We start from the raw sequence: 72,089 nt of genomic DNA on the forward strand, positions 1-72,089 counted from the left end.
TCATCGTCACTGAAAGATAATGAAAGTATTTCACCATGCACTAAAAAAAATTGTCAATAAATTTCTACTGGTGTGATTGGCAATACAGAAAAACTCGTTTTGGGTTTCCTCATGATATTCACCTGTCTCATCTGATTAAAGATCAACAAGTGGCGTCAGCGTCTCAAACTGCTGCTGGCGGGGGCTTCTTTCCCTCAGGCGTATAGATCATTGTAAAACATGAACATTGTTGAATAAGTATATACGAAACCATTAATAAGGATGTTTCTTCGCCTGCTGTGGAGGTCTCCATAACCTGTTCCTCCTTCACCCAATCCCAAACGTAATGAGAGAAGACCCGGTAGCCTCGCATCGACCATGCACACTAGCTGCTAATGTCAAAGGGATTTACGCTCAACGAAAAATAGCTGCGCCATCTCTTCAAACCTCCGGTTCGTAACATCGCCATCTTACGGCGGGATCAAAACAGTAATCGAACGGTGTTGTGAAAACAAACAAACAACTCTAGAAAAGTAAGTAGGACATAATACGGGGAAGCACTACTGCACTAGCTTTGACAACTGTGACTGCTAATCACAAAGGATTTCGTTCCGTCTTTCGGGCAGAGGAGGAAACAGATGACACAAAATAACCGTATTTTTGTGGGTTTGTCTATTTCGTGAAACCTTGTTCAAATGCAAAAAGGTTGTGATAACAATGCAGGTTTTGCTTCAGACGTAAGATAGCGATATAAGGAAACCGGATTATGGAATCTAGAAATATAAAAAAGTGGAAAAAATGCATTTTCTATACAGTGCTTACAAGCTCTGACTAAGAGAGATATAATCATGGTAATGGAGAAGTAAATACCTATCAATCCATGAATAATGGCAAATCATTTGCTGCACATAATGGACATAGCAATACAAAACAATCATAAAGATGTAATGAAGTTCACTTATAATAATGTATTCGAAACAGTTTGGACATTTATGTAATACACATTGTAATTTTTTTTTTCTCAAGATTTGTTGGAGGAATATAAAGAAAAAAGATAATTATACACTGTTTCTAGCCATCAGTAAAATGAATAAATCATAGGTGATAAAAGTAAAAAAGAGGATTGCATCTGGGCTGCGCCTTCAGAAAACAGTGCTAACAGGTTGCCATCTTGCAATCTGTGGTCTCTCATTCAATTTATATATTAGTTATGCTCCAGAACTGCTTTGAAGGTTGGTATGAAGGGTAGTGAGTGTGCAGATGTTGCATTTCAGTGCATAAAACATTTCGTGCTATTGTGATGGGAACTGGGTTGCTATACGACAATGTGCATTATCCACGGTTATTGTTATGTTTGCCAAGTCTGCCGGCGACGCAAGGGTTGGATGATCTTTCTGAATGCAGAACATTTATTCCAGTGTAGGTCCTTCAAAACATACTGTATTTTAGTTACCCCACGTATTTATTTCTTTCACAATGTGACAGATGATTGGGAAAACGCAGGGCACGAGGTTGAGGTCTGAAGAACTGTTGCCATGTGCTCCCTGCTATTGTATTGTATACTTTTGTCGAAAATGAAATAAAATAAAATGAAGTGAGCTGTTCCGTAAAACTTTCTCGTTGTATGCAATTTACTTTGCATACACGTTGGGAATAAAAGAAATGTATAGACAGACTGAGGTTACTCCAAACTGAGCTATTCACTGTAAAACTCTCGCGCCGAATTTAAACTTTGGTACTTGCGCATTAACTTGTTATTGATCAAAATCGACCGGAAATCAATAGATATTACTACTTGTTGTATCAGAAATCCAAATCAAGTGAAACGTGCTTTTCGCTGTTGCTTACGCTCAGTACTTGAAATTGTCTGAAACGTATATAAATTGGTATGGGAGTAATTTGAGCATTTTTGAAATTTTGACATATCATGACGAGCGTCGAATTTAGATTTTAATACTTGCGCATTAACTTGTTATTAATCAAAATTGACCGGAAATAATGTTACTACTTGTTGTATCAGAAATCCAAATCAAGTGAAACATGCTTTTCGCTGTTGCTTACGCTCAGTTCTTGAAATTGTCTGAAACGTAAATAAATTGGTATGGAAGTGATTTGAGCATTTTTGAAATTTTGAAATATCATGACGAGAGTCATGATACTGCTAAGCATGATCGATCATTTGACGTTCTGTCAAAATCACAAAATGGCCCCTAGAGATCTTCAAACATAACCGATTTCGAAGAAAACAGAAGAATAAAGTAGACATTATCATGTTACATTGACATGAAACATTTCACGTTTACTCTTAATGCGCCACACTGTAAGCCCCCCTGTGTGCTACATTATTCCGAGACTGCAGGAAGTGTGCTACATTATTCCGAGACTGCGGGAGATCTGGGCCGCGTTTCATAAAACTTGTTATCAGTGACAAGTTTTCATAGTTGTTATAAGCTACCGAAATCCTTGCATCTGATTGTCTTAGAGCAAATTTGTCACAGATATGTGGCAGTAGGGTTACAGCTCGTTATTCCGAAGGTTCTTTAGTCCGGAGGTTCGTTATTCCGAAGGTTCGTTAATCCGAAAATGTGATGAGGTTTGTTATTCCGAAGGTTCATTAATTCGAAAATGAAATAAGGTTCGTTATTCCGAAGGTTCGTTAATCCGAAAATGAAACACATCTCGTTATTCTGAAGGTTTGTTACGGACCATTTTATTATCATTTCGGATCAACGAACCTTCGAAATAGCGAACCCTATTTCATTTTCGGATTAATGAGCCTTCGGAATAGCAAACCCTATTTAATTTTCGGATTAACAAACCTCTAGCTATAGGGAATTTGTGTGTTTCTGATTAACGAACTTTCGGAATAACGAACCTTCGGAATAACGAACCTTCGGAATAACGAAGAGCACCCGGTGTTACTCATACCAAGTTTTATGAAAAGGATCCCAGGAGTCTCTGCTTCAAGAAGATTTCACCGATTACGATGGGGACATGAAATGGAATTCGTATATCATCAACCACGCAAAATAACCTTTTGTGACGAGATGAAAGAGTCTTTCTTTCCAAGTCTGCATTATTCACAGTGTGCCATTGTGTGTGCCTACACACCGCATAGGAATGTGTAACCAAGGTGCATCCTAATAAATGTTCTTACACCATGGGAAAGGGCATGCCCTATTGCAATTATTGCAGAAGGTACTTCCTACGCCAATAGATGATGTACTGACACTCGTCTTGATAGCCTCTGTACAAGGTGTCGGGGACGAGGACTTATCTAAAAACTAATTTTGAGACAAAAGTTGAGCAGCTGATCCAGATGACATGTGATAGTCACTTTCCTCTTCTTTAACTTGGAAAATGCGATTTCCGCTTCTTTCCAACCTATAATGACTTCAATTCATTATGATGCAAGTAACGCTGTGAAAATTGTCAGAGTACCTCAGATGAGGTAGAGCTACTCGAAAAAAAAAAAATCAGCTAAATTTAGTGTGAACTCAGTCGTGATGTAACAAAGGAAAACTAGTGTTTGATGACTCCTATTTTCTGTGACTAATGCTTTTATAATATGTATGTCAGCATATTTGCTAATTCAGGTTTAGTGTGAAGACGAGTGGCATTCAAACACAAAATGTAGGCTTATATATTTCCTACTGGTAAACTAAGCACTAACCCAATCATCCCTTTTGCATTTATCCCACCTGTATCAAATACGTCTGTCAAGCAAGTAGATAATCCTATTCGATTATTTTGTATTGTAGAAATACATACTACAATATTAAACAAGAATTGAAAAAAAAATGAATATTTGTAAAGAAGCTTCCAAATTCAATTTGTCTATCACTAAAAAGACATAAAAGGTAATATAACGTTCTTTTCAAATGATAGTAAAAACAGTAATCATTTCTTATGCGATCGAAATTGAATTTAATGCTAATGACTTTAATCATTGGAATCGAAAGAAACAAAATTGGATGAAGGAACTTATCTCAGTGCAATAATAACAATTGCCTTGACATACTCTTTTTCACAAAAAATGTTTTGAATGATATAATTATAAATATAGGTCTACTTCCAAAGTTAACTCATTTCCTTGTGTGAACTTGACCCATAATCAGTTCTCATTCATACCATTTATCATTTCCTTCACCTTTCTTTTTACATTCTAACATAACCTTGTTAATGATACCATCGTTTAATATGTTTTTTTTTTTCTTATTGTGTCGATCACATATTATGCACTTCTGAAAGATATCTTGACATATAAACCACAATACGCTTTAGGAGGTAAAGCAGTATAGTAACACCACCACCACCACCACCAAAAAAAAAAAATAAATAAATAAATAAAGGCGGTAACAACGTCACGAGACAGGTCAACGTTCTAATAGTTTGCTCGGAACTCTTCTAGCTCGTGCAAGTGAGGTTCGGAAATGCCATCAATAGGCCTATTTTTTTAGAAGTCGGGAAGACTCGCCATAAAATCAAAGTAACAACAAAAACAATTAGAACGGTGGAGCTATGCATTTTCGGAGGGGGGGGGGGGCTGTGCTTTTTCAGTGAGATGAGACGAAGTTGTATCTACCAGGGCATCATTAGTAGTTCAGACCTCCAGTATAGTTTTCAAGAAATGACAACCTTTCTCCTCGTCTGGTCGTCTGTTTTCCCTCCCTGTTGTTCCTGGAGCTGTGTGTGTGTGTGTGTGTGTGTGTGTGTGTGTGATTTTTTCTTTTCAGTTAGGTGAGACGATATTGTCGTACCTCCCCCTCTGTACAATAGACGCTTCTGAACTTTTATTGTTTGTTTGCGAGTTTGCCCAAAAAGACGATGGTACAAATTCCATGTTTGCCTGGTTGTCGATGTGACTGACAGAAGTAATGTTTGTACTCTTCATATTCGGGTACAAGTGTACCTTATTCTCGGGTTTCGTTTCGTTTTATTGTCCGTCTTTCGTCTTCAAAACATTCCACCTTGTCTTGTCCTTTTTGGTCAAATGACATTTAAAATACTTCAAAGATTTACATTATTTGTTCTACGTGTGTATAATTGTTCCGTTCTTTCCTTTAATTAAATTTATAAAAATTGTTACAAGGCATATTATGTTCAGAGGCCGTTGTCCAAGTCAAGCGTTTTGTTTATTGATTAGAGTCTCCTCCACTTGTACACGTAAAGATCTGTAATGATAGCAATGTATTATTTCACATGATTATATATTTTTAATACGAAATTTTGTTTATATTTTCATGACATGTGAATAATATGTTTGATATTCTTATACTTATTCTTTGTTATGTGGAGAAATAAAACTTTTTGAAACTGAAAACTGAAATGATGAGAATGTAGGCCATATTCTTTTCTGTTCTCAAATTTTCAAAATGAATCTTATTATATACATGTATCTGGATGAGTAAAACATTATACAATAAAGTGATTAAATATCGAAAAACATGTTTGATGTTTCTTAAGCCAAGTTTCGCTATGTGATTCACTACATCCATTACTGCATGTATTATATCAAAATGCATAATTATGATATATTACTATCTAGTCATCACACACATTGAGTATAAAGCAATGAATGATATTGTTAGGACCAGTATTCTGACAATACATTGTATGTGCATTAAAGATAATTACCTACCTCCATATGCCGTAAACACAAACGTTTAATCTTTAGCCCCTTGATTTTCCAAAGAATAATCTGATATTTTTGTGTGTGCGTGTTTCTCAGTATATCTGGGTTCCTTTTCGTTATCTTATGTTCATCAATAATAAAGCCAGCCCCCGGCCAAATTAAAGATTGTAAACGGGATTGTGGACCCGACTAAAAGCTCTATGGTTATAAACTGTATTACGGTAGACTGTTACTGACGATATTTTAACACTTACTTTTTTCCGCTAATATACGACAAAACTAACGTTGGACTGCAGAAAGCTATAACACTGGAGAAATTCCAATGCAGCAGGACAGATAGGACCCGGGATGAAGACTTAATTGAGAACAATGAGCACATGACATGGAAGTTGTTATTTTCAAAGCATCGACCACGCAAAATAACCTTCTGTGACGAGATGAAAGAGTCTTTCATCCAAAGTCCGCATTTTTCACAGTGTGCCATTGTACATTGCAGGTGAATGTGTAACCAAGAAGCATCCGTCATAGACAGTTATTACACAATGTGAAAGGGCATGCTCGATTTCCATTTTTGCAGAAGGTACTTCCTACGCCAATAAAATGATCTACCAACACTTGGTAGCCTCTATACAAGGCGTCAGGGACGAGGATGTTAACTAAAAACAAATTCTGAGACAAAAGGTGAGCAGCATGATGAAGATGATATGTGATAGTCACTTTCCTCTTCTTTAACTTGGAAAATGCGATTCCGCTTCATTCCAGCCTATAATGACTTCAGTTCATTATGATGCGAGTAACGCTATGAAAATTGTCAGAGTACCTGAGCCGAGGTATATAAGGCTACTCGAAGAAAAAATCAGCTAGATTTAGTTTGAACTCAGTCGTGATGAAACAAAGGAAAGTTAGCGTTTGATGGTTCCTATTTTCTGTGCCTAATTTACCTAAGCTATTTATGTAAGTATGCCTTTTCGCTAATTCAGGTAGGCCTATATAGTGTGCAGACAAGTGACATTAAAACACACATAAATGTACGCTTATATATTTCCTACTGGTCAACTAAAAAGTCATCCATCATCATCCTTTTTGCATTTATCCCACTTGTATCACATAAGTCTGTCAACCAATAAAGATAGGCCTCTTTGTTCATTTTGTATTGTAGAAAAAGATACTACAATAACAAGTGATATCAAAAATCTTCAAAAATTAGATAGCTTGTAAAGAAGCTTGTGAAATCAATTTGACTATCACTAGAAATGATAGACATAAAAGGTAATATAACGTTGTTTTCAAATGATAGTAAAAACAGTAATCATTTCTTATGCGATCGAAATTGAATTTAATGCTAATGACTTTAATCATTGGAATCGAAAGAAACAAAATTGGATGAAGGAACTTATCTCAGTGCAATAATAACAATTGCCTTGACATACTCTTTTTCACAAAAAATGTTTTGAATGATATAATTATACATATAGGTCTACTTCCAAAGTTAACTCATTTCCTTGTGTGAACTTGACCCATAATCAGTTCTCATTCATACCATTTATCATTTCCTTCACCTTTCTTTTTACGTTCTAACATAACCTTGTTAATGATACCATCGTTTAATATGTTTTTTTTTTCTTATTGTGTCGATCACATATTATGCACTTCTGAAAGATATCTTGACATATAAACCACAATACGCTTTAGGAGGTAAAGCAGTATAGTAACACCACCACCACCACCACCAAAAAAAAAAAAAAATAAATAAATAAATAAAGGCGGTAACAACGTCACGAGACAGGTCAACGTTCTAATAGTCTGCTCGGAACTCTTCTAGCTCGTGCAAGTGAGGTTCGGAAATGCCATCAATAGGCCTATTTTTTTAGAAGTCGGGAAGACTCGCCATAAAATCAAAGTAACAACAAAAACAATTAGAACGGTGGAGCTATGCATTTTCGGAGGGGGGGGGGGGGGGCTGTGCTTTTTCAGTGAGATGAGACGAAGTTGTATCTACCAGGGCATCATTAGTAGTTCAGACCTCCAGTATAGTTTTCAAGAAATGACAACCTTTCTCCTCGTCTGGTCGTCTGTTTTCCCTCCCTGTTGTTCCTGGAGCTGTGTGTGTGTGTGTGTGTGTGTGTGTGTGTGTGTGTGTGATTTTTTTCTTTTCAGTTAGGTGAGACGATATTGTCGTACCTCCCCCTCTGTACAATAGACGCTTCTGAACTTTTATTGTTTGTTTGCGAGTTTGCCCAAAAAGACGATGGTACAAATTCCATGTTTGCCTGGTTGTCGATGTGACTGACAGAAGTAATGTTTGTACTCTTCATATTCGGGTACAAGTGTACCTTATTCTCGGGTTTCGTTTCGTTTTATTGTCCGTCTTTCGTCTTCAAAACATTCCACCTTGTCTTGTCCTTTTTGGTCAAATGACATTTAAAATACTTCAAAGATTTACATTATTTGTTCTACGTGTGTATAATTGTTCCGTTCTTTCCTTTAATTAAATTTATAAAAATTGTTACAAGGCATATTATGTTCAGAGGCCGTTGTCCAAGTCAAGCGTTTTGTTTATTGATTAGAGTCTCCTCCACTTGTACACGTAAAGATCTGTAATGATAGCAATGTATTATTTCACATGATTATATATTTTTAATACGAAATTTTGTTTATATTTTCATGACATGTGAATAATATGTTTGATATTCTTATACTTATTCTTCGTTATGTGGAGAAATAAAACTTTTTGAAACTGAAAACTGAAATGATGAGAATGTAGGCCATATTCTTTTCTGTTCTCAAATTTTCAAAATGAATCTTATTATATACATGTATCTGGATGAGTAAAACATTATACAATAAAGTGATTAAATATCGAAAAACATGTTTGATGTTTCTTAAGCCAAGTTTCGCTATGTGATTCACTACATCCATTACTGCATGTATTATATCAAAATGCATAATTATGATATATTACTATCTAGTCATCACACACATTGAGTATAAAGCAATGAATGATATTGTTAGGACCAGTATTCTGACAATACATTGTATGTGCATTAAAGATAATTACCTACCTCCATATGCCGTAAACACAAACGTTTAATCTTTAGCCCCTTGATTTTCCAAAGAATAATCTGATATTTTTGTGTGTGCGTGTTTCTCAGTATATCTGGGTTCCTTTTCGTTATCTTATGTTCATCAATAATAAAGCCAGCCCCCGGCCAAATTAAAGATTGTAAACGGGATTGTGGACCCGACTAAAAGCTCTATGGTTATAAACTGTATTACGGTAGACTGTTACTGACGATATTTTAACACTTACTTTTTTCCGCTAATATACGACAAAACTAACGTTGGACTGCAGAAAGCTATAACACTGGAGAAATTCCAATGCAGCAGGACAGATAGGACCCGGGATGAAGACTTAATTGAGAACAATGAGCACATGACATGGAAGTTGTTATTTTCAAAGCATCGACCACGCAAAATAACCTTCTGTGACGAGATGAAAGAGTCTTTCATCCAAAGTCCGCATTTTTCACAGTGTGCCATTGTACATTGCAGGTGAATGTGTAACCAAGAAGCATCCGTCATAGACAGTTATTACACAATGTGAAAGGGCATGCTCGATTTCCATTTTTGCAGAAGGTACTTCCTACGCCAATAAAATGATCTACCAACACTTGGTAGCCTCTATACAAGGCGTCAGGGACGAGGATGTTAACTAAAAACAAATTCTGAGACAAAAGGTGAGCAGCATGATGAAGATGATATGTGATAGTCACTTTCCTCTTCTTTAACTTGGAAAATGCGATTCCGCTTCATTCCAGCCTATAATGACTTCAGTTCATTATGATGCGAGTAACGCTATGAAAATTGTCAGAGTACCTGAGCCGAGGTATATAAGGCTACTCGAAGAAAAAATCAGCTAGATTTAGTTTGAACTCAGTCGTGATGAAACAAAGGAAAGTTAGCGTTTGATGGTTCCTATTTTCTGTGCCTAATTTACCTAAGCTATTTATGTAAGTATGCCTTTTCGCTAATTCAGGTAGGCCTATATAGTGTGCAGACAAGTGACATTAAAACACACATAAATGTACGCTTATATATTTCCTACTGGTCAACTAAAAAGTCATCCATCATCATCCTTTTTGCATTTATCCCACTTGTATCACATAAGTCTGTCAACCAATAAAGATAGGCCTCTTTGTTCATTTTGTATTGTAGAAAAAGATACTACAATAACAAGTGATATCAAAACATCTTCAAAAATTAGATAGCTTGTAAAGAAGCTTGTGAAATCAATTTGACTATCACTAGAAATGATAGACATAAAAGGTAATATAACGTTGTTTTCAAATGATAGTAAAAACAGTAATCATTTCTTATGCGATCGAAATTGAATTTAATGCTAATGACTTTAATCATTGGAATCGAAAGAAACAAAATTGGATGAAGGAACTTATCTCAGTGCAATAATAACAATTGCCTTGACATACTCTTTTTCACAAAAAATGTTTTGAATGATATAATTATACATATAGGTCTACTTCCAAAGTTAACTCATTTCCTTGTGTGAACTTGACCCATAATCAGTTCTCATTCATACCATTTATCATTTCCTTCACCTTTCTTTTTACGTTCTAACATAACCTTGTTAATGATACCATCGTTTAATATGTTTTTTTTTTCTTATTGTGTCGATCACATATTATGCACTTCTGAAAGATATCTTGACATATAAACCACAATACGCTTTAGGAGGTAAAGCAGTATAGTAACACCACCACCACCACCACCAAAAAAAAAAAATAAATAAATAAATAAAGGCGGTAACAACGTCACGAGACAGGTCAACGTTCTAATAGTCTGCTCGGAACTCTTCTAGCTCGTGCAAGTGAGGTTCGGAAATGCCATCAATAGGCCTATTTTTTTAGAAGTCGGGAAGACTCGCCATAAAATCAAAGTAACAACAAAAACAATTAGAACGGTGGAGCTATGCATTTTCGGAGGGGGGGGGGGGCTGTGCTTTTTCAGTGAGATGAGACGAAGTTGTATCTACCAGGGCATCATTAGTAGTTCAGACCTCCAGTATAGTTTTCAAGAAATGACAACCTTTCTCCTCGTCTGGTCGTCTGTTTTCCCTCCCTGTTGTTCCTGGAGCTGTGTGTGTGTGTGTGTGTGTGTGTGTGTGTGTGTGATTTTTTTCTTTTCAGTTAGGTGAGACGATATTGTCGTACCTCCCCCTCTGTACAATAGACGCTTCTGAACTTTTATTGTTTGTTTGCGAGTTTGCCCAAAAAGACGATGGTACAAATTCCATGTTTGCCTGGTTGTCGATGTGACTGACAGAAGTAATGTTTGTACTCTTCATATTCGGGTACAAGTGTACCTTATTCTCGGGTTTCGTTTCGTTTTATTGTCCGTCTTTCGTCTTCAAAACATTCCACCTTGTCTTGTCCTTTTTGGTCAAATGACATTTAAAATACTTCAAAGATTTACATTATTTGTTCTACGTGTGTATAATTGTTCCGTTCTTTCCTTTAATTAAATTTATAAAAATTGTTACAAGGCATATTATGTTCAGAGGCCGTTGTCCAAGTCAAGCGTTTTGTTTATTGATTAGAGTCTCCTCCACTTGTACACGTAAAGATCTGTAATGATAGCAATGTATTATTTCACATGATTATATATTTTTAATACGAAATTTTGTTTATATTTTCATGACATGTGAATAATATGTTTGATATTCTTATACTTATTCTTTGTTATGTGGAGAAATAAAACTTTTTGAAACTGAAAACTGAAATGATGAGAATGTAGGCCATATTCTTTTCTGTTCTCAAATTTTCAAAATGAATCTTATTATATACATGTATCTGGATGAGTAAAACATTATACAATAAAGTGATTAAATATCGAAAAACATGTTTGATGTTTCTTAAGCCAAGTTTCGCTATGTGATTCACTACATCCATTACTGCATGTATTATATCAAAATGCATAATTATGATATATTACTATCTAGTCATCACACACATTGAGTATAAAGCAATGAATGATATTGTTAGGACCAGTATTCTGACAATACATTGTATGTGCATTAAAGATAATTACCTACCTCCATATGCCGTAAACACAAACGTTTAATCTTTAGCCCCTTGATTTTCCAAAGAATAATCTGATATTTTTGTGTGTGCGTGTTTCTCAGTATATCTGGGTTCCTTTTCGTTATCTTATGTTCATCAATAATAAAGCCAGCCCCCGGCCAAATTAAAGATTGTAAACGGGATTGTGGACCCGACTAAAAGCTCTATGGTTATAAACTGTATTACGGTAGACTGTTACTGACGATATTTTAACACTTACTTTTTTCCGCTAATATACGACAAAACTAACGTTGGACTGCAGAAAGCTATAACACTGGAGAAATTCCAATGCAGCAGGACAGATAGGACCCGGGATGAAGACTTAATTGAGAACAATGAGCACATGACATGGAAGTTGTTATTTTCAAAGCATCGACCACGCAAAATAACCTTCTGTGACGAGATGAAAGAGTCTTTCATCCAAAGTCCGCATTTTTCACAGTGTGCCATTGTACATTGCAGGTGAATGTGTAACCAAGAAGCATCCGTCATAGACAGTTATTACACAATGTGAAAGGGCATGCTCGATTTCCATTTTTGCAGAAGGTACTTCCTACGCCAATAAAATGATCTACCAACACTTGGTAGCCTCTATACAAGGCGTCAGGGACGAGGATGTTAACTAAAAACAAATTCTGAGACAAAAGGTGAGCAGCATGATGAAGATGATATGTGATAGTCACTTTCCTCTTCTTTAACTTGGAAAATGCGATTCCGCTTCATTCCAGCCTATAATGACTTCAGTTCATTATGATGCGAGTAACGCTATGAAAATTGTCAGAGTACCTGAGCCGAGGTATATAAGGCTACTCGAAGAAAAAATCAGCTAGATTTAGTTTGAACTCAGTCGTGATGAAACAAAGGAAAGTTAGCGTTTGATGGTTCCTATTTTCTGTGCCTAATTTACCTAAGCTATTTATGTAAGTATGCCTTTTCGCTAATTCAGGTAGGCCTATATAGTGTGCAGACAAGTGACATTAAAACACACATAAATGTACGCTTATATATTTCCTACTGGTCAACTAAAAAGTCATCCATCATCATCCTTTTTGCATTTATCCCACTTGTATCACATAAGTCTGTCAACCAATAAAGATAGGCCTCTTTGTTCATTTTGTATTGTAGAAAAAGATACTACAATAACAAGTGATATCAAAACATCTTCAAAAATTAGATAGCTTGTAAAGAAGCTTGTGAAATCAATTTGACTATCACTAGAAATGATAGACATAAAAGGTAATATAACGTTGTTTTCAAATGATAGTAAAAACAGTAATCATTTCTTATGCGATCGAAATTGAATTTAATGCTAATGACTTTAATCATTGGAATCGAAAGAAACAAAATTGGATGAAGGAACTTATCTCAGTGCAATAATAACAATTGCCTTGACATACTCTTTTTCACAAAAAATGTTTTGAATGATATAATTATACATATAGGTCTACTTCCAAAGTTAACTCATTTCCTTGTGTGAACTTGACCCATAATCAGTTCTCATTCATACCATTTATCATTTCCTTCACCTTTCTTTTTACGTTCTAACATAACCTTGTTAATGATACCATCGTTTAATATGTTTTTTTTTTCTTATTGTGTCGATCACATATTATGCACTTCTGAAAGATATCTTGACATATAAACCACAATACGCTTTAGGAGGTAAAGCAGTATAGTAACACCACCACCACCACCACCACCAAAAAAAAAAATAAATAAATAAATAAAGGCGGTAACAACGTCACGAGACAGGTCAACGTTCTAATAGTCTGCTCGGAACTCTTCTAGCTCGTGCAAGTGAGGTTCGGAAATGCCATCAATAGGCCTATTTTTTTAGAAGTCGGGAAGACTCGCCATAAAATCAAAGTAACAACAAAAACAATTAGAACGGTGGAGCTATGCATTTTCGGAGGGGGGGGGGCTGTGCTTTTTCAGTGAGATGAGACGAAGTTGTATCTACCAGGGCATCATTAGTAGTTCAGACCTCCAGTATAGTTTTCAAGAAATGACAACCTTTCTCCTCGTCTGGTCGTCTGTTTTCCCTCCCTGTTGTTCCTGGAGCTGTGTGTGTGTGTGTGTGTGTGTGTGTGTGTGTGTGTGTGTGATTTTTTTCTTTTCAGTTAGGTGAGACGATATTGTCGTACCTCCCCCTCTGTACAATAGACGCTTCTGAACTTTTATTGTTTGTTTGCGAGTTTGCCCAAAAAGACGATGGTACAAATTCCATGTTTGCCTGGTTGTCGATGTGACTGACAGAAGTAATGTTTGTACTCTTCATATTCGGGTACAAGTGTACCTTATTCTCGGGTTTCGTTTCGTTTTATTGTCCGTCTTTCGTCTTCAAAACATTCCACCTTGTCTTGTCCTTTTTGGTCAAATGACATTTAAAATACTTCAAAGATTTACATTATTTGTTCTACGTGTGTATAATTGTTCCGTTCTTTCCTTTAATTAAATTTATAAAAATTGTTACAAGGCATATTATGTTCAGAGGCCGTTGTCCAAGTCAAGCGTTTTGTTTATTGATTAGAGTCTCCTCCACTTGTACACGTAAAGATCTGTAATGATAGCAATGTATTATTTCACATGATTATATATTTTTAATACGAAATTTTGTTTATATTTTCATGACATGTGAATAATATGTTTGATATTCTTATACTTATTCTTCGTTATGTGGAGAAATAAAACTTTTTGAAACTGAAAACTGAAATGATGAGAATGTAGGCCATATTCTTTTCTGTTCTCAAATTTTCAAAATGAATCTTATTATATACATGTATCTGGATGAGTAAAACATTATACAATAAAGTGATTAAATATCGAAAAACATGTTTGATGTTTCTTAAGCCAAGTTTCGCTATGTGATTCACTACATCCATTACTGCATGTATTATATCAAAATGCATAATTATGATATATTACTATCTAGTCATCACACACATTGAGTATAAAGCAATGAATGATATTGTTAGGACCAGTATTCTGACAATACATTGTATGTGCATTAAAGATAATTACCTACCTCCATATGCCGTAAACACAAACGTTTAATCTTTAGCCCCTTGATTTTCCAAAGAATAATCTGATATTTTTGTGTGTGCGTGTTTCTCAGTATATCTGGGTTCCTTTTCGTTATCTTATGTTCATCAATAATAAAGCCAGCCCCCGGCCAAATTAAAGATTGTAAACGGGATTGTGGACCCGACTAAAAGCTCTATGGTTATAAACTGTATTACGGTAGACTGTTACTGACGATATTTTAACACTTACTTTTTTCCGCTAATATACGACAAAACTAACGTTGGACTGCAGAAAGCTATAACACTGGAGAAATTCCAATGCAGCAGGACAGATAGGACCCGGGATGAAGACTTAATTGAGAACAATGAGCACATGACATGGAAGTTGTTATTTTCAAAGCATCGACCACGCAAAATAACCTTCTGTGACGAGATGAAAGAGTCTTTCATCCAAAGTCCGCATTTTTCACAGTGTGCCATTGTACATTGCAGGTGAATGTGTAACCAAGAAGCATCCGTCATAGACAGTTATTACACAATGTGAAAGGGCATGCTCGATTTCCATTTTTGCAGAAGGTACTTCCTACGCCAATAAAATGATCTACCAACACTTGGTAGCCTCTATACAAGGCGTCAGGGACGAGGATGTTAACTAAAAACAAATTCTGAGACAAAAGGTGAGCAGCATGATGAAGATGATATGTGATAGTCACTTTCCTCTTCTTTAACTTGGAAAATGCGATTCCGCTTCATTCCAGCCTATAATGACTTCAGTTCATTATGATGCGAGTAACGCTATGAAAATTGTCAGAGTACCTGAGCCGAGGTATATAAGGCTACTCGAAGAAAAAATCAGCTAGATTTAGTTTGAACTCAGTCGTGATGAAACAAAGGAAAGTTAGCGTTTGATGGTTCCTATTTTCTGTGCCTAATTTACCTAAGCTATTTATGTAAGTATGCCTTTTCGCTAATTCAGGTAGGCCTATATAGTGTGCAGACAAGTGACATTAAAACACACATAAATGTACGCTTATATATTTCCTACTGGTCAACTAAAAAGTCATCCATCATCATCCTTTTTGCATTTATCCCACTTGTATCACATAAGTCTGTCAACCAATAAAGATAGGCCTCTTTGTTCATTTTGTATTGTAGAAAAAGATACTACAATAACAAGTGATATCAAAACATCTTCAAAAATTAGATAGCTTGTAAAGAAGCTTGTGAAATCAATTTGACTATCACTAGAAATGGTAGACATAAAAGGTAATATAACGTTGTTTTCAAATGATAGTAAAAACAGTAATCATTTCTTATGCGATCGAAATTGAATTTAATGCTAATGACTTTAATCATTGGAATCGAAAGAAACAAAATTGGATGAAGGAACTTATCTCAGTGCAATAATAACAATTGCCTTGACATACTCTTTTTCACAAAAAATGTTTTGAATGATATAATTATACATATAGGTCTACTTCCAAAGTTAACTCATTTCCTTGTGTGAACTTGACCCATAATCAGTTCTCATTCATACCATTTATCATTTCCTTCACCTTTCTTTTTACGTTCTAACATAACCTTGTTAATGATACCATCGTTTAATATGTTTTTTTTTTCTTATTGTGTCGATCACATATTATGCACTTCTGAAAGATATCTTGACATATAAACCACAATACGCTTTAGGAGGTAAAGCAGTATAGTAACACCACCACCACCACCACCAAAAAAAAAAAAATAAATAAATAAATAAAGGCGGTAACAACGTCACGAGACAGGTCAACGTTCTAATAGTCTGCTCGGAACTCTTCTAGCTCGTGCAAGTGAGGTTCGGAAATGCCATCAATAGGCCTATTTTTTTAGAAGTCGGGAAGACTCGCCATAAAATCAAAGTAACAACAAAAACAATTAGAACGGTGGAGCTATGCATTTTCGGAGGGGGGGGGGGGCTGTGCTTTTTCAGTGAGATGAGACGAAGTTGTATCTACCAGGGCATCATTAGTAGTTCAGACCTCCAGTATAGTTTTCAAGAAATGACAACCTTTCTCCTCGTCTGGTCGTCTGTTTTCCCTCCCTGTTGTTCCTGGAGCTGTGTGTGTGTGTGTGTGTGTGTGTGTGTGATTTTTTTCTTTTCAGTTAGGTGAGACGATATTGTCGTACCTCCCCCTCTGTACAATAGACGCTTCTGAACTTTTATTGTTTGTTTGCGAGTTTGCCCAAAAAGACGATGGTACAAATTCCATGTTTGCCTGGTTGTCGATGTGACTGACAGAAGTAATGTTTGTACTCTTCATATTCGGGTACAAGTGTACCTTATTCTCGGGTTTCGTTTCGTTTTATTGTCCATCTTTCGTCTTCAAAACATTCCACCTTGTCTTGTCCTTTTTGGTCAAATGACATTTAAAATACTTCAAAGATTTACATTATTTGTTCTACGTGTGTATAATTGTTCCGTTCCTTCCTTTAATTAAATTTATAAAAATTGTTACAAGGCATATTATGTTCAGAGGCCGTTGTCCAAGTCAAGCGTTTTGTTTATTGATTAGAGTCTCCTCCACTTGTACACGTAAAGATCTGTAATGATAGCAATGTATTATTTCACATGATTATATATTTTTAATACGAAATTTTGTTTATATTTTCATGACATGTGAATAATATGTTTGATATTCTTATACTTATTCTTTGTTATGTGGAGAAATAAAACTTTTTGAAACTGAAAACTGAAATGATGAGAATGTAGGCCATATTCTTTTCTGTTCTCAAATTTTCAAAATGAATCTTATTATATACATGTATCTGGATGAGTAAAACATTATACAATAAAGTGATTAAATATCGAAAAACATGTTTGATGTTTCTTAAGCCAAGTTTCGCTATGTGATTCACTACATCCATTACTGCATGTATTATATCAAAATGCATAATTATGATATATTACTATCTAGTCATCACACACATTGAGTATAAAGCAATGAATGATATTGTTAGGACCAGTATTCTGACAATACATTGTATGTGCATTAAAGATAATTACCTACCTCCATATGCCGTAAACACAAACGTTTAATCTTTAGCCCCTTGATTTTCCAAAGAATAATCTGATATTTTTGTGTGTGCGTGTTTCTCAGTATATCTGGGTTCCTTTTCGTTATCTTATGTTCATCAATAATAAAGCCAGCCCCCGGCCAAATTAAAGATTGTAAACGGGATTGTGGACCCGACTAAAAGCTCTATGGTTATAAACTGTATTACGGTAGACTGTTACTGACGATATTTTAACACTTACTTTTTTCCGCTAATATACGACAAAACTAACGTTGGACTGCAGAAAGCTATAACACTGGAGAAATTCCAATGCAGCAGGACAGATAGGACCCGGGATGAAGACTTAATTGAGAACAATGAGCACATGACATGGAAGTTGTTATTTTCAAAGCATCGACCACGCAAAATAACCTTCTGTGACGAGATGAAAGAGTCTTTCATCCAAAGTCCGCATTTTTCACAGTGTGCCATTGTACATTGCAGGTGAATGTGTAACCAAGAAGCATCCGTCATAGACAGTTATTACACAATGTGAAAGGGCATGCTCGATTTCCATTTTTGCAGAAGGTACTTCCTACGCCAATAAAATGATCTACCAACACTTGGTAGCCTCTATACAAGGCGTCAGGGACGAGGATGTTAACTAAAAACAAATTCTGAGACAAAAGGTGAGCAGCATGATGAAGATGATATGTGATAGTCACTTTCCTCTTCTTTAACTTGGAAAATGCGATTCCGCTTCATTCCAGCCTATAATGACTTCAGTTCATTATGATGCGAGTAACGCTATGAAAATTGTCAGAGTACCTGAGCCGAGGTATATAAGGCTACTCGAAGAAAAAATCAGCTAGATTTAGTTTGAACTCAGTCGTGATGAAACAAAGGAAAGTTAGCGTTTGATGGTTCCTATTTTCTGTGCCTAATTTACCTAAGCTATTTATGTAAGTATGCCTTTTCGCTAATTCAGGTAGGCCTATATAGTGTGCAGACAAGTGACATTAAAACACACATAAATGTACGCTTATATATTTCCTACTGGTCAACTAAAAAGTCATCCATCATCATCCTTTTTGCATTTATCCCACTTGTATCACATAAGTCTGTCAACCAATAAAGATAGGCCTCTTTGTTCATTTTGTATTGTAGAAAAAGATACTACAATAACAAGTGATATCAAAACATCTTCAAAAATTAGATAGCTTGTAAAGAAGCTTGTGAAATCAATTTGACTATCACTAGAAATGATAGACATAAAAGGTAATATAACGTTGTTTTCAAATGATAGTAAAAACAGTAATCATTTCTTATGCGATCGAAATTGAATTTAATGCTAATGACTTTAATCATTGGAATCGAAAGAAACAAAATTGGATGAAGGAACTTATCTCAGTGCAATAATAACAATTGCCTTGACATACTCTTTTTCACAAAAAATGTTTTGAATGATATAATTATACATATAGGTCTACTTCCAAAGTTAACTCATTTCCTTGTGTGAACTTGACCCATAATCAGTTCTCATTCATACCATTTATCATTTCCTTCACCTTTCTTTTTACGTTCTAACATAACCTTGTTAATGATACCATCGTTTAATATGTTTTTTTTTTCTTATTGTGTCGATCACATATTATGCACTTCTGAAAGATATCTTGACATATAAACCACAATACGCTTTAGGAGGTAAAGCAGTATAGTAACACCACCACCACCACCACCAAAAAAAAAAAAAATAAATAAATAAATAAAGGCGGTAACAACGTCACGAGACAGGTCAACGTTCTAATAGTCTGCTCGGAACTCTTCTAGCTCGTGCAAGTGAGGTTCGGAAATGCCATCAATAGGCCTATTTTTTTAGAAGTCGGGAAGACTCGCCATAAAATCAAAGTAACAACAAAAACAATTAGAACGGTGGAGCTATGCATTTTCGGAGGGGGGGGGGGGCTGTGCTTTTTCAGTGAGATGAGACGAAGTTGTATCTACCAGGGCATCATTAGTAGTTCAGACCTCCAGTATAGTTTTCAAGAAATGACAACCTTTCTCCTCGTCTGGTCGTCTGTTTTCCCTCCCTGTTGTTCCTGGAGCTGTGTGTGTGTGTGTGTGTGTGTGTGATTTTTTCTTTTCAGTTAGGTGAGACGATATTGTCGTACCTCCCCCTCTGTACAATAGACGCTTCTGAACTTTTATTGTTTGTTTGCGAGTTTGCCCAAAAAGACGATGGTACAAATTCCATGTTTGCCTGGTTGTCGGTGCGTGACTGACAGAAGCAATGTTTGTACTCTTCATATTCGCGTACAAGTGTACCTTATTCTCGGGTTTCGTTTCGTTTTATTGTCCATCTTTCGTCTTCAAAACATTCCACCTTGTCTTGTCCTTTTTGGTCAAATGACATTTAAAATACTTCAAAGATTTACATTATTTGTTCTACGTGTGTATAATTGTTCCGTTCCTTCCTTTAATTAAATTTATAAAAATTGTTACAAGGCATATTATGTTCAGAGGCCGTTGTCCAAGTCAAGCGTTTTGTTTATTGATTAGAGTCTCCTCCACTTGTACACGTAAAGATCTGTAATGATAGCAATGTATTATTTCACATGATTATATATTTTTAATACGAAATTTTGTTTATATTTTCATGACATGTGAATAATATGTTTGATATTCTTATACTTATTCTTTGTTATGTGGAGAAATAAAACTTTTTGAAACTGAAAACTGAAATGATGAGAATGTAGGCCATATTCTTTTCTGTTCTCAAATTTTCAAAATGAATCTTATTATATACATGTATCTGGATGAGTAAAACATTATACAATAAAGTGATTAAATATCGAAAAACATGTTTGATGTTTCTTAAGCCAAGTTTCGCTATGTGATTCACTACATCCATTACTGCATGTATTATATCAAAATGCATAATTATGATATATTACTATCTAGTCATCACACACATTGAGTATAAAGCAATGAATGATATTGTTAGGACCAGTATTCTGACAATACATTGTATGTGCATTAAAGATAATTACCTACCTCCATATGCCGTAAACACAAACGTTTAATCTTTAGCCCCTTGATTTTCCAAAGAATAATCTGATATTTTTGTGTGTGCGTGTTTCTCAGTATATCTGGGTTCCTTTTCGTTATCTTATGTTCATCAATAATAAAGCCAGCCCCCGGCCAAATTAAAGATTGTAAACGGGATTGTGGACCCGACTAAAAGCTCTATGGTTATAAACTGTATTACGGTAGACTGTTACTGACGATATTTTAACACTTACTTTTTTCCGCTAATATACGACAAAACTAACGTTGGACTGCAGAAAGCTATAACACTGGAGAAATTCCAATGCAGCAGGACAGATAGGACCCGGGATGAAGACTTAATTGAGAACAATGAGCACATGACATGGAAGTTGTTATTTTCAAAGCATCGACCACGCAAAATAACCTTCTGTGACGAGATGAAAGAGTCTTTCATCCAAAGTCCGCATTTTTCACAGTGTGCCATTGTACATTGCAGGTGAATGTGTAACCAAGAAGCATCCGTCATAGACAGTTATTACACAATGTGAAAGGGCATGCTCGATTTCCATTTTTGCAGAAGGTACTTCCTACGCCAATAAAATGATCTACCAACACTTGGTAGCCTCTATACAAGGCGTCAGGGACGAGGATGTTAACTAAAAACAAATTCTGAGACAAAAGGTGAGCAGCATGATGAAGATGATATGTGATAGTCACTTTCCTCTTCTTTAACTTGGAAAATGCGATTCCGCTTCATTCCAGCCTATAATGACTTCAGTTCATTATGATGCGAGTAACGCTATGAAAATTGTCAGAGTACCTGAGCCGAGGTATATAAGGCTACTCGAAGAAAAAATCAGCTAGATTTAGTTTGAACTCAGTCGTGATGAAACAAAGGAAAGTTAGCGTTTGATGGTTCCTATTTTCTGTGCCTAATTTACCTAAGCTATTTATGTAAGTATGCCTTTTCGCTAATTCAGGTAGGCCTATATAGTGTGCAGACAAGTGACATTAAAACACACATAAATGTACGCTTATATATTTCCTACTGGTCAACTAAAAAGTCATCCATCATCATCCTTTTTGCATTTATCCCACTTGTATCACATAAGTCTGTCAACCAATAAAGATAGGCCTCTTTGTTCATTTTGTATTGTAGAAAAAGATACTACAATAACAAGTGATATCAAAACATCTTCAAAAATTAGATAGCTTGTAAAGAAGCTTGTGAAATCAATTTGACTATCACTAGAAATGATAGACATAAAAGGTAATATAACGTTGTTTTCAAATGATAGTAAAAACAGTAATCATTTCTTATGCGATCGAAATTGAATTTAATGCTAATGACTTTAATCATTGGAATCGAAAGAAACAAAATTGGATGAAGGAACTTATCTCAGTGCAATAATAACAATTGCCTTGACATACTCTTTTTCACAAAAAATGTTTTGAATGATATAATTATACATATAGGTCTACTTCCAAAGTTAACTCATTTCCTTGTGTGAACTTGACCCATAATCAGTTCTCATTCATACCATTTATCATTTCCTTCACCTTTCTTTTTACGTTCTAACATAACCTTGTTAATGATACCATCGTTTAATATGTTTTTTTTTCTTATTGTGTCGATCACATATTATGCACTTCTGAAAGATATCTTGACATATAAACCACAATACGCTTTAGGAGGTAAAGCAGTATAGTAACACCACCACCACCACCACCAAAAAAAAAAAAATAAATAAATAAATAAATAAAGGCGGTAACAACGTCACGAGACAGGTCAACGTTCTAATAGTCTGCTCGGAACTCTTCTAGCTCGTGCAAGTGAGGTTCGGAAATGCCATCAATAGGCCTATTTTTTTAGAAGTCGGGAAGACTCGCCATAAAATCAAAGTAACAACAAAAACAATTAGAACGGTGGAGCTATGCATTTTCGGAGGGGGGGGGGGGGGCTGTGCTTTTTCAGTGAGATGAGACGAAGTTGTATCTACCAGGGCATCATTAGTAGTTCAGACCTCCAGTATAGTTTTCAAGAAATGACAACCTTTCTCCTCGTCTGGTCGTCTGTTTTCCCTCCCTGTTGTTCCTGGAGCTGTGTGTGTGTGTGTGTGTGTGTGTGTGATTTTTTCTTTTCAGTTAGGTGAGACGATATTGTCGTACCTCCCCCTCTGTACAATAGACGCTTCTGAACTTTTATTGTTTGTTTGCGAGTTTGCCCAAAAAGACGATGGTACAAATTCCATGTTTGCCTGGTTGTCGGTGCGTGACTGACAGAAGCAATGTTTGTACTCTTCATATTCGGGTACAAGTGTACCTTATTCTCGGGTTTCGTTTCGTTTTATTGTCCGTCTTTCGTCTTCAAAACATTCCACCTTGTCTTGTCCTTTTTGGTCAAATGACATTTAAAATACTTCAAAGATTTACATTATTTGTTCTACGTGTGTATAATTGTTCCGTTCCTTCCTTTAATTAAATTTATAAAAATTGTTACAAGGCATATTATGTTCAGAGGCCGTTGTCCAAGTCAAGCGTTTTGTTTATTGATTAGAGTCTCCTCCACTTGTACACGTAAAGATCTGTAATGATAGCAATGTATTATTTCACATGATTATATATTTTTAATACGAAATTTTGTTTATATTTTCATGACATGTGAATAATATGTTTGATATTCTTATACTTATTCTTTGTTATGTGGAGAAATAAAACTTTTTGAAACTGAAAACTGAAATGATGAGAATGTAGGCCATATTCTTTTCTGTTCTCAAATTTTCAAAATGAATCTTATTATATACATGTATCTGGATGAGTAAAACATTATACAATAAAGTGATTAAATATCGAAAAACATGTTTGATGTTTCTTAAGCCAAGTTTCGCTATGTGATTCACTACATCCATTACTGCATGTATTATATCAAAATGCATAATTATGATATATTACTATCTAGTCATCACACACATTGAGTATAAAGCAATGAATGATATTGTTAGGACCAGTATTCTGACAATACATTGTATGTGCATTAAAGATAATTACCTACCTCCATATGCCGTAAACACAAACGTTTAATCTTTAGCCCCTTGATTTTCCAAAGAATAATCTGATATTTTTGTGTGTGCGTGTTTCTCAGTATATCTGGGTTCCTTTTCGTTATCTTATGTTCATCAATAATAAAGCCAGCCCCCGGCCAAATTAAAGATTGTAAACGGGATTGTGGACCCGACTAAAAGCTCTATGGTTATAAACTGTATTACGGTAGACTGTTACTGACGATATTTTAACACTTACTTTTTTCCGCTAATATACGACAAAACTAACGTTGGACTGCAGAAAGCTATAACACTGGAGAAATTCCAATGCAGCAGGACAGATAGGACCCGGGATGAAGACTTAATTGAGAACAATGAGCACATGACATGGAAGTTGTTATTTTCAAAGCATCGACCACGCAAAATAACCTTCTGTGACGAGATGAAAGAGTGTTTCATCCAAAGTCCGCATTTTTCACAGTGTGCCATTGTGCCATTGCAGGTGAATGTGTAACCAAGAAGCATCCTTCATAGACAGTTATTACACAATGTGAAAGGGCATGCTCGATTGCCATTTTTGCAGAAGGTACTTCCTACGCCAATAAAATGATCTACCAACACTTGGTAGCCTCTATACAAGGCGTCAGGGACGAGGATGTTAACTGAAAACAAATTCTGAGACAAAGGTAAGCAGCATGATGAAGATGACATGTGATAGTCACTTTCCTCTTCTTTAACTTTGAAAATGCGATTTTCGCTTCTTTGCAGCCTATAATGACTTCAGTTCATTATGATGCGAGTAACGCTATGAAAATTCTCAGAGTACCTGAGCTGAGGTAGGGCTACTCGAAGAAAAAAAAAACTGCTAAATTTAGTTTGAAATCAGTTGTGATGAAACAAAGGAGAATTATTGTTTGATGATTCCTATTTTCTGTGCCTAATTTACCTACTCTATTATTGTCATTTTCGGTGAGGAGGTAGATCAAGTAGATTATATAATCTACTTGTGGCTTTACATTGTTTGATATCATGATATGTTAGATATAGAGTGTAAATATTCAAAGATGAATACACGACGCTTTCAGAACGATTTAGCTGATAATTATTGTCGGTGAATCATTCAAATCTAAGCCCGAATGATCTACTTACATTTCCATGTGAAATGAATTCCACACTAAACGTATCACATATCAATATTCGATTCATTAATGCAAGCTTTGACGAATTACAACTGTTGTTTGAAACAGCGCTGTAATCTAAAGTTAAGATCATGGAGTATCAGAAATATGGCATGTCGATAACCCGAATCTGTATAAATTGTTTGATTATAACTTTGAATACCTACGTCGAAGTGATAGTAGAGGAGGTGATGTAGCAATGTACTTACACTCCGAGTTGCGTTACAGGCGCATGCGTGATATCGCTATACCGAATACGGAATCGCTCTGGGTGAAAGTAGAACACGGTAACACGCATATTATTGTTGGTACTGTATACAGAAAACCAGGTGGAAAAGTGGATGATTTCTGTAATAGTTTAAACGATGTATTGCATCAAATGAGTTAAGATAGAACGAGTGCATTTTTTTGGCGATTTCAACATCAATTTACTTTTTACAACTTATTAAAACACCTACCCGAATAGCTAGACATAGTAGCTCTTTGATTGACCATAATGATATTTATTCAAACATCAGTTCTTGTCAAATTTCAGCTGGAACCATTATTAGCTGATATGCCATATCACTTACCTGTTTTTGCTTTGTTTGAGTGTTATTTCCAAAAAAAAAAACACGAAAAAAAAAAAAGGTTCTGCAGCTATGCAAGCTATTCTCCAGTAGCAGGGAATGATTTAGTAGATTGTATTTCATGGGAAAATGTTTATGACTGTACAGATGTAAATGATTCGTACGATTCATATCTTTTGATCTCATCGAGTCTTTGTGACAAACATATTCCCTTTCAAAACACCAATAATAAAAAAAACATCATGTGAAGAAGTCATGGATTACACCTGCAATAGCAAAATCAATTTCTAAAATATTGTATATCATCAGTTCTCTCTCATACCATTTATCATTTTCCTACACTCTTCTTTTTACGTTCTAGCATAACCCTCTTAATGATACCGTCGTTGAATATGTTTTTTTTTTGTGTATATGCCATAATCATGCACTTCTGAAACATGTCTTTACAAGAGCACAATAAGCTTTGAGAGGCAAATTAAGGATCTATAGTGCATTAGTAAAATGTCTCGCAAACCAACTAAAAAGGTGGTAACAATGTCACGGTTCCACGTTTAGTCTTTTCACAAGGCTACCTCGCACGAGAGGTTCGGAAAGAGCGCTAAATCGATATTTAGGCGTAAACATTCAAAAGCTGACAGACTTGCCATATAAATCAAAATAACAACAAACATAACAAGAATGGTGGAACTATGCATTTTCTAAGGGGGGGGGGGTGATTTTTTCAGGGAGATGAGACAAAATCATTTTACCTACCTGGCCATATTTAATATTACCTCCAGTAGTCTGCAAAACATGACGATCCTTTGTCCCTCGTCTGGTCTTTTGTTTACCTTTCCTGTTGTTCCTGGAGCTGCGTTTTTTTTTTTTTTTTTTCGGGGAGGTAAGACGAAATTGTCGTACCTCCCTATCTGTGATATAGACCCTTCTGAGCTGATTAGTCGGATGACCCTTGACTCTTCGCCGTCGCCGGCCCAGGTGAAGCCCCTTAGATTGGTTTCCAGAATCAGAATCAGAAAGAATCAGAAAACCAGAATCATGCTTCAGTAAACTTTATAGTAGCGGCCTATTGTATATGCGCCAACAGAGCGCGTGGACTATGAAATGTGAATTGCGACCGTATCCCCATTGCTCTGATAATATTTCAGAAGACTATATTTATAGGCATCGAGTAACATTTCCAGTAAGTAACACTTTTCCGGCCGGCGAACACGACGAAGTGACGAGCGCGTCGTATTGTACCCAAAACGTGTTTTGTAAGAGAAACATTTTGGAGAGGCACAAGGATCTCATTTCATGAAGGGAGGATGATTACTATACTTTTATTATCATTCTTGTCGTCTTGTGAGTATGGATAATACATTATTTGTTTTTTCTTTAGATACGTAATGACTATGCTCCTTCAATAGATATTTGCTGTCTTGCAGTTCATACAACTTTTCTATGTGGGGTTATTTTGTTTGAAAAGGCCCCTAAGTAAAGTGGGTTTTTACGAAGGCCCGATGGTCAATTTTACATTGTCACTTCAATGACAAGTTCATTAACCATATTATAACTGATGTTGCACAGATCTCGTTAAGTGATCATTACATGATTTTCACGTGTGTTAAGTGTTCAGCTACAAACTCAGGCCATAAATTGGCCCGTTTCAGAGATTACAGTGAATTTAACTGTGATGATTTTGTCAATGATATATGTAACTGTGATGTTTTGACAAATCATCAAGATTTCTCATCTCAAATTATTTGTGATGATATTTGGCAAAATTGGATAAATGCATTTCTGAAAATATGTGATAAACATGCACCAATTAAATATATTCGAATAAAGAATAGATATAATCCATGGATAACATCAGAAATTATAGGTATGATGTATAAGAGAGATTACCTTAAACGCAAGGCTACATGTGCTACTTCTTTGAATGAATATCGGAAACAAAGAAACATTGTCACTGATGCAATTCGTAAATCAAAGAAAGTGTATTTAGCATCAGTTTCTGAAACGTATAAAAACAACCCTAAGAAACTTTGGAAGGAATTACATAGAGCCACGGGTAATTCGAAGTATCTTAATAGTGCTCATAATGAAATAAGTCCTGATAAATTGAATGATTTTTTTGTACATGTTGGGCAGAAAATGTTTAATTCTTTTGATAATGCATTATTATGTTGGAAAAACCCGAAATGTCTTTACGAATTTAGATTCTCTGATTTACAAGAGGGTGATGTACTAAAGATTTTACGTGAACTGCCCAAAGACAGTAATTTAGATATTTTAGATATAGATAGTAAACTTTTGAATATTGCTGCATTATATGTATCTAAAACTTTGACTGGTATTTTCAATGGTTCGTTAAAGAGTGGACTTGTATTTGAAGATTGGAAATTCGCCCGTGTCACCCCTATCTACAAAGGGAATGGAGATAAAGAAGTTTTGTCAAATTACAGACCGATTTCGGTGGTCTCTCACGTTGCAAAAATTCTTGAAAAATTTGTCCAAAAGCAGTTCATTTCTTATTTACTTCATCATGAATTGATTACTGTTGAACAGTCAGCATTCTTACAATATCATTCAACTGTTACGTGCTTGCACAGAGTAATTGATGACTGGCTTGAAGCTCTAAATGCCCGTGAAGTAGTGGCAGTGTGTTTCCTAGATATATCCAAATGTTTTGATGCAATTTCACATGAATTATTACTTTTGAAATTGCAATATCATGGAGTTCATTGCACTGAATTATGCTGGTTTGAGAGTTACCTGAAAGGAAGGAAACAAGCAGTATGTTTGAATGGAAAGCTATCAAAGCCAAACAGAGTAACAATAGGAATCCCTCAAGGTGGAGTTCTTGGACCCATACTCTTTTTGCTCTTTATCAATGATATCACTCAGAGTGTTAATTCAGGTATCTGTAATATATACGCTGATGACGTTGCAATCTACAGCTATGGGCAAAATGTGAATGATGTTGAAATAAGGCTTCAAGCCTGCATTGATGAAATATATACCTGGTATAGAAATAACAAATTGAAAATTAATGCTGATAAAACAAATGTAATGGTTGTATCCTCACGTTTTAAACCTAATTTGAAGGATTTGAATGTAAATCTTAATGGAATCAGACTTAAACAAGTCGATTGTGTAAAATATTTGGGTGTTAACATAGACAGTCATTTGACTTGGGATAATCATGTAAAACAGCTGTGTAAAAGCTTAGCATACAAAGTGTTTTCTTTACGACGACTTAGTAGCACCCTTGACACTCGGTTACTTAACATCCTATACAAGTCTACCATTCAACCATGTTTTGACTATGCTTGTTCTGTGTGGGGAAACTGCTCCGCAAAAAATCGCGAATCTATACGACGCATTCAAAAAAGAGCTGCCCGTGTAGTTTCCAAACAATTTGGATATGGTGATATAAGCGTGACTGAATTGTTTAACCAATTGAAATGGCAAAGCCTAGAAACCCGACGTGACTATTTTCTTTGTATGCTCATGTATCAATGCATTCACGGCACAGCACCAGTCAGGCTTTGCAATGAAGTAGAAATGTATTTTGATAGACATGGCCTAAACACAAGAAATGCAAATTCGTTAAATGTAGTATTACCGAAGCCAAACAATGAAATGTTTAAACAATCTTTCAGATACTCGGGCTCCATTGCCTGGAATTCTCTTCCCACTGAATTGCAAAATGCACCAACTCTTTTGACTTTTAAAAGGTTTTACAAACGTACCTTTTTAAAGACATATATTGTGAAATAACAGTTCTTAGTTATTCAGTGCCTTGAAATGTATGTATACAGCCGTCACTACATTTTTTATTTTGCCTAATGTCGTGTATTTGTATATCCAATGCTGATCGTAAACTTTTTTTTTCCTTTATTTGAATTTTGTGAGCTTTTCCTGCACGGGGATTCCTCGGATATTTCATTAAGTATGATTTTATATTTTCACTGATTGATTGATTAATTGTTATAATGGTCATTTTGAACTGCCGGGCTGTCACTTTTTACTAGTCACCTACCACACATTTTCATCTCTGAATTTCAGTAGGCCTATACATAGAAATGGAGGTTGTTGTATCGCATTTTTTTTTTATTTGACACGTTTATGTACATGTATAATGCCATCGCCAGTGTCGTATTTATGTATATTACGTTGTCTTTCTAGAATGTGTATTGTATGTGTGCATTGTTTGTGTGGGTATTTGCCTGTGATATGTCATCTTGTGTTGTATCACTGCATGTGGTGCGAGTGTGTGCTCGAGTGAGTTTTGTGTGTGGTGTGTCTGTTGATGGTGTGCGTGTGTAATTGTGTGTGTGTGTATGTGTGTGTATGTGTGTGTGTGCGCGTGTGTGTATGTACGCGTGTGTGTGAGTGCGCGTGTGTAAGTGAGTGTGCCGTGTGTGAACTGTAATAGGCTTGACCGAGTGTCTGGTGTTGTATAAATGGGGTTGCTGAAAACTGCGTGTTTCAGTCTTGAGTGTACTGATTCTGTTTGGTGTGAACAGTGGGCAGAATATACTCCAAAACTTAGGATTTTTCTTCTTCTTTTTAACGAATTGTACATTTGTATCCCAGTCCGGCAGTCCTTTTTTGTTCTAAATCTGTTGTAAATGATTTTTTTTTCGCTTTTTGATGGTCTCTCTTTTATAGTATATACATGCATCCCCTGTGCAGGAAAATGCATTGTTTTTACACAGGACTTCGATGTAAAACAGCTTTTAGCTGATCGTTTTTATCCTGTATAAATGTGTTTCAATAAATAAATAAATAAATTAACTTCCAATATTTCAACAATGTATCATCCTACATTAAAAAAAAAAATACTTATTTTGTGTAGAATTATCGATCATATTGATGGTAGGCCTACAGGTAATAACATAAACTACCACTGAAGCATAGATTTTACAGATTTAGGATGGAGTTCTAAACTTTCCTTTTCAGTTATTCGAACAATATTGAAAGTTTCAGTTTGGTCTGCAAATTTATGCTGATATCGCATTAACGGGACTGCAAAATGGAATCGATGTTGAAGAGAAGTGAAAAAAGACAAAAGAAGAAAAATATTCATTTTAATAATTTTATTAATGGTAATATTTTGTCTAAGTAGTTTTAAGGGCTGGTAAAATATTGGTGGAAATGGGAATAGGGTTTTTAACTTTTTGTGAGATACCAGGAGACTACTCATGAAATAACACGGAGCATGCCATTCTAAGAGGAATGCATTGGTTTTGGCATGGCTGAGACATCCAAACACAAAATAAAACAACGCAGTCTTGATAGAATGTGGGTCCCACCTTTTATTAGTATTGCTCTGTTTTGGATATCTCTGCCATTTAAAAACCGATTTTCATCAAATAAAATAATGAATACCTCTTTGAATTTCATGATCTTTCAAAGAGGTTTATCATTATCTTAAGAAAAAAATGTTAGAAGATAAAGTTAGGTTTCAACGAAAACTATAAAATCCCTATAAGGTCTTGTTTTAGTTTCTGCTAAAGACATTATATTTTACTTTGATCAGGTTTGAATAAAAATAATTTCAAAATCACAATAATATGGACATTTTCCTTTCCTTTAATCCTTTGTGGTGGTTTTAGTATATATCTATATTAACTACTGCACTAATTCAATTGCAGATATTGCCGTGGAGGGGTCATCTAACTTCGAAGATGTTGTCTCGTCGGTAGAACTGATTGCAGGAGAGCGAGGTGTTGTCCCGTGCAGAGTGACAACACAGACGGCTCTCGGTGTATTCTGGATAAAAGCGGGTGATCCTCCGAATGTCTATTTGACAATACTCCATCTAGAAAGCAGTCCTGGTCTAAAGAGTGGTCAAGGATATGAGGCTGGCTTGTACGACATTTCAAACAACTTTTCCCTGATCATCAAGGACGTCCAATTCGAAGATGAGGGTCAATATTTCTGTGACATTTTGGACTTTGCAACGACTGCCATAACAAGACGGACAACGAATGTTTACGTTCGCGCAAATGGTATGTGGCTTAAAAAAGATATCGGTAATAACATTCACTACAATTGCTAAAATGTGACACGACTGTGGGGGCTACGTAAGACTCAGTTCTCTTGACAGAAAATAACATAATGCCTGGGCTTTTGATTCCTTGAATAATGTTAAACAGTGAACGATGTAGCACTTCCATTAATCGATGTGCAAAATTTTCGTAAGCTATTAAATATACTATAAGTAAATATACTGTACTGTACTATACTTTGGTGTGACACGACAATGGCAAGTATCACTAATATGAGGTACATCTAATTGCCTGAATGAATGAAAACTACTATAGTTTGCTATGAACAAAAAGTAAAGTTAAAGCATATGCAAAGTAGGGGGTAACGTAATAATCGCCCACACGACGTAACAAGAAGGTTTAACAAAGATTGGTGCTTTATCATGACATGCCTCGAAGCATGTCCCTTCCCCGCTTTCTGTTTTGAGAGAAATGCAAGTCTATTAACTTTTTTACCTCTCCCTTTGTCTGCACAGCCTTGGTTATTAACAATGGAAAACGTTCACTATAATTTTATACATTCAAAGAACATAAAAAACGAAAGAAGATATATCGTTGGGTGTCGTTTGGTGGTAAAACATTTTGCTGGAGTGGAACAGATCTACCACGTTTTGAGAAAATGGTCATCTAAGGATTTGATCGAGCAAATTTTTCTCTCATCCATTACGGTAAAATTTTATATCCAGTGGATATCAGTCTCGCCTATACTCAAAATTAAAAGTTTATGGATAGCCTACTTTAACAGATACAAAGGAATACAAGGAACATTTTTTTTTTTCACATAGGGTTCGAAGAGAAAATCAACTCCATGTTAAACCTGATTTTAATCCGTTCCATATTCTGAAATGTCCATAGACTTAACACACAAGCCACCAGGTTCCCGAATGGAACGGGTTAATAGAATGAGTTCAATTAACAAATTGAATTATGGAGTTTTCATTCGATCGAGTCGTGGAAGGAGTCATGGTAATACGTTTCAGATGTTTTGACTGTAAAGAAGTGAGATCAAAGATACTGTAGATGGGTGTATCATAGGAAGTAAGTAAGACGATAATGTCATGGCATTACAAGTCTCTTTTGGAATCACTTCCATTATAGTTTCCTTCTTTTACAGCACATCAGAAGAAGGAAAATAATATGTATGTGTGTATGTGTGTGTGTGTGTGTGTGTGTGAGTGTGTGTGTGAGTGGGTGTTGGCACATATTATTGTACATAATAATTATCTTATATTACTTTTTTGTTTATGGTTTGATCTGTAAAAAAGCCCCAATTTTGTGTTATGAAAGCATGTTATCAAAAAGAATGTGATTCCGCAACTCAGCTGCTTATACCCCTTTCAGGTAATCGCGGTTCAATTATCCGCATCCAAATAATGCGGATGAAGAAATCAAAATCGCGTTCATATATCCCATGATGTGCGCACTACTTTTACGAGCGCCCGTTCATATAACGGTGCGAAAGACGGGAGTATTTGTCATGGTTACTGCGCACGCCTCTATAATGACGTAATGTTTCCGGTGATATATACTCACGTGTATGCACAGCTCTCGCTCAAGCTCAGCAATCAGCGGTTGTGCGGGAAATCGAGTGACCTTTGACTGAACTGTGGAATGTTAGTGCGCATAAGTCGTAAAACGCGTTCATGTATTCTCGATCAACTCCTCATGCTGCAAAAATGCGGATAATAGCAGCATCAAAATAATGCGCACTTTTTTACTCCTCTCCCGTTCATGTAATCAAAATTTTACGACTTTTTAATAGTGCTCCTATTATCCGCATCCACGATTACCTGAAAGGGGTATTATTCTCGTTCGAGTTAGTACGCCTATTATTGTGAAAAAGAACCAGATACTGAATTAAATTGGAATATCATGAAAAAAAATGTGTAACAGAAATGAGATGATGATCTTGAGAGCAACGAGTTCTTATCACTAAATCATGAATATGACATTTTGTGCGCAAATCAGTGGAATAATACAATAATAACCTTGAAGTCTTAATCGCCTTATAGCTGATTTTCATAAAAATCATAAATTACACTTCGACCTGCTATTGCTACTCGGCGAAGAAACATAAGAACTTGAATTTCCATGACTGATAACCCTCATGTATTTCTCATCCAATCAGAATGACTTTTCGCCATTCTGTGAGCCTTATTCTACTCTAAACATGATGGGGATTACAGTTCCCCCCGCAGGAAAAAATGTTTCTTTGTTTGCAGTTTGTGAAACCATGGAGTTATAATGATTTTAATGCCAAAGCAGTATGTCTGCAACTCCGCCTCGGCAGCTCGTCATGCGTGACGGTTAAAGCAAAGGCGCTGGTTGTGTTATCACTGGTAGAAAAAAACAAATGACACACCAATTTCATCAATAAATTTGGTCTCTTGAGTTACTTCTTTTTTTTTTCTCTCTCTCTATCTGTCATATTCCCCTGACAAATGTTGGCACAGACACTGACTACTGACACAAAATTGCATTAGTGTCTGGTTTCTTTTTCAAATTATGAAAAAAAAATAGAATGTACGTGTTTCACAACAGCAATAACAGCAACAACAGCAATATCCATCATGATCTCCTCGAGGATAACAGGATTATTGTCGCTATTATTAAAATCAGATAGCACAAGACATGAGTGTGATCAGTGGTATAGTAATGGTTGACAGAATCAATGATCTCCTCGTCTAAGCTGATATAGCATATAATCAGATAGTTTGGTCTACTCGGTTACTCAATGTAACATATTGAAATTCCGCAACTCCAGTACTTTACAGCAAAACGGGATGAAACTTCTACTCCTGTTTGCTTAATTTTATTGTTTTGTTTTTTCTTAGATATCTTGAATATGATATCGAATTTTACTTTAACTTAACAGTTCGAGAAACAAATTAATATTCTTCACCGGAGAGGGAAATAGGGGCCTACTATAAAGACAAAGTTATAATTCATACTCAGATAGCATGTGTGTGTTTGTGTGTGTGTGTTTGTGTGTGTGTGTGTGAGGGTGTGTGTGTGTGTGTGTGTGGGTGGGTGTTTGGGTCTTTGGGTGTTTGGGTGTTTGGGTGTGCCCGCCAGTGTCGAACCAACCTGGTCGCCTATGCTGATGTGTGTTTGTCATAGTGTCTGTATACCTAATAGTGTAACGAGTCTTTCGTTATCTATTTGACATCACTTTATCCATGTGCTTAATGACAATTTTGTATTGAAAAGGGAACAGAAAATACCTAATATGCTCAATTAACAAAATACTCCAAGCAATTGAACCTTGCAATAATAATTTCATAATTGTCTTATTATTTTTCTCCAATTTTCTTTTCGTGATACTCCTTGTAATCTGTGTCTCATTCATATCGGTGAAAATTGTCTGTCCAACCATCTCTCCTCTTTTGATCAGTCACACTTTGTGTTTTACTTGACTTTTCATTCTCTTCCTTTCCATTCTGTTTCACACAGATGCAGGATCTTGCTTCTCATTTCATTTTTGTTGTCCTGCACACGGGTAACAATGAGAACAAAAGGGCAAGGATAGATGTAAATATAGTAAAAATGCAATCAAGCACTAAGCGTGATTCTGGCCTAGTATGAGTGTGTGTCTACCTCGCTAATTCTCCTTACAAATCTCCAACTGACGTAGACACAAACTTGCGATAGTGTCTTCTTTTCCAGATTATCAAAAAGCAGAATATCATCTGCGTGTCGCGTAACAACAATTACAACGACAAATCAATCATAATGATAATTATCTATGGACCAACAAGATTACTGTCGCTATATCAGGTAGTCCAAGACATAACTATGATAGTTTGTTTACAAAACAATGCAATTGTAGTGAATTAAAGATACGCTCGACTCAGCTGATGTAGCATTAAATCAGATATAGTGTGACCTACATCAGTATACTCGGTTAATCTCGTTAAACTTTTGAAATTCAGTAGCCAAAAGACCTGACACCACAAAAGGCTAATATTTCTATTTTTGTTTGTCTAATTTACCTGTTTTGTCCAAGCTAACTTTAATATTATGATATGGAATACAGTTCGAGAAACAAGTTAATATTCTTCTTATCCGGAGAGGGGAGTACAAACCTACTAAGACAAAGTTATAGTGTGTGTGTGTGTCTGTGTGTTTTGTGTTTGTGTTTGGGTGTGCTTGTCAGTGTTGAACCACCTTGGTCGCCTGCGCTGATGTGTATTTGCATAGTTTGGTGCGTTTTTGTATACCAAATAGTGTAATGAGTACTTTGTTCTATGTTTAATATCATTTCATACTTGCATGGATATGATTAAAATTAAAGAGAAAACATTAAATCCCTTGTACTATGCTCAATGATCAAAATACCTCAAGCAACTCAAAGCACCTTGCAGTGATACTTTCGTGACTATTTTATTATTTTTGTCCTATTTTTTTTTTTATTTATGTATACCTATTAATCTCTGAGCGGTTACACACGGTCAAAAATTCTTCATTTCAATGATGATTCCAGTGAAAAATAATTCTAATAACGAATTTTTAGCACGTGTGGAAGCAAATTAGAATCACGAATGCTAATCACAATCACGAATTCAAATTCTAGTCTGGAGGTGAATTCCAGTGAAGTTTCACTCAAATTACGGTGCGAAATTTGCGTGTGTAATGCTTGACCTCCAAAACATCTTTTGAGGGGCAGAGCTTACGTGACCTTTCAAGCACTTCCGTAGCAATACGCGCACCGCATGCATGCACTCGATCGTACGCTTTGATTGATAAGTCACCAAGGGTTACGTAGCGCCTTAGCTCGAGAATTCGAATTCTAATCACAGTTTTCGAGCGAGCGTGTGTAAGGTCCGATAATTCTAAAGACGAATTGCAATCATCATTACAATTATGATTCAAGTTACGAATTTTCTCTCGTGTGTAACCGATCTTAGTCTCATTAATCTCTGTGAAAGCTGTCTCTCTCTAATTGGTCGTTTTTTCCCCGTTTATACTTTTTTTTTCCCCTGCGCAGTTCTATATGATGATTTTGTTTTCAAGTTTAATATAACAATATATATAATATTTTGATTGTGCTCTCTTGGTTTCAAGGTGTGTCATTCCAGCCATGTCTCCTCTTTTGATCATTTACATTATGTGTTTTACTTAACTTTACATTATTTCTATCCATTCTGTTTAAGATCCAAGATCTTGCCTCTCATATTTTGTCCTTCCAACTTTGCTAAAGAATATTTGAAGAGTTTGTTCGCAAAAACCGATAAGTCCATATTTGCCAAATGGAGATATTTGCGATTAAAGGTCAAGAAAAATAAAGAGAATAATGAGAAAATTTTTGCTTCTTTTGACCATAACTTCAAAAATGTACCTTTATATGTAGTGACCAATATATCATTTAAAAGGTATTATTTTGTACTTTATGACAGAGACCGCACTTCAAAATCTTCAAAAATGGACTTATCGGTTTTTGCGAACAAACTCTTCATTTTTTTTTTGTCTGTTCCCTGTTGTTGAACACACCTATTCCACACCTGATTGCATTCCCGCTGCCTACATGTAGCCTTGCTCTTTTGTTCTCATTGTTACCGGTGCAGCTTCTTGTCGATGAATGTTGCGTGATATAATAGCCAACGGTAGTAGTCTTGTTAGGACAGTATGAGGGCCAAGTAGTTCCGTTTTGCCACAGGCCGAGAGATGGCGTGAAAATCCCGTAATTCCTAGATCCAAAAGTTTCGATTGCTTTCTCACTCGTATGGTTCAATCTTATAGGGCTCACACCTGTAAATAAAATGGACTGTCCCAGACCCCTTCACAAATTCGTACCAAAGATACCAAAATAAATGAAGAAAAAAAAAATCCATGATGTAGTTTGGCAAAAAACTGAATAGCTGGAGACATTGAGTATGAATTCCTCTACAAACTGCATTTTGGTTGGAAGATGAAAGCTTCTCTGATGGAATTTGAGGGGACTATATTTCTTTGGGTACGTGTACGGAAAATAGGTGATTTTTTTGAGTGACAAGAACTCGTAGTCTGGCTTTGCGGACCCTTGGACAGAATTAGAGCAGAAGAACCCACCCTGGAAATTTGATGGGTGAAAGGGTATATCTCACTTATCCAGGTTAATGAAGATGAAACACCTCATTTCTTCTAGCTATTTTACAGAATTTTTTGACATTTCGTCGCTGGGGTGACAAGACCTCGTATCTCAAGAATGTCAAATGTTCAGGAGGGCAAAAAACATGGCGGCCAAAGCACTGTAGTGAATGGGAAAGCCTTTCCTTTGACATGTCATGGTGGCTTCATTTTTGGAGTAAGACAGTTGGGATTTGGCCAAGACATCACTTGACACATTATGTGACCATTAAGCAAAAAAAAAAAAAACAAAACAAAAAAAAAAAAAAAAAAACAAAACAAAACAAAACAAAACAAAAAACAAAACAAAACAACACCATTTTTGAGATACGAGGTCTTGTCACCCCAGCGACGATTTGAATTTTAACACACGTCTCTATGGGGAATTATTTACCCGTGTGAGCCCTATAGCGGCGCGCTGTATCGCCCTCTACGGCAATATACGGAGGAACATAGAGATGACACAAATAGAAAGAGTAACGATAGAGATGAATGTTTGGTTCCTGTGTTTGCCCTTTTTGACTGACTTAGATTGTGTTAGGATCTAAAGCTCAGACTCCTTCAATTCACTTTTACTCCTCTAGCTTGCTTTCAAGGGACACCAACTTCTCAGATTTTTTTCCTGCCTTTTTTTTTCTCTTGTCATTTTACGTGGCGAACATTACTGATTCTATTATACTCTCATGATTTTCCGAATTATTTGTTTATTACTATTATTACATTATTGTTTTCACTATAATTTGTATAGTGACATTTTTTATCAATGTTGATATTTCTTACTTACTTACTTACTTACTTACTTACTTGCTACCAATTATGCCATGGTCAAGTTAAAGTGCAGAAAAAAAAAACGAAAAAAAAAAAAAAAAACGTCCTCCATTCGGCTCTGTCCATTTCCAGGCAGGTAGTGTTCCCAAGATGTGGTTTGGTTCCTTATCACTCTTCTCTCTCCATGTGCATGACGCATGTGTTCTTGGCTCTTCCCCTCTTCGTCCTCCCTTCTGGAGACCAGTAGAGTGTTGTCTTGGTAATGATGACCTGTTCTTTCTTGAGGATATGACCAATCCATCTGCAGCGCTTTCTTTGGATAATTGCGTCCATGCATTCCAACTGTCATTTGTCATGCAGGTCTTCATTCAATATGGCATCTGGATAGGATATTCGATACAAGGTTCATCGGTGATTTAAATGGCATTGTTCGTCATCCTCCACCATTGTACCCATGTTGTTATTGTTGTTGTTGTTGTTATTGATTATTTTTTTTTTGTAAACAAGGGAGGTGGGCAATTCCGACATTGGTTATAAGAAACAACAATGGAGAGTTTGATTAATCTCATTCTTTCTGTCTCTATATTTCAAACTTTTTTTACTATCGATTTCTTTTTAGAAGGAGTGGTAATAAAGGAAATTAATAGTTCTTATAGGTCCTATCTTTCTTTCTTTCTTTTTTGTTGGAGTGCCGAATATTCTGCTCGTTTGATTTCAATACTGTTGATGGGCCTTGTTTTCAATACGGTAAGAAAGATCACTCTCAATGTTGATGAGAGTAGTGCGAAAATCTAGCATCAGAATTAGGCTTTTGAAATGATGAATAACAAAATTTCTTCTTTCTTTTCCTGTGTTGAATTTCACCTTATCAGCCATTTCCAAGGGAAATCCTTCAACAGGTCTTCCAATAAAGACCACCCTACATTCGTCTGTAGTTTCCCCCAAGCATGGTAAGCGAGAAGACGACTCCTATATGTGTATATCCAAAGACGAAATGAATAATCTGAAACATGATCGAAAAATATCATTATAGTGTGAAAACTAGGAGTTCCCGCTATAGCAATTATTCGAATTTTGAATAGATCATGAACTGCAATATGACTGATACTGTAACATATGCATATTTTATCTCCAATGTGTAGTCCAACTGTGTCCAAATGTGTCTAGTATTGGTAGTTTACAGTGAGCTGGTCCCCGGACATGGAAGTGAAACAAATTCCCTTGTATTCATAGTATTTGGTATTGTACTGTTGCAAGTTGGAAACGTCCCGTTTTGTTCTCTTAAAAGATATTTGTTGTCTATATTATTCCTCCGTAACGAGGGCAAGTTGGACGTACAACATTTTCCGATGTCGATTGCAAGTGTCTAATGGTATTCAATACTTGCAATTCTTAGAACTGAAAACTTGAAAAATACATTTTATGTGACTCCATTCGTTGATCATGATCGCTATCATTTTTGTCTCTTGTGAGTGGTATATTACAGTCAGTTGCTTTTTAACGTTAGTATACATCTGTTCTTCGATAATGCCACTGAAAAATCTCATTATCTTTGCAGCTGTGAAAGCGTCACCTCTGGTCTTCAGTGCTGCGGGATTTTATCTACTTGGGGTCCTGACATTTTGTTTTTGTTATTATGCCAGGAAACGACGACGCAATGTGAATGGCAAGTTTATCAAAATTCTTTACAGAACGTATAGGATCGTTTATTTGTCAAACTGTCTGTATCGAACTGTTATGGACATAGCAATTCATGTTAATTCATAATTTGAAAAAAAAAAAGAACAAGAAACAAATATTAATGTAAAATTGAATACAATGATTGTCGAGGCTAATGTAAGCGTGCACCACAAAACGAACAAAAAGTCGCACCACTTGATTTTACGTAAGGACGAAAAAAAAGTGAAACGTGTTAACTTAGTCAATCTTAAGTTTTTCATATTTTCTGAAAGAGCTTTTCTTCCTCTATGTTATTCTTAAATTTGGGATCATAACATGAATGGAAAAGCCTGTTTTTAGGAGTTTTTGTACAACCCATTTTTGGGGGAAAATAGAATTATCAAGTATGTCTTTGAGTCTCCTTTTCATTTCTTGAAATGATCTAATATCTAATCTAATATCTAATATTGACATACATATGTAACTTTTTTATTGCACGTTATTCTATTAGGATTTGAGGAATTTATAACGGGATTTATTAGTATGTTTAAAGGGACTTTACTCTCAGAAATAACATGATCGTGCTGTAGCAAGATGCAAATGATACTTTAACAAATTGACACATATTACTTGCTTTCTCTTCGTTGTTTTGATTTTCTAATCAGAGCAATTTTCCAAGATGGAAGAAGGACATGGTGACCGTGAAGCATTCAGTCGAGAGGGAGAACAGTGTCATGAGTAAGATGAACCTACATTACACCATCGCTTAACTACTCATGACTTTCTTAAATAGTGTAATAAGAAGATCTTGTCATGAAAACAAAAAACGAAATTTTGTCGTGAAAAAAATAATGATGGTCTGAATAGCCTGTAAATTCTTCATGACAGCCTCTCTTTTAGGGGTCTTGCCTGACAAAACACGTTTGTTTTTCGAAAAAAAAAAACTTTACTTAGCAATGTGTCGTAATGTCGGCCACATGAACAAGATTACAAAAACACACGATATCAAGTATGGTTGCAATCATATAATATTGATTTATCAAAAATAAGATCCCTGTTGATTCCTACATAAATATGATAATATAAATACATGTAAAAATGTTACGATAAAGTCAAAACTAAAAGTCTCAATTTATAATTACATGAAAACGTTGGCTTAAAGTAAATGGCAAAGAAGACAAAGAAGGAAACCCAATTTAGACTAACAATTTGTAACTAAATTGCATTGACAGGATATATTAACATTCTGTAAATTGTTTTAAGGTCTCACTGGTCCTCAGAGAGTTTTCCCATAGTTATCACTTCTTTTTCAATTCCTTCACCCATATCCTATAAGAAAATAAACGACACAAAGACACACATACACACACACACACACACACACACACACACACACAAATGAAAGAAAGAAAAAAAGTGTTTACGAAAACATACGCATAACAGGCAGGGTTCGGGAAATTCATTGCTACAAAGACCCCAAATCTAACACTGTCGTGTTGTTTTATAGTACGCTAATTTTTTCTTTCGATTATGCTGAAAATATCTTCACATTCTTATGAAACGATTTTCTATCTGAAGACAATCAATTCGAACAATGTTGTGTTCATTGGACAGAATTAATAATGCATTCTTACTAGATCATCCCTCCATCACATTGCTGAATGGTACTATAGATCAGCCCTTTTAAATGTAGGATGATGTTTTGCAGTTGCATTTTCCACAGTAGCTGAATTACCTACAAATCATACAAAGACCTAATTGAAGACCTGAATATAAGAACGACCCAAGTCCAATTTTTGGCCTAATTCTGTTTGACATGGGAAATTGTAGCTTTTGCATGGACTCATCTTGTGTATAAATGATAAATCCTAATTACCCCGGATGTGCCTGAAATAAATGAGTTTAATCTTATATGAATGTAAGAATGAAGGACTTGGGTTATTCTTACATTCATATTATAGCGCCCTCTCTCATCCTTCTCTCATCTCTATAGCAGAATATCATGTATATGATTTAAAGAACGACCCAAGTCCATCACACAAAATGGCCTCTCCACAATTAATGTAAATGTTAATTTTCATAATCAAGGGCGTACCGAGGGGGGGGGGGGGGTGTTTTGGGTGTTCAAACACCCCCCTTTGCCAAAAGTGGGGTGTTTTGGGTGTTCAAACACCCCCCTTTGCCAAAATGGGCAAAAGGGAGGTGTTTGAGCTATTCCCCTCTTCAGCAATGTTTAGATGTTGACAAATGAAACAAAAGCTGTCTTTACCGCTTTTATTTCCGTTTTGAATTCCGCCTTTCCTTTCTTTTGCGTTCATTTTCTCTCTCTCTCTTCCTTGTTTTATCTTAATGTTTGTGTGGATGATGATACATTATGGAGTTACATAATACTATACGCACTAAAGAACTCGTGTACAGTACGTGTTAATACTAACAGTAACGTAACTGCACCGCGCGCGAAGCTGACGCACAAACAGTAGACATTCCCGATCCCTGCTTTGCTTTCTGGCCGAATCGCGAAGATGCATTGTGCATAATGTTCACCGTTTACCGGTATTATACCGTACGCGGTATACCGTAAATTGTGTATGATGCATAATATTATGTGTGTACAATGCATGCTGCGCTGCAGCCTATTATAGGCACATTGCATGCTAAGTTAGTAGTATCAACTACCAACAGTGGCGTATCTGGGGGGGGGGGACGTGAAAAAAAAAACGAGAAAAAAAAAGAAGAAGAAAAAAACCGACGAAGAAAAAGAATAAAAAGAAGAAGAAGAAGAAGAAGAAGAAGAAGAAGAAGAAGAAGAAGAAACCCTCGCCCGGACGGGAGGAAGGAGAATGGGGGGGGGGGGGGGGGGGGAGAAAACCAAATCAAACAAGATAAAAACAAAACATGAATTCCATGTTTTGTAACGCTGAAACATAAAAGTTTTCGGCTCGCTTGCTGCGCCCGCTCGCCAAGATTTATCCAAAAAAAAAAAAGAATAAGAAGAACAAAACGTAATGAAATTTTAAATGAATAAAAATTTCGGCTCACTCACTCGTAGTAATTTAGTTTGTTGGCATAAATCGTTATCTATGAAGCCGTCACTATATCTTGATTAGATATTGTAAGATTTAATAACCAAAAAATGACAAGAATTCCATGTTTTGTAAGGTGAAATACAAAAATTGTCGGCTCGCTCGCTCCACTCGCTCGCCAAAATTTATCAGATTTTATATCACCCTCAAAAAATCCTTTTAAGTGCTCGAAAAAGCATATCAAGTGGACTTTTTTTTAAGTCCCTACCGGGATGGGATTGGGGTTGAACACTGTTGGTATAAATCGTTATCTATAAGACCGTCACTTTATCTTGATTAGAATTGTCATTCGAAGATTTAATAACCAAAAATGACAAGAATTCCATGTTTTGTAATCTGAAATACAAAAATTTTCGGCTCGCTCGCTGCACTCGCTCGCCAAAGTTCTTCAATATCTATTACATTTAAATCACCCTCAAAAGACCCCTTCTAAGTGCTTGAAAAAGCATATCATGTGGACTTTTTTAAAGTCCCTACCGGAATGGGGTTGGACACTGTTGGTATAAATCGTTATCTATAAGGCCGTCACTATATATTGATTAGATTATTGTAAGTCGAAGATTTCATAACCAAAAATGACAAGAATTCCATGTTATGTATAAAGCTGAAATATAAAAATTTTCAGCTCACTCGCTGCGCTCGCTCGCCAAAATATATCAAAATTTAGGGATGCCTATTACATTTAAATCACCTTCAAAAAGACCCCTCTTAAGTGCTTCAAAAAGCATATCATGAGGACTTCTTTAAATTCCCTACCGGGATGGGGTTGGGGTTGAACACTTTTTCAGAAATTAGGGGCGCAATTTTCGCGCTTGGCCCTAGCGCCGTTTTCCCTAGATACGCCAGCGTGATTCCTGGTTGGCATTTTGAATACAAGCAGGATGTGCGCAGTGTACTCAGAATATCAGAATGGCAAAAAGAGTCGCTGCAATGTTGCGGAATGTGATGTTTGATAGGTTGTACACATTTTGCTATCAAAGCTTGATCATTGATTTTGCAGTGTTGCTTTACATACTAGTCTATATTAAAATGCCTTGCATTGCCAATAATAAGACTTAACCTTGGCTATTTCCTAACTTTTCCATCTATTTGAAACACACACACTCACAAACACAAACAAATTAGGGGATGCTCTATACAGGCGCGGTGGAGCACCCCAATTTGCATCTCATTATCGCCCCGTTCTATTTGAATTTCCAACGGGCATCCACGGCTGCCCGAAACTGTGTGCATGAAAAAGTCAAATCTTTACCTTCTCCTTGTGCCGCTATGCGTGCCACTAGTAAACTCAAACTTCCCACACTATCTAAGTTTTTAAAAACCTTCCTTTTGATGAAAAAATTATGAAATTTGCTGCACTAGAACTTGAGATATTAAAGCGTTTTGAAAATCACTTCCCGCAAAACATGCTCTCTGTTTTTTTTTTCCGACTGGACTATGGCCGGGCTCCAATGTGTCCGAGATTGGCAACATAAGTTTATCAGGCCTCAATCCATATATGGTGAAAGTTTTCGCTTGGTTCCACCCGTACTTTTTGAGAAATCAACATGTTTCTACAGGGTTTGGAATAGAAAATTGTAGTAAGCGAAACAATTGAAAATGACGTCATTTCTTTTCCCGTAATATTGGGCATGCGTGGTGCGTGAGATTCAGGATTTCGTGCTCATTGTTGGTTTGCATGTGACGCAGTCAATTAAATTTTGCTGAGTGTCGCACGGCGGTGACTGCTGAGCTGCTGCCGCGCACGCTGCATGCAGCAAAGCGTTGTGTGTGCTGTGACATGCAACGCTATACAGTCACGCGATTATATATACATGGGACCGACCTGTACACTTTGCGTTCGTGTCATTTTTGACAACATCTTCTGTTTTTTTCCGACACAACCATGGCCGGGAATATTACGGTATGACATTTAAAATGCAAGCAGATAAATAAAATTCGGTGTACTTTGTTCGAATGGCGCTTTGTTTCCGCAATCACACTTCGTGAATTTTAGGATGATTTTCGAGGCATATTTTTGGTAATTTTGCTCGCCAGGTTTTCGCTAAAATTTCACATTTTATCATTGTCAAATCCTTTAATATGTTATATGTGCATATTCGGACATGTTTTCAAATTCAAACTAACTCAATTTTAATCCGAAAATAGGTTTCCTTAAATTGTTATTAGCTTGAGAAGTTGTTTACTTTTTCTCAACTACGCGAGTACATGTTGTTTACTTTATGCAAATGAGGCTCGGCTGCCGATGGATTTCTCCGAGATAATTAGGGTGCTCCACCGCGCCTGTATATAAAGTGCAGATTTTGGACGTCCTTCTCCCGCTTGGTCACTTCGACGCCCCCTCGCTGGTCATACCTCCCCAATCATGAACATAAACCGACACCCTTGACTACCAGTGGCGGATCCAGGGGGCACACCGGGCGCCCCCTCCCTCCAATGGGAAAAAATATATACATGTAGCTACAAACGACAGTTTTTGGACGGTAAAATGTCAAAATTTTCAAGCTCGCTCGCTTCGCTCGCTCGCATTTAACCGTTATATTGCCATTCTCCTGATGTTACTGCCAGTAATAATTGCCAGCAGCAGTTGCGCCCAATGAGCCCCCCCCCCCCCCCCGAATTTCCAAAGCGAAAAAATATAGCTACAAACGGCAGTTTTGGGACTGTAAAATGTCACAATTTTCAAGCTCGCTCGCTTCGCTCGCTCGCATTTAATCGTTATGCAATTCTCCTGATGTTGCTATCAGTAATTGCCAGCAGTTGCGCCCGGTGCACCCCCTCCCCTTGATTTCCAAAGCGAAAAAATATAGCTAAAAACGGCAGTTTTGGGACTGTAAAATGTCACAATTTTCAAGCTCGCTCGCTTCGCTCGCTCGCACCTTAATCGTTATGCAATTCTCCTGATGTTGCTGTCAGTAATTGCCAGCAGTTGCGCCCGGTGCGCCCCCTCCCCTTAATTTCCAAAGCGAAAAAGTATACCTACAAACGGCAGTTTGGGGACTGTAAAATGTCAACATTTTCAAGCTCGCTCGCTTCGCTCGCTCGCATTTAATCGTTATGCAATTCTCCTGATGTTGCTGTCAGTAATTGCCAGCTGTTGCGCACGGTGCGCCCCCTCCCCTTAATTTCTAAAGCAAAAAAAATTATAGCTACAAACGGCAGTTTGGGGACTGTAAAATGTCACAATTTTCAAGCTCGCTCGCTTCGCTCGCTCGCATTTAATCGTTATGCCATTCTCCTGATGTTACTGCCAGCAACTGCCAGCAGTTGTACCCGGTGCAACCCCCTTAATTTCCAAAGGAAATATATATATATATATATATATATATATATATATATATATATATGTATATATATATATATATATATATATATACATATACATTATATTATTATATATAGCTACAAACGGCAGTTTGGGGACTGTAAAATGTCAAAATTTTCAAGCTCGCTCGCTCCGCTCGCTCGCATTTAATTGTACAGTTATGCAATTCTGATGTTGCTTCCATGAGGTGCCCCCCCCCCCATGTCTTGACCCACGGTACGCCACTGAACACCCCCCTCTAAAAAATCCTGGGTACGTCTCATAATAATATATGTTCTAATTGTATATACATTGTTGCCTTCCAATCACAGTTATATAGAATATTACATATGTATTGGACAAATAAAAAAGGTATGAATGTTTTTTTTTTTTTAAGTTTACTAAAAAATGGTCTTCCATGGATTTGGGTCGTTCTTATATTCAGATACTCAATTGGATTATGCTCCCTTTTAAGATGTTAAGAGATAAAGCATTCACCTTTGCAAATGTTTCCATATAAGCAAAATATTTTTTTTTGTTCTCTTTTTGTTTGTACCCTTTCTGTAAGTTATACGAATTGGTAATGCGATTTTAGCGGTGATGGTTATGAGTGATCATTGGTCCTGTTGATGTTTTATTCTTTAGATAACGAAAATTGCTTTATACGTAGTGCCTCAAATCATTCATCCGGTTGAGCAATGCAAATGAACCTATTCTAAATGAGCCTGTGGAGGGGAAATAGAAAAAAACACAATAGTTTGTACGTATGTTTATTTTTCTCATTTTGTTGTTGTTTTCTTACTACAGAAAAAGAGAAAAGAGGGGAATCTTGAAAGAAGAAGTCAACGACTACACAAAGCGTTTATTATCCACTCATACAGCTGATTCAACCACTTCGTCCAGTTCTAAAGATGGTAAGTTTAAAACGATGCGAAAAAAAAAGAAAAGTCATTTCCATAGTAATAATAATGGATTTATCCAATAACCAAACCTAATCTGGCCTCTCCAGCGTCAGACTGCCAACTAACCACTTACTGGACATTCTCATGATCACTGTTTGTCGAAGTAGGCATCCTTATGTTAATTATGGGTGACTTTGCCTCCTCTTCAGAGTAGACCTACAGTGAAAAAAGTGAGGGCGTTGACATGACTGATATTTTTTTTTTATCATTTTGACCAGTATAACTTCAAACAGCAGAATTTGTTGCTGTAGAGATATGCAGACGTTCGGATTTACGAGAGTCTAACTGATAGTTTTGAGTTCTCACAATTGCGTTCCTATTCTGTCATTTTGATACCTCCATCCAACTTTACATATGAGGGTCATGACGATATTGGTGGGACGCATCAATATTTACAGCTGACACAATAATATGTCTATGATCAGTGTTATTTGATATGTCTGCGTCACTCATTTAAGGGAGCGGGCAAAGAGAATGAATATAATAACAATAATAATTATCATTATTATAATTGTTAGCATATCATTCCGTCATTCAGTTTTCAATCTGAAATATCAACATTACATTTGGAAAGTGGCAAAATTGAGAATGATTTAGAATTTCTCTCAATGTATGTAATCATTCAAATTTACGAGGAACCCAAGCTGAAGAGCTTTACGTTATAGTAGACTTTTTGTTTTTATTCTACTTTTATTTCATATTTTATTTGTGGCATACAGTTGAGCCAGAGTGATATAAATACTTTTTAAAAAATATATCATAGAGTTGTGTTTTTATTCTATGAGCTGATTCAAAATAACAGGGAGTCTATATGTTGTGATTCTGTGGAGAAAATAATAAGTAAGTTCAAAAGATTTTGTTCAAAGTCAACATGTTTACAGTGTTATTCAAAGGCAGCATAGTATGATAATGTCTCTTAATGTCGGTGTGTATCTATCTTACTTCCCTACCAGAGCAAATACCAATGACAAACGGAGAAGTAGGAGACGGTATGACAGATAATGATGAGAATAAGAAGGAATCTGGTTACTCCACGGAAGTTGAAGTGGCCGATGTTGAAGAAGACACCATACCTCAAAGATGTGAGGAAGATGGGAACACGTAGGGTCTTAGGACCTTTCAGACGAGAAAGGTGCAAATCTGCGCCTTTAAAGGCGTTCCCACTGTACAGCTGGTTTGAAGTAAAGGTTTTTCCAGTATGCTGCTGGTATTTGTGTATAGTTGAACCTATACTGTTGTCGTGTATAAAAGACCACTTACCTTAGGTCATGTGAAGGCATACTGGCATAGAGACCACTCTTCTGGTTTCCTGTTGCTTTCAACCCGACCCCCCCCCCCCTTCCACGCATATACACTCACGTACATCCTTGTGCATATAGTACAATAATGGTTGACAAGTAAACCGTTGTTTTCCTCTTTCTGCAACAGTGACTTTGTCTACGGGCTGTATGTATGTCTTACTAAAACTTTAATCGCGGTAAGAATCTGGAATGGCCTGCAAATTGATCGGCTTTTCTTCTGGAAATTACAAGCTCAGAAATTAGTTATTTTGGATAATAAATGAATTTTATACTAGTATTCAATAATACAAACACATTCAACTCCAAGCTTATACTCGTTTCAGACATACGTTATTAGCTGTGGAACGAATGCTACATGTGAGAGATAAAAGACAGAAATGCAAAACGTGTTCTTCACCTATTATATTTAATTATTCATTCATACATTCGTGCATGTATTTATTTATTTCATTTGTATGCTACTATTCTTTGTCAATGTGTTTGACTCCGAAACAACTTGAGTCCTAGTAAGAGAACAAACAGAGCTGAGGCTAGAACTCCTGAGAAATTATGAAAGAGGGAAAACAGATAGATTAAATGATATCATTTTATCTTCTTATTCATTCTTCCATTCATTCTTATATTGATTTAAATTAAGTTACATCTGTTTGTCTCTTCATCTTTGAAGAAGAGATCATGTAAAAGGGGCAGGTAAGGTTAAGACCTGAGCCCTGTTTAATGACGAGATATAATTGATTATATAGTTAATTTCTATCATAAGTCTATGGCAGCATTGGTGGTATGTTGAGGAAATATATAATCGATTTTACATTTTGATCAGACAGTGCCCTAGACCCCGCGCGAAATTAGTGCTTTAAGTGGTGGTCGGAGTCTCCTAATCTTTTTACTGCATGGAGGAATGGCAACAGTCCTTCGTAGAATGATGATAACGTGTGTATCAAAATTTATTTAATGATGCATTTAGTGACAACTGTAAATTTCATAATGAATTATGTTTTGTGAAACGTTGTGTTTTGACATGTATATTCCCTGTCACTTCAGTTATTGTCCTGAAGTACAAGGAAATTATTTTGATAATTATGATGTCAGTATGTATACTTAGATAATTATCATCAAACGAAATGTCCTGCAATTTCTTGTGATTCTATGCATTTCTATAAATATCTGAAGAAACTGCCCGGTACCGAGGCCGGCCCAAAACCAGTCTAGGTAACGAAATCTTTTGGATGCACATCTCACATTGTTCGGAATCAGCTTTCATCAACCATGAGCATTGAACCTGACTTGCAAAAAAGACTGAAAGTTGCCTAAAATGACTCCTTCACAGTTATCACTGGTCTATTTGCAAAACTAGAGCAATTAACATTTGGAACTCTTTTGCTAATCCCAGTTAAGCATGCATGTCAAGAACTGAAATTGTGCAAGTCGAAATAAGAACGCGTAAATTCTATTATTTCACTTAATGCCTTTTCCTCTAATTGTCTCGGTATAGCTTTGTATCGAAAATGCTGATTGCATGAACCACACTAATAAAGAACAAATTTGTGTGATGCAAGAAATTTTCGAGTTTCTGCTCTCTCGTTGACTTTGGTTGCAATGATGCTTTAGTTTAAACCATCGATACAATGTTATGCTACTATACCAATATGTAGGATAATAATGACAATAATACAGGGTCCTTGTAAGGGGCCAATAACTGAGAAATGCGATTTCATTTCTTCAGAATATAACATTATCGTCAGACAAATCTTTATATCGCAAATGTATAGACCGGCGGCACTTTCACGTGGACACAGAATAAAAAAGGGGAAAGAATGGTCCAAGACATAATTTATGACATAGTCGTTGGTATTATGGTGAATAGTTATATTGTGATGCTGCAATGGAATGAATATGACTTTGAAATGTAAGCAATGTTCAAGCTTTAGGTAAGAAATGGCCGTATATATTTTAATGCCTTTCTACAGATTTGTATACTGTAACACCATCTTCCGGTGGAAACTCTTTTTGTATTGTATAACTTACTCGTTTTGCCATATATAAATTATTGCAACATTGTCTGGGCAACTTCATACAGTTGTACAAATTCAATATTATTGCTCCAAAGGAAATCCATGCGTACTTGTGCTGGGACTGATTATAGAGCTCAGCCAGACCTTATATTTCCAAAGCATAACATTTTGAAAATTGATGACATTAATTTTTTACAGAGTGCTACCTTCATGTTTCGCTACAATACTCAGTGTTTACCTTCTTATTTCATGAATATTTTCAAACTCAATAAACAAATTCACTCCTACCCTACAAGAAATGCTTCCAATATTCATCTTATAAATCCCAGAGCTTGTTTAGCTAAAAGATCAATTTGGCAATTTCCTGAATGGTACCTTGACTTTTTCATTATCATTATCATTATGTCTCCGTGCTTTGTCACAATGATTTGCTTACATGTCATGTGCAAAATCAGTCATGAATTATTATGAACCATCTGTTTATTTCTGAAGGTGATCAGAGTTGATTGTATTGTGCCATACAGAAACAATAAAATGAAATGAAAAACGCACAAAATAAAATCACTATTGTGATGTTTATTTGTAAATCCAAGTGCTTCCTGGTTTGTTTCCTGTTGTTCACTTTCACGCCTATGAATATAATTAATAACGTTAATTAACCATGAAGATTATTGCTTTCCAATCTCCACACTATTTTCTTCCGTTTAACAGTGGTAGCGGGATACAATAAGTGCCTTTGAAAGACCGAAGCTATCAAAGAGAAAACTGAAATAATCCTGTCTAGGTATCCACGATAAGAAATCATACGGGAAGTCAGGATCCCTTTATCAGGCATTCATTTTTGTTGCCCGTCATTTCATAATATTTTACTGTTTAATGATAATCTGCTTTATTCGATTACTTCAGCTTTTATTGAAGCTTTCAGCAGGATCATAATTCATAATTCATTCTTATTGAGAAAATATATAAGTCTGAGAATACAATCAAATTCAAATGGAAATTATATCTCTCAACGATACACTTTAATAGCATATTATTGCAATAACGAACTCCATCGCATCTATACACACACAAACAAATACAATGTGGTTCATGAACATATTTCTCGAAACAAATTTTGTTAATTTCATTTCATTTCAGTTATTTCCACTTTCATAATTGGTTGACAAAATTTGCATATAAAAACAACAACAACAACAACAACAACAACAACAACAACAACACCAACAACAACAAAAACCCCAAAACAAGAATGCATGTTATCAAATATGATAGTGGAGGAATCATGAGAAGCACAATCTAGGCTTTTATTGAAAATGATCCTAAACTAAAGTAAGCCCATTGAAAGTGATCCCTTCAAATATATACATGACATGCTTCTTTTAACTCGGAAGGTAACTGTTTTCAGGACAGTCACTGTTTTACAACATTGAAATGTTTCCTGGTAACTGAATGTCACAAAGCGCGATATTAGTGGAAAAATGAGCATAGAAAACGAGATTCCATCGGGATTCGAACCTGAGACCTCCGGATTGCTAGCCCGGTGCTTTACCGACTGAGCTATAGAAAGCCCTTGTGCAGTGTTTTGGATTTCTTTTTTTTTTTTTTTGGTTGATTTGGTTTGATTTATTGGTTTCTGTATCATCATTGTACATGTACACATTCATGTACAAACATAAATATAATAATATATATAAGCATTTTCTCGTTCATTGCCTGTGTACAATGTACAGCAAAAGTACAACAAGACACACTACAATGAATAATACAGAGGGGCTACAGCGTAAGCGTAGCTTGATTTGCGTGCAGCCCCCGTAGCATAACATAATATTATAATATACATCGGAAGGATAATAGGAGGGAGGGATGACTTGCATAGAGATAGAATAGTTGAAAGGAGAAAGGGAAAGGAGAGGTTTGTCTGCTTTCACTAAAGGTTTATACAAAGTAAAGTCACAGAAACCCTAAATTTGTCCCAGAAACCCTAAATTCTCTGTGCTCGGATGGTCAGAAGCTATAGCAGTGTCTCTGTATGCGATATCATCCACTTTTATATTATTGAGACAGTTTTATCAACAGTGTATCCATGCTTTTTCAGTATCCATAATTCGTTAAAGTGAGGTATGAAAAACTGAACATATTAATACAAATGCGCAGGACATTCAGAAATATATTGGCAAAGATTAAATGTCAGAAGGATGTTTTATGTACCTTTTATCCGGGAAACAGGAAATAGTAATATTTTGATATGTTTGAATTGCGCAAAAATTAATATGAAGAATGTGCCCTGCTAGAACCAACGCTATCAATTGTTTAATCTCGCTTCCGTGTTTAGTTTCACGATACAAAGAAAGAACGAAAGAAAAAAAAACACATTTTAATGAACGTCTGAAATTAAAATAAGATTGTGCATTGGTCGAGAACTAAAGGCACCAATACATTCAGATGAAGTTTGTCTTGTTGAAATGCTTGACATATTAATTTAAAAAAATTAGAAAATTATTTCATGGCTAAATCGGATATTCAGGAATAAGGTACAACTCATCGAATAAGTTAACCGTAGAGGGCGACATATTAAGTCATGGTGCACCACCTTCTTTCATCTGCGGCTCGTGTCAGAGGGCGTGTTTTCCTTACATTATAATACAAGGGAGATACCATCGTTATCATTTGCCTGTAGCTAATATCCCTGGTCTCAAAATAACCTCCCCGGGTGTTTAGATATACTGGAGGTATGTAAATTCATGTTTCAAGAAAATAATTATACTATCAAATAAAAGGCCCACGGCACATGGAATAAATGATTGTAATTGATGGAGTAGTAAAATTTTTTTGATATTTCTTAGGGATTATATGAAAAAAGTGGGTAGGTATAGTCATCTGCTTTGGAGTTTTCCTTTACTAATTGAAAAAAAATTGAACATTATTATTATTATTATCATTTTTATTTCATTTTTTTTTTTTTGCTGAATACGATTTGGTATAGAGTACCGCAGTGATGATTTATCTATGTGCAGTGGCCCCTTGATAATATCAATGTCCTATATAGATAATTGCACCCAACGGTACATGCAACCCAGTATAAAGACATGAATGTGACCACATGCAACTACCAAAATATAGTAAAATGTTTAATATGTGTTGCTGTTTTATGGCATTATGCGCAATAAATAAAGGTGGGCAGGTTTTTGCAAATGTCAGTAGATGTAGGATATAATTATGGTACACTACTGACAGAGTACTTTTTTTTTGTTACGCATTAAAAGCCATATAAATGTAGATGACGGTTCAAGCACATGTCAGCAAAGACATGGGGCGTGTCATTGATGTAAGGTGTCGTGTCAAGATATTTTTGTGTCAAAAAGTCGGTCGTGGGTCGTGTCCTGCAAATGTCAGTAGATGCAAGATGTGGTACACTACAGGCAAAGTATTTCTTTGTTCAGCATCAGTATAGCCACATTAATGTAGATTACGGTTCAAACATATATAAGCAAAGATGAGGGGGAGGGGTGTCATTAATGAAAGGTATCATGGGAGATTTTTGTAACCACCTGTTTGAATATTAAGAAGTTACTTGATCAAAGTCAGGTGGCCCAATCGCTTACATGGGGTGTGGCGAGCAATATGGATCAGTAGCACTGCTTTAGGTTGGGTCATGTCTCGTCATTAGTTAGCAATGTAGTATGCAAATGTACAGCACTGATTGTAGGTTAAGAATTTTTGGTCACGCGACACTGTTGTGATTTATGGCATACATGCATAACGTACTGCCAGACACTTTAAGTCATGCAACACAGGCTCGCATTAAACACAATTGTTATAGAATCTTCTCACACCGTGACTCTTACACAATAGAATGAACGGTTTTGGGGGCATGTAAGGAACTGTTTGTTTGGTCGTTTTTGTGTTAAGTGTAGTTTTTGAATCTGTGTTTTAGAAATTGCATCTTTGAATTGATAAGTCACTGTGTGGGGCATGGCTATACTGTTAAGATTATGCGCAATGAGTAAGGTGCGGGTCACGCCGTGCCATGAGTCAATAAGATGGAAAGAGCCAGGTACAAAATTTGTAAAGCAAATGCTGCCAGAAACTGCATGGTGATGTATAACTTTGGAATTTTCAGCCAATTTTTTTTTTTTTTTTTTTTTTACAGCAGACAGGGAATTCCATGTTAGGCCTTTGTGTAATGTGCCATGAAAGAAATACCCGTAGTCGAGGCTAGCCAGCCACCTTCTCTGCTTTAAGTTATAGTAACGATACCATGTACCATAAACACAGGGATGCAGAAGAAAGCTTGAATAATGTTTTGCATACAATCATTAGAGGTTTTTTTTTTTTTTATGGAAACCATTTAATGAAAGTGAGAAGGGGAGAGCTCACAGCAACTCCTCTTGTAAGAACAAGGGGTATTGCACTCGTTCTTTTTTTGTATATATTTTTGTTCTTGTCGGTGTTGTTTTTGTATGTTCAAGTGAAAGGTGATGGAACATAAAATGAGTAGGAAATCAGATACTTTGAGTTTAGTTTCTTTAAATGTTAAGGGTCTTAGAGATGTAACCAAAAGAAATGCTATAGTTCAATGGAGTATGGAGAGAGGAGATATAATTTTTCTTCAGGAAACATTTAGTACAATTGACGTAGAGGACCAGTGGAAGAGGGAATGGAGCGGGCACTGTTTTTTTAGTCATGGGAGTAACCACAGTCGGGGAGTTTGTGTCCTCATATCAAATAAATTAAAGTTGAAGGTATTGAAGCAGGAGGGTGACTCAGAAGGGAGATACATATTATTGGAGATTGAAGTATCCAATACAAGTTACATTTTATGCAATGTTTATTTTCCGGTTCGAGATAAGCAGCAAGAGCAAATTGATTTTTTAAATAAGTTAAGTGATCACCTCAACAATTTTAATGTTAATAACTCGTTTATGATTATTGGTGGGGACTTTAATATGATTCGAAATTTTGATTATGATATTTCGAGTAAAAGGAGTACTATAGGCCATAAGTTTAATTTAGAATTTGAACATTTCCTTGGAACCTTCGATGCCTTAGACATATGGAGGAAAAGAAATCCAGATAAGATCCAATTTACATATAAGCAGAAGAACCCTTTGATACAAAGTAGGTTAGATTATTGGATAATTTCTAATCAATTGGAGAAGCAAATTTTAGAGTGTAATATTTTTTCATCAATTGCCCCTGATCACTCGGCTATTCAGTTAGGACTGATCTTAAATTACAACATTTCAAAGAATATAGGACCATCTTATTGGAAGTTTAATAATAGTTTGTGTTTAGATAAAGAATATGTACTTTTTTTTTGAGAGCAGAAATTAAATCTATAATAGAGCAAGGAAAGAAGGAGTTTACAGATGTTAGAGTCCTTTGGGATTTTGTTAAAATGAAAATTCGTGAAATAACAAAGAAATATTCGAAAGGAAAGGCGCAAGAAATACAGGAAAAAATAAGGAAATTGCAGAAAAATATTGCTGATTTAGAACAATTGTTAATTATTTCCAAAGATAATGATATTTTACATCAATTAGAATTGAAGAGAAATGAGATGAAAGGATTATATGATCAGAAAGTAGCGGGATTAAAAGTGAGATCGCGGGCTAAGTGGTTTGAGGAAAGTGAAATTAATGAAAATTATTTTAAACAATTATTAGCATCTAATCAGAGAAAAACATTTATAGATAAATCAAAATTAGAAGATAGTGTAGAAATTACTGATTCGAAGCAGATTCTGAAAGAAATTAAAAAATTTTATCAAAATTTGTATTCTCAAGGTGAGATAATAGACAATAAAGAGGATCTTTTTATTAATATGCCTCATTTGAATATAGGTGAAGACAGTAAAAAATCATGTGATGAGAAGATTACAATGGGTGAATGTATTTCGATATTAAATAAAATGCCTTTAAATAAATCACCAGTAAATGATGGATTAACAGTTGAATTTTATCGAACATTTTGGTCTGATATAGGAAACCTTGTTTTAGAATCTTTTAATGCAGCTTTTGAGAAAGGGGAATTATCAATCTCACAAAGACAGGGCGTAATAACAATAATTAAAAAAGAAGATAAAGATCCTTTGTATATTTGTAATTACCGACCAATTACCCTTCTTAATGTAGACTATAAACTTTTATCTAAAGTTTTATCCGAAAGAATAAAACTGGTATTAGGAGAAGTTATACACGTAGATCAAGTTGGATTTTTGCCCGAGAGGAATATTGGAGAGGCTGTTAGGGTTATTGATGATATTATATTTTATACGCAGTTGTACAATGTGCAGGGCTATCTAGTGACAGTCGACTTTGAGAAAGCTTTTGACACCGTCTCACACTCTTACATGAAATTATTAATGACAAAATATGGCTTTGGTCCATATTTTTGTAGATGGATAGAAGTCTTATACAACAATGCAATTAGTTGTGTTATGAATGGAGGCTTCTCCACGGGATACTTCGAAATAGGTAGGGGAGTAAGGCAAGGGGATCCCTTGTCTCCATACCTCTTTCTATTGATTATAGAAACACTAGCATTGTTTATTCGAAATGAAAAAGATTTAAAGGGTATCTTGATTGGTGATATGGAGACAAAGATAGTAATGTATGCAGATGATTGTTCAATTTTTGTGAAAGAAAAACGTGATATAGAAAGACTAGATAATATATTGGATTCTTTTTATTATACATCGGGATTAAAGATAAACAGGGATAAGACATATATTATGAAATTGGGGTCTTCTAGTCAGAATAATGATAACTTGACTGGAATAACGCTGGGCAAATTGGTTCAAACAGTTAAAGTGCTAGGAATATATTTTTCTTTAGATATTAATGTTAAAGAAGAAATGAATTATAAAGAAATTTTGAGTAAAATAAAAAAATTGTTGGGATGGTGGAAGCAAAGGGATTTGACCCTTTTTGGGAAAATTCAACTGGTTAAAGTATTTGCTATATCTAAGCTATTATACGTTTCTTCCATAATGTCAGTACCTCGATGGGTTTTCAGAGAGGTGGAAACGATTTGTTTTAATTTTATTTGGAACGGTCGTGACAAAATAAAGAGAAATTTATTGTATTTGAATTATGATAAAGGGGGAATGAAAATGCTGAATTTTAGGTACATGGTGTATGCCCAGCGCATAATGTGGATTAAGAGACTTTTTAGAGATGATAAGAATATGAAATGGAAACAGTTTTTTGAACATGTATTTAACAAAGTAGGAGGGAGATTAATTTTTCATTGTAATTATGATCCCCGGTTATTAAATATTAAAGCGCCGAAGTTGTATTTAGAATTTTTAGATATTTGGGATTACTTGAAAGGAAAAAATGTAATTGTTAAAGAAACGTATAATGAAAATCAAATAATTTTTAATAATTTTTTTATTTCAGGTAGGAATTTTCCCTTTAATGAAAAACTATTTAAAGCTAATGTTTTTCAAGTTAAACATGTCATTGACGCTGGTGGAAAAATTAGACCAGGGGCTTATTTTATTAGAAAGGGCCTAAATGCAGACGATTTAATCTCTCTTTATGAATTGTATGATAAATTTCCAGCAGAATGGAAGGTGGCGAGAAAAGGTAACGTGAGGGATCATATTTTGAGTGATAACCCTGCTGATGTTTTTGAAATTAGTCTTAATATAAACAAAAAAGTGTGCCCCTTATTGTCAGTATCTTCAAAAATGATATACAATATTTTTATTGGTACCATTGAAGATTCTTTTCTTTCAAAACACCCAGAAGTATTAGCATTAAACATGGATAGATCGGCTACTGCAGTTTGTTTTTCTATTCCTAGAATTTCGACACTAGACTGGAAGCTGAGAGAATTCCAATATAAGCTTCTGCACAATGTTATTTTTTGTAATGATAAACTTCACCAGTTTGGAATAACACAATCAAATCTGTGCTCCTTTTGTAGGGAAGAGGTTGAAACATATTATCATATATTTTATGACTGTCCTTTAGTTTATCGAATATGGAACGAGGTAGGAAATAAACTAAAATTTCCTCAGTTTGTTAATATAAATTGGCTTGACGTTTTACTTGGATTCAGGGAAAATATCAAACTCGATGCTTTGTTGAATCATGTGTTAATTTTGATTAAGCATATGATTTTTGCTAACCGTAAAAGTGGAAGAGTTCCAACCTGTAAAGAAATATCTAAGGCAATTGCCACCTCAAAACAGTCTGAATATGAAAAAGCAACTTTAAAGGATAAATTGACATTACATTACGCGAAATGGGAAAATTATACTTCATGAAATACCGGGTTTAATTATTGCATCCCGTTTAAGACATATCTTTTGTATTTATCTCAGTCAATCTATTTAAAATGAATGGAATATCCTGTGTTTTGCTTTGCCCGCTCCATATACTGGTTCTTTTTCTCTGATCGTCATTATTAAAGCTTAATTATCTGGTTATGAATCTCCACTTGCCTATGACCCAGAGAGATATTAGTTCTCATGATGTTTATAACTGGTGAATAGATTACATTTTAAAGATTTTGTAATTCCATCACCTTTCATGTTTCTTGTACAGTGTATTTGTTTTAGATAAAATCTTTATTCAGACTGGTGACTGAATAAGTGTGTACAATTTATTAATGTTTAATCTATATTTTGCACAAACCTTTTTGATGTCCGTCAAACAGTGTAATATAGATATTTTGTGTCACTACAATGTAACAATGTTGATTGGTCTGAATAAAGGCTATAAAAAGCGTCAAAAAAAACTTGTGGACAGCAACTCTTTATTATTCTGTTTTTCATTTTAAAACATTAAATTTCAGTGTTCTGAAATTTTCTCTTCATTTGCAATTCTAAATATAATTCAACTTGAAAATATGCGCTTGCAAAATGTATTCTTTCGTGAAAAGGGGAAAAGTTTTAAAATGTTATCTTTTTTTTTTAGTATTAAACATTTGGAGACAAGCCCACAAATAAGCCAGTTTGGGGTTCCAGTTTGGTCATGAGCAGAAAAAAAAAAAGGTCATTTGTACCGAGAGACAGGTTTGTTTTTAATTTCACTGAGATAAGCATTTGTAATGCTATGATTATTTATGGGATCCTTATAAATGGTGCCTGCCAGTACCTCCACCTGACGGCAAGCCTGGTATTTGGCAATGTTAACAGAAAAAGTTTGTTAATGTATTCAAAACAGCACTGTAGGCGTTTTCACATCAGCCTGATAAAAATCCAAGCTCGAGATATTTTTCGCAGAAAATAGTCAGCAAAATAGCGCGCTATTTCGAAACATCGGGCTGATATGAAAACGCCTAATGAAATAGATGCTTCCAAAAGTGTTGATTGACAAACCATTCTGGTCACTTCATCTACACCTGCTAGGTTCATTCTTTGTTAGAATACGAGTTCCATAAATTGCTATGTTGGGCAAGCTGCTGCATTGTGTCGCTCTGAATTGAGTGAAGTGCATAACCAAGTGAGAAAAATGAAAGGTCATTCGTACCATTTGCACATGAGCGGTCTCCGAACTGGCTTATACGTCAAAAGCTGTCTGCTGCCCTCTACTGACTCTTTAACTATACAGACCTGGGATTTGCTGATCTCTTGCGAGATTTGGCTGACACTTGCAGAGATTAATTTGAATACAAATGACTTGTATTGGTTCCAGTATAGTTTGCACGGAGAAAAAAACGACATGAGAAGTTAATGATACGTTGATATTCAAAACCGTTGAATTCAAAGTCCGATATACCGCCATTTTTTTTCCTTCAGAATAAATTCTGGTATCAGGATGAAGTGAACGGCTTTTAGACCCAGGAAACTCACATTTAAACTCACGTTCTACTCTGACACAATTCGACGAATCACATATGCATTACACTACTCATTTAGATAGGCAATGATATTCCAAGAAAAAGGGTCTCTTGTGTACACATTAACCATAACATTTTTCAGTCACCCCACTATAAAAAAAAACTATGGTAATAAATATTATTGAAAGTCGAATTTCAATCATCTCGAAATTTAATCATTTCTCTGTGGAAAATAATTCTCAGTTATCATTAAAAGAATTACATTGAGCCAAAAACAAAACAAAGCCCCTACGGCTATCAACACTCATCACCGTCCTTAAAAAAAAACAAACAAACAAACAAACAAACAAAAAACAAACAAACAAACAAACAAACAAACAAACAGTTCTGCATTCCGTTTGAAGTGTCTGAGCGTCCAGTGAAATGATTCTTTCATCATGTATGCATGTGCTGTGATATGTCTGAATGTTTGTATGTACGTGCGTATGTATGCATGCATGTATGTTTTAGTTTTTTATTTTCTCTTCCTTTGTAAAATGTGATAGATTCATTTTTCACCTAACAACATTTTTATATGATTCAATAACGTATTCAGAATTCCTTCACAGATAACTCTTTACGATATTAGATTTCTATGGAAAATGGAGAAATAAGCAACGAAAAGTGAGATATTTTCCCCCGAAAGATGCTAGGCAGCCCAAAAGCCGGATTCAATCACAAACCGTACATGCATGCGTAACTGCGATCTTAATCTTGAGAAGGCCATGCTGGCTTGCTTTCTGATAGTTGTGTAGATTCCAGATGACTCAAATATGACTCGATTACTTTCCTATAAGTCCTGAATGTGTCATTGCTGGGAGGATACACTGTATTGTACAGAGGTGGCAAATTATTCAAGAAAAATGCACACAAATCACACAGCATCGTTACTAAAAGATAATGAAAATATGTCATCATCCACGAAGATTATTGTCAATAAGTTTTCTCTTTGTGTGGTTGGTAAAAAAGAAAACTCGTTTTAGGTTTGCTCATAATATTCATTTGTGTCAACTCAATGTAAGTGGTGTCAGCGTCTAAACTGTTGGCGGGGCGCCTTTCCCTCACCCGTAAGTCCTAGGTAATATTTAAAACATGAACATTGTTCAATAAATACTAAACCTTTTATGGTTCTGATTACCTTTTGGATTAGTGATTTAGTACCACTTAACATCCTTCATATAATTTTTTTTTTTTGCGATACAGACTAAAATAAAAGAAGATATCTGTATTTTTCTAAGTGAACCGTAACTCTAGACGTTTGAGTCTGGAAACATTTTTATTATAAATATTGTTCACATTTTGTATATCTAACAATACTTTACATTGATTTTACCGATTCAAATTTTCTGCAGCTTTTGTTTCTATCCCTAACTCACATTTTAGAACTTTCTAAAGCACTAATGCTTGGTTTTGTTTCATCTGTAGATGGTAAATTCTGCCTTCGATAAGGAGGTTTCTTCGTCTGCTGTGGAGGTCTCCATAACCTGTTCCTCTTTCCCACGGGCCCCGAACGTGAAGAGAGGAGCCCCGGGAGCCCCGCATTGCCCATAAACACTCGTTGCTAATGTCAAAGGGATTCACAAAAAGCTCCGCCATTCTCTTCAAACCCCCGCTTCGTAACATCGCCATCTTACGGCGGAAGCAAAACAGTACGAGTAATCGGACGATGTTGTGAAAAACGAACAAACAACTCCAGAAAAGTAAGTGGGACATAATTCAGAGAAGCACTACTGCCCTGACTGCACCGGACTGTGGTTTGTAATCACAAAGGATTTCGTTCCGTCTGTCGGGCAGAGGAGGAAAAAATATGACGCAAAATAAAAGTATTTCTGTGGGTCTGTCGACTTTCGTATTAAACATTGTTCAAGTACAAAAAAGGTTATGATAACATGTAGGCTTTGCTTCTCACGTAAGATAACGATATTACGGACATGGATTATGGGACCTAAAAACAAACAGAACAACAAATGAAATATTGCATTCTCTACACAGTGCTTACAAATTCTCACTAAGAGAAATATTATCATTGTAGGAGAGAAGTTCATAGGCCTACTTAGCAATCCATGAATAATGGTAAATGATTTACTGCAAATAATGGACATAGCAATACAAAGCAATCATCAAGACGTTATGAATTTTACGTCAGTTAGAAATTACATATAGCAATTAATATTGCCATGATTGTAGTCCTAATTAAAGCCACTGAAATGTATTTACCTTTTTTTCAATTTCAGGAGATCATAATAAATTTGTCAATAAGAAGCTAATTAAGAGAAAACTCGAAACAAGGTGAGTAGCATGGCCGAAAGACAGATATGTTTTTTTTTTAATCAAAGAGAAAAGAAACCACGCTCTTTTGACCAATTTATTCCATTTTTCTGTGCACCAACTAAACTTTGCCAATCAAAATGAAAAAAGAAACATTACTGACTATCATGGCATTATCAACAGTCAAGGAAGCAGAAAATATTGCTATCATTATACACGGTATCAAGGATTTAGTGTGATCAGGATAATCGAACCATCACGGTAAACAGGATCCCTCTTTTCATTTATCTACAAGCGTACTGGAAAGAAAAGGTGCCACTGGATTCAAAGCCCGAGTTTATACATTCCACAACATGCCATTGTGTGAGTTTGATTATTCAAGTGCCATGTTTGCATGTCTGACTTCCGTCGACTGGGAACCAAGCTCGTATATTTAGTCACACCCACAAATTCGCCTAAACTGATCTATAAATCACCAAATACCACCGCACAATAAAAGTATTTAGTTCTCACGACTCCATTCCTGAACCATGTAGCCTGTATACAGTACTCTCCGCGTAATCGGGTATCGCTTAAACTGGTACTCCGTTTAATTGGGTTAAAATGTCAAAATCAGTTCCAATGCACATTAAAATTACCTGATAATCGGGTTGCCTCTCCGCATAAACGGCTAAAAAATGTTCGTCTAATCTAATTTCTACCCACATTTTATCGCAAATATAATACTCTAAGAAACCATGAATGTCAACATTTTCACGGCTAATCGCATTCTCTGTTTTATTTGCTAACAAGACCGATCATTTTGCGAGTGATTAGCCTAAACATGAAAACATTACACATGTAGCTGGCATTCCAATTGCATAGTCAGTCAGGAGTTGAACACACTTGCGCTCCTCCCTGGCTCCGCAACAACATTTCACAATACGAGAAGTTTGCAACGAAAATCAGGTCATGCACCAGCTTCATAATATTTTGTTTTTCCCATGCATTCACTTATCGAAAAGTAACCCGACGTTCTACGTGAGAGAAGTGTTCATTTCGGGAAACGCCTGCTTGTTAGCTAGGAGTCCATATTCAAACGACAAAGTTTTCTGAAAACATTATTTGTCCATAAAAAGAGTGTAAATTTTTGCTCGTGACTGAGCAAATGTGAGATATAAGTATAATGTGCCGTGCAAGCTTAAGCACACAGTATAGGTGTTTGGTGCGGTGTACAATGCATTATGTACAATACACATTATGTGCGTCAATTGTGAATGAGACGTGTTCTTCTGTTAATCGGGTACTCCGCTGAATAGGGTAAGAAACGCTCTGCTAGAGCCTACCCGATTATGCGGAGAGTACTGTACTGTGGTGATTGACTATCAAGTGATGTTCCCTATTGAGTAAGTTCTAATGTAAGTTTCTGTCACTGTTTTGAGTGCATAAGTCGTAATACTACAATACTGTTCATATAGCTTCTGGTTATTTATGTCACTCACTGAAGGGGGGGGGGGGGGATACTCCTGTTTTGTTATAATATTTGTCGATTGTGCAGCCGTTTCTTTAATAGCATGGATAATATTCACTGCGCATGCGCATAATGCCCCTTGTCGTTTTGCTTGTGATATTGGAGTGGAAAGTCATTTGGCCATTAAAATTACTCTTTCAGTTCCACATTCGATCATTAAAACACGTAAGCATAAATACCTTGGGATGTGGAATGTATTTCTAGTTGTTATAATCATTATGACTTATTATATTATTTTGAATGACCACCATTTATCGTCTTTGCCTATAAACTTGTGTTGAACTCTTGTTACCAAAGTGGTACTGCCCTCGGTTGGAGAGGGAGCACCTTTCCAGCTGCGGATTTATACAGGACGGGTGCAGTAATTAGACACATCATTCTCTTTTCAAGCTATGAAAGACCCTTCTACAAAACCACATCATCATGGGATTTACATTATGAGTCGTGTTGCAAGAGTTACCAGTATCGGTCTCATTGACCACAATGTGTAATGATAAAATGCGTTCTTTTGGACATAATCGACTCTCCCCCTTTTTGGAAGATTTCTTTGAGAGATTTAATCAGTATAATATATCTATACATGGTTTTGAGCCATCAGTAAAGTTATCAATTCTTCATTGACAGAATAATAGCATGACCTTTCTTCTGTGCTGTGCCACCAGAAGACAGTGCTTAGAGGGATGCCATTTCAGTATAGCCATTGCATGTGTTGAGTATGTTGATGTTGAATGACTGTTTCAAAGATAGGCAAAGGTGTGGTGTTTCGTTGTACAAAACACGCCGTGTAATTTCAGTGGAATCTGGTGCACAGTTGTGTGGTGCGATCCCATGTTATTGAGTAGGTTAGCAAAAAAAAAAAAAAAAAAAAAAAGGAACGTTGAATGCTCTTTGTGGATATTTTGGTAGTTCCATTTCAGGTTTTGCAGTGTATTTGTAGGTCCTCCAAAAGCTGCTCCCCCCCCCCCATGTAGTCATTTCTTTGACAATATGCTGTTATTGTAAACCAACGTATCGTTATTCAATGATGACAATAAAACTTCTTCCAGCAAAAATGCATTCTCGTCATGCTTGAATTGTATCGTTTATGGAGCATGTAAGGTTCACACAAAGATGCTACCTACAACTGACTATGGTGTAAACAACACTCTGAAGGTGGAAAGCAGAAGAACTTCTTCATACTATTTATGTAGCGAACATTATTCAGCATTACGGGTAGCACATTGATATTTTATATTCCATAGTATCTCTATTGGTGTAGGCGTGATTATATAAATGTGCGTTGCCTTAAAGTTTATGATTAAAACTATTGGACGGACTGAGACGAATCCAAAATAGTATACACTTCACTAAAGGAAGCAGCCCCATTATAGTGCAGAAAAAAGTGTTGGAAACACTGATATGCATGCAAACATACCAATTATCAATTGACACATATTTATACACCCGTATATATGGGATCATCCCACTAGACCTACACATACAAGTCATACGACCCACGAGTTCGACATTGAAAACAGGTCCATGAGTCATACAGCTCACGAGTCCTACAACCCACGAGTTCGACACTAGGCAAATAAAACCCATGAGACCGACACTAAAAGTAAAAACAGCCCATGAGTTCGACAGATACAACATGGCGCTTAATGTGTCGGTCTCGTGGGCCTTGTTAGATTAGTGTCGAACTCATGGGCCGTGATGACTCGTGAGCTGTATAACTCATGGGCTGTATGACTTGTGGGCTGTATGACTCGTGGATGTCGGTCTTGTGACGTGCACCCGTATATACTATAATATACACACCACATCCAATACAATGTTGATTCATACAGATTTCTTTGTTGTTACATAAATAATGACAATGATAATGATAATGTATCGATGTGTATCTTTTATATGTCTATCATAATTTAATGTATCTATGTTACAATGTATACGTGTGCTTTGGTAAGTGTATAATGTATCGATGAAACCGATATGCATGCAAACAAAAAAAAAATTCCAGAAACGCACAATGAAATTGAATTGAATTGATGTACAATACATTTTATCATAGTTGCGGTGGAGACTTTCTTTTTTCATGTTTATGACTTCTTTTTTTTGTGAGATAACGAAAAGCCTCATATGATATATGATTTATCAAAGAGTAAGTAGCTCGACGAGAAACCAATGTTTTGGAAAATAGGTTTTGAAATAGCTGAATCATCAAAAGCAAACGATACTAATAAAAGGTGGGACCGACCTTACAAATAGGGTCTGTTTGTATCGCTTTATTTTTTTTTTAAATATCTCAGCCAATTCGAAACCAATTTTAATGAAAAAAAAATGAGATTCCTCTCTGCATAGTATGCTTTGTAAATATTATACGTGAATTTTCAGTATCTTGCAACAAGTCACAAGCTCAATCCTAAGCCCTACCAATGCTATACCATCTCTTTAAAAGCAGATTTTATGTCTGGCAGGGTACACTCTTTTTATTACAATGATGTAATAGTGTTTGCCAATTAATTCAAAGGTAGCACATATAACAATGTGTAAATAGGTTAGTGACAAACATTAACGCAAAAGGAATAATATGATAAATATCATAAACGATGCATGTGATGCAGACAGAATATGAAAAATAGAATAGCATGGATTAGATATAAATTTGTCTCTTTTTTCTCTGTTTTCTTCCCTTAAAACAGCAACAACAACATGGATTAAATCAAAGGCTTTTTAAAATAATGATACGATTTCTACATATATTGCGTGTTTCATTCCCATCCCTCTGATTTTACAGGTCTTGTTATCAGTTCAGTTAAGTTTGATTTGATTTGATTTTTTTTTCAAAGGGTTCACACATGAAAATTAAAACACATCTGATAACTACATAGAAAAAATTTATTGAAGTTTAGCATTAATTATTACACATTACATAACGACAATGAGATCACAGTAAATCGACGATACACTTGCTTCCATGTAGAAAGAAAGAAAAAAACAAAATGCAGGTGCCTTCTATCTTTAAAGGGCATGTTTACCTTTGGGAGCAGTGATTAAAAGAAAAAAGATATTCAAGATATCAATTTGAGTGGACATGTTTAGGTCAGCTGTATTACAATACATCTTACCATACATATGACCCTGCACCACAAAACAAACAAAAAGTCGCCAGACATGAATGTTTAGTTAAGAGCATATTCTGAAAGAGCAGACTTTAAGTTTTAGAATAATGCATAACTCAAATCAAATGGACACTCCTAACCTATCTAAATATTGGAAAGAAAGCACAAACTCGGGAAAAGTGTGAACTGAGAAAAGAGGATCTGAAGTACAGTGTCTATTCAAACGCTTAATCTTTACCAAACCGTGCTGGCTGTTAGATGAATGAGACAAAAACAGGAAGTAGACCACCGGAGTAACATCAATGAAGGGATTATCAGATTAAAGTGAAATTAAGCAGGCCTCATTACTACATTCTGTCAATAATGCAGGCCAACCTCAAAGATGTAGCACTATCCTTTCAAAAGTTATTTGAGTTGAAAGTGAAGAGTGTGTACAAGGTTTTTCAGAAATGAAAAGGGGACTCTAAATACACACCTAATCACACTTTTCTACCAAAAAAAAATGTTCAAAATTAACTGCTCAAAAATACACTTTCCTGCCCGTTTTATGAGCACAAATTTTAGCATAATGTAAAAGAAGACTTGCTCTTTCAGAAAATATGGAAAAGTCAAGATCGGCTAGATTGACCCATTTCACTTATTTTCAATCCTCATGCAAAATCAGTGTGTGCGACTTTCACGGTTCGTTTTGTGATGCACGGTCACATATACTAATAAAGTCTAAACTATAAGGAGATATCACAGTTTTCCTCATCAATGTAGACTGTTTAGTCTGGAAAGATTTGTCTTATGACTGGTGTTCACATTTTGTATATTTAACAATGCTCAACATGGATTACTGGTTAAAATTTGTACATTTCTTCTATTCCTAATTCACATTTTAACTATTTTGAACCACAAATGCTGGGGTTTTGTTTTATCAGCAAATGGAAAATTATGCCTTTGAGAAAGTGCTTGTTGTTGATGGCAGCCTCAGAGAGAAATAATACATAATTCACATAAACAATAAACAGCATTTCCCAATGACGAGAAGCTATATGGGGGGGGGGGGGAGGAGGTAGCAACACTTGCAACCGTTGGCTTTGTTGCAATGGTATGAATATATTACATTTATCGTATATACTGCTTCATAGTAAAGACCTTATAAATGGGGTTTTGGCCTGCTGAGTTGATTAAACTCTACTAATCATGAATACTCATCCTTACCCTACATCCTTTTTTGTCTGTATATCATGATCTTTCTTTTGTCACCAAATTCGTTAATACTCTGTTACTGTTGTTGTGATTCCCGTGTTTGAATAATGATTGCACATAAGGACCGGGCCTGGAGGGCAAAGTTGTGAAGTATTGACTTTTGGATAAAAGCCAGCAAAAGGTTGAAAGAACCAAACATGTTCCAGGGCTCCGCCACAAGCCTTTTGCCAAGTCATTGTGGTTGAGACTTTGAAAAATGTGAACTGCTATTCAATAAAGCAACGGGTGAGCACAAGGCCGAGTGTAAAGCGGTCTACAGGGATTCGCTACGTGTAACATGGGAGGTGAGACTCCCTGCAGTGACGTGGGTGCGTGAGTTTATTTCGGGATTTTCCCCTTGCATGATTGTGACATCTCTTTGATATCAGCACTGCCCCTCCCCCTCAAAAAAAAATAACGTAAACACAAACAACAACAAACAACTGCAGTACCAATGCCAGAAGGCAGAGGAGTTCAACGAGTTGCGAATTATTCAATGATTACTGCATGCCTGTAGTAAAGGCCTACTGAAGTTTACTTACAACGTTTTTTAACCATTCTGATTTCCCCTGGATAGAAACATGTCAGACAAGTGCAAGGACTTCTTACATGAGGAGAGGATAATGAGCCTACTCTTTGTATTATTACTGTCATCTTGTGAGTATTGGTCAAATTTGAAGTTTTTTGCTCATTTTGAATTACTAACTAGTTGTTGTTCCATGAATCTAAAATTCGTTTTTATGCAGACTATTAAGCACTTGTTTCTGGATTATTCTCTTAGAATAAATTGGTTTATTGCTCAGATTAACATTGCCACTTAAGAGACAAATTCTTAAGATTTCATTCTGACTATTTTCTATCCGGCTACGAAATGCATCGCTTTGAAGTCATCATTGACTAAACGTGGTAATGACATAGGCGACCGATAAAAGCAAAGACTTTACGGATTAAGTATTGAGTTGTAAACATATAGTCGTTACTAGATAATAGATTGATAGATAATAAATCATTTTTTTTTTTTGCATAGATAAGCAATGCTGATATCGCATCAACGCAGAACAATCTCAGTTGATGATGAATATAAAAAAGAGAGAAATATTCATCTAGACAACTTCATTTCAGGAAAACCGTGAATCATTTTATCTTAGCAACTGATAAGCGGGGTAATATTTTAATCTCTGCAGGGACGTTCATTCTGAACAACGAAGTGAAAAAAAAAAAACCCACATGTATATTGTGAATATATAATCTTTTTTTTTTTTTGCAGGTGTAAGAGAGAGGTTTCTATGAATGGCTGTACATATCATTATAGGTATTGCTGTGGAGGGGTCCAATGACTTCGAAGGTGTTGCTAATTACTCGTCTGTGGAACTGGTCGAAGGAGAACCAGGTGTCCTCCCGTGCAGTGTGGCATCCAGGACGGTGCTTGGCATATCCTGGAAAAAAGAGAGTGATCCTGCGAATATCTCTTTGATAATACTCGACCTTAGTAGTAGTCCCGGTCTAAAGAGCGGTCAAGGATACGAGGCAGGCCTGTACGACATTACAAACAACTTTTCCCTGATCATCAACGACGTCAAACCCGATGATGAAGGCCTATACGTTTGTGCGATTGAGGACTACAATGCAACAACCGCCATAACATATAGGACAACGAACGTTCACGTTCGCGCAAATGGTATGTAACAAAAACAAAGACAATGCTATGAATAATCACTAAATTGGTAATAATGCCACTCGATCATGGGCTAAATTAGACTCAGTCGTGCTTATCTTTAGAATTGCATTGCTGTGATCCTAGCAAATTCAGCTTCCTGAATCTGTCTTTTCATGATTCCTCGTATTACTTTTATTCCTTTACTTTTTTTGGGGGGGGGGGTTAAAATTTTTCATCCCAGGGGCTCTAAGACTGCATCAAATCCCTCTTGAATAAACGAAAAGAAAAGAAAGGAAAAGAAAAGCCAAACAAACAAACAAACAAATAAACGAAAGAACCTGTAACCCAACATTTTGTCATATTTGGCAAAAGTAATGAAAGCCACCTATAAGATCGTTGTGCGTTTGTATGAGTGAGTGTGTGTGTGTGTGTGTGTGTGTGCATCGTGTTCACGTTGCTATTCATTCTCTGCCTCCTTCGCTCTCCAGACACCACCAGCGACACTCCGTCGGAAGATAGCGACTCCGCCCTAGCCCTTGAGCCATGGTGGATAGCCCTCATCTGTGTGATAGGTCTCTTCTTCCTCATCTTCGTCATTAACATCCTATGCACAATGACTGTACAAGTTAGGACTTCTGCAACAAAGTCAACAGCCTGACGGCCCTCGTGGTATAGTATAAGAATTCGGCATGGGGCGATCGTACGTTATTATTACTAGCTCTGATGAAGTGATCTTGGAGTAGCTATACGAGATTTTTTTTTTTTTTTTTTTTGGGGGGGGGGGGAGGCACACGGTATAATCGACGATGGGCTTCGTAAAGCGTTGCTACTTATGCATTAAATATTTTTCCTACACACGATGAATTTCTATTTCATTCAATAACTGGTATAGTTTATTTGTTTGTTTTAATAATTGTATAAATTCAAAGGTTTTATATATATATATATATATACAATATCATATTATATATATATTTTTTTCTTTGGTTTACTGCTCACCAAAATATGATTATTTTTTATTTTGTAATGCAACGGAGGATATGATGTTCTGGTCTGCAAAAAGTCAATTACTTCAGTGTCAGAAATCAAACATACGGACTGTTCGGGAGCATGTTTACTCTCTATGTGCTAAAATCATCAAAATTCAGTTGTTATTGTATAAATTCGCCTTGTTACAAATGAAGCAAATTATTTTTTGTTTCAAATTTGATATTGCTTTGCAGAGATTTTTTTTTTTCAATGGTATACGTGTATGTGACAGCGCATCACAAAATAAAAAAAAAGTCGCACCCCTTTATTTTATGTGAGGACTCAAGACAGGTGAAACAGGTCAGATTTGATTTTTCCTTATTTTCAAAAAGAGTCATTCTGCTTCTACATTATCCCTTAGTTTGGGATCATAAATTGAATGGAAACGGGGTTTTTCAGCTGTTTTTCTACAACTCCTTTTTGGGTAAAGTACTCTCTAAAAAATCGAGTGAAAATATTCACCCTTGAAGGAGTGTATACAAAAAAAGAGTTAATTTAGAGTGAAATTGGAGCAATTTTCTAGTGCAAATTTTCATTTCACTCGTAAATGAAGAGGGACCTCAGGGATCACTCGAA

General features: G+C 35.9%; 1 protein-coding gene across 1 annotated transcript; it reads left to right on the top strand.

Moving 5' to 3' along the window:
- The first annotated feature begins 26,944 nt into the window (after window positions 1-26,944).
- On the top strand, window positions 26,945-48,667 carry LOC140229860 (uncharacterized). Its single transcript, XM_072310075.1, has 7 exons — window positions 26,945-26,981; window positions 31,286-31,642; window positions 39,427-39,504; window positions 40,113-40,220; window positions 40,879-40,951; window positions 47,414-47,514; window positions 48,516-48,667. The coding sequence occupies exons 1-7, from the start codon at window positions 26,945-26,947 to the stop codon at window positions 48,665-48,667; spliced, it is 906 nt and encodes a 301-aa protein (XP_072166176.1).
- The last annotated feature ends 23,422 nt before the right edge of the window (window positions 48,668-72,089 follow it).

The sequence above is a fragment of the Diadema setosum genome, chromosome 6 (genome assembly GCF_964275005.1).
Source record: "Diadema setosum chromosome 6, eeDiaSeto1, whole genome shotgun sequence".
NCBI classification, from domain to species: domain Eukaryota; kingdom Metazoa; phylum Echinodermata; class Echinoidea; order Diadematoida; family Diadematidae; genus Diadema; species Diadema setosum.

Excerpts from the sequence above, each read along its gene's own strand:
- LOC140229860 (XM_072310075.1), top strand. The coding sequence starts at position 26,945 with ATGATTACTATACTTTTATTATCATTCTTGTCGTCTT. Across the intron at positions 40,952-47,413 it reads GAGGGAGAACAGTGTCATGA|AGAAAAGAGGGGAATCTTGA; the intron begins GTAAGATGAACC and ends CTACAGAAAAAG. Across the intron at positions 47,515-48,515 it reads TTCGTCCAGTTCTAAAGATG|AGCAAATACCAATGACAAAC; the intron begins GTAAGTTTAAAA and ends CTTCCCTACCAG.